This window comes from Podarcis bocagei, assembly GCF_964188305.1.
Source record: "Podarcis bocagei genome assembly, chromosome: 13".
Classification (NCBI taxonomy): Eukaryota; Metazoa; Chordata; class Lepidosauria; order Squamata; family Lacertidae; genus Podarcis; species Podarcis bocagei.
Genome location: NC_138138.1, coordinates 47,641,327 through 47,713,415, shown reverse-complemented (window position 1 = coordinate 47,713,415; position 72,089 = coordinate 47,641,327). Strand labels below are relative to the sequence as shown.

Here is a 72,089-nt window from a genome sequence, read left to right as displayed (position 1 = left end):
CATTTGTCCTGCTTTGCACATTGAGTTTTTTGCCTAGTGGGAATGTGTCATCAGACTCTTATAGTGCCATCTTGCTTTTCGGGATGAATCCATTCATCTTGCTTCTCTGGACGGATACAGAAGTGTGTGTGTGTGTGTGTGTGTGTGTGTGTGTGTGTGTACACAAAGCTTGTTGTATAAGACTAAAATTTACGTACATTGCTCCGCTGACTCTGGTCAGTCGCCCAAAGGAGTTGCAGCCAGGTTGGGGGAAGGGGTGATGAAGAAGCCAAAGCAAATTGGTTCAGCCTGCTTGAGGATTTGATATCTTCCTCCCACCCCAAGTTAAGAGCATGGATAGCCTTTGTGTTGCTGCAGTTGTACAGCTTGAGCAGGTGAGAACTTGGTGGGAAAGGTTTGTTGAGTTCTGCCATGGCTGGTGCTTATTCCCATCAGAAGTGTGAATCTTGGAAGGCCGTCTCCCTGCCATGCAACCCTTTTCCACTTGGCCTGGGAGCACAGGGCTCTGACTGACTTCAGCTACAGAACCTGAGGCTGCTAAACAGACTCTTGGGCTGGGATATTGTTTATGGGGTTTTGTTGGGGAGGTTGTTGCTGTTATTGTTATACCAAAAAAAAATCTTTACTTATATCTTATTATGTGGAAATTGTTTAATTTGGTTGTGTATTTTTGTGTATTTTGTGACTAGTTTTGTTATGTCAGAACTTTGTGGGTTTTTTCCTAGTTGTAAGCTGCCTTCAACATGGTTTCAACTATGGAAAGTTGGCATACAAACAAAATTACATATATACATATATGACTTTATATGTATGCCACCTTTGCACAGTTAAAACCATGCTCATGGCAACTTACATTTTTTTTTAAAAAAAACGCATAACTACAACATAACAAAAGTAGTCATAAACATTTAAAAAATACCCAACCAAATAGAACAGTTTCCATATAAATCACAACAAGATCTAGAATAAAGATACAGAAAAACCAACAGCACCCCCACAACAAACCCCAGCCCCTTAGGTATGGGGAAGTTGATTCATCCCACATTCCCTTTCCCGTATGCCCACCTTTAAGAAAACTGATTAGCTAGAAACATTCTTTAGATCACCCAAGATTCTTGTTCACCACAGACACCATTGGAAAACGAACACATTTCTATTATGCACCAACATAGTAAAAGATAACATTCCCCATATTGTCTGAGTGAACACAGCTAATGGCCAGTGAAATCCTATTAGTTGCCCAGAGAATCATTCAATTGGTGAGGACATCTTCCTGCTCCACAGTTTTCTTAATGCACACTTCATCTCCTTGTTCCTCAATGTATAAATGACGGGATTCAGGAGTGGGGTTACAGTGGTGTAGAACACAGCCACCACTCCGTCCAGTGGGTCTTCAGACCCTGGTCTCAGATAGATGAACACAAGGGGAACATAGTAAGTTATGACAACTGTGATGTGAGCAGCGCAAGTGGAGAATGCTCGGCGGCGTCCCTCAGCACTACGGATCCTCAGGATTGCAGAGATGATGTACACGTAGGATGTGAGGATGAGGAAGAAGCAGGTCATGGCCAAGAAGCCAATGTCTACAAAGGTCACCATCTCATTGAGTGCCGTGTCAGCACAGGCCAGCTTAAGCACAGCTGGGATGTCACAGAAGATATAGCCCACTTGGTCCCCATGGCCATAGGGCAAGTGGAAGGTGAGAGTGGTCTGTATCATAGAGTGCAAGGAGCCCCCAAACCAGGTCCCAAAGGAGAGGCAGAGGCAAGCTTTATGGCTCATAATAGTGCCATAACGGAGCGGCTTGCAGATGGCCAGGAAGCGGTCATAGGCCATGACGGTATAAAGGAAACATTCAGTGCAGCCCAGGAAGTGGAAGAAGAAGAGTTGGGTCACGCAACCACCAAAGGAGATGACCCCACCACCTTCAAGAAACCCAGCAACCACCTTGGGTACCACCACTGAGGAGACAGTCATATCCAAGAAGGACAAGTGGCAAAGGAACCAATACATGGGTTTGTGCAGCCGGGGTTCAAATGCCACTGCCAAGAGGATCATGAGGTTTCCTACGAAGGTGAGCAGGTAGATGAGCAGGAAGAAGAGAAACAATGGGACTCGTAGTTCACGGGGATAAGGAAACCCGACAATGATGAAATGGTACTGTCCCGTTTGGTTTTCACACTCCATGTAACTTAATGTTCACCTTAGCGTTGTTAATGATTAGACTGCAAAATCCAAACAAGGGAAAGAAGGGGTTGGCATACCACATCAACTGCTCAGTTCTGGATAAAATTACTTGCAACCACTTAGGTTATTTCTAGGAGATAAAATGAAAGTACAGATAAAATTAACATTGCGGGTGGGTGGCAGATTCCAAAACGTACCCTCAATTTTCACATGGAATATCAAACGTCTAGACCATTAGTTATATGAATTTCAAACTAGGTGTTCAAGTTTTTAGTTGGACTGCTATGCTCAGAGATTAATTTTGCTGAAAATCATAGTAAAGGTAAAGGGACCTCTGACCAGTAGGTCCAGTTGCGGACGACTCTGGGGTTACGGCGCTCATCTCACTTTACTGGCCGAGGGAGCCGGTGTACAGCTTCCAGGTCATGTGGCCAGCATGACTAAGCCGCTTCTGGTGAACCAGAGCAGCACACAGAAATGCTGTTTATCTTCCCACCGGAGCAGTTTCTATTTATCTACTTGCACTTTGACATGCTTTCAAACTGCTAGGTTGGCAGGAGCTGGGACCGAGCAACGGGAGCTCACCCCTCGTTGCATGGATTTGAACTGCTTACTTCCTGATCGGCAAGCCCTAGGCTCTGTGGTTTAGACCACAGCACCACCCGCATCCCCCACAGCGCCACCTGCATCCATAGTACTGATTGCCAAATAGATCATAGTACTGATTGCCAAATAAAGTTGTTTGAGCTGTAAGAGTAGGTTGTTCTGCTTTGTTTTTTGTAAGGATTTCATTTTTCACTAGCAGGTTTTTGTATTATAGCTTTGTACAGCAGCCAAAACACAAGTTAATTTTTTGTAACTCCGATTTCAGAAGACCTTGGCTACAACTGAAAGCAGAAGTTGTCTCTGAACAGTGGTACCTCTGGTTAAGTACTTAATTCGTTCCGAAGGTCTGTTCTTAACCTGAAACTGTTCTTAACCAGAAGCACCACTTTAACTAATGGGGCCTCCTGCTGCCACCGTAGCATGATTTCTGTTCTCATCCTGAAGCAAAGTTCTTAACCCGAGGTACTATTTCTGGGTTAACGGAGTCTGTACCCTGAAGCGTATGTAACCCGAGGTACCACTGTATCATGTCTGTTTACTCACTCCAGCTATTCTCCAGGAATTACATAAAACAGGTCTCATTTTCAATCCCAGGCATCTCTGGGTAGGTCTGGGAGAGACCTCCTGCCTAAAACCCTGGAGAGCCACCCAGGTGTGACACAGACTATAACAGCTCTGTATGATCCTAAGAAACAAAAATGGCACTGGCTTGCCATACAAATTGGCTTGGCACACCAATCTTACAAGCAATCTTCAGTCTGGGAGGCAGTTCTCAAACAAGTGTTCTCAGATCCAGAATTTGCAAAACGATTTGAATTTGGAATGTGTCCATTTTGGTTCCATTTCTTTCTTGAAGATGAAAGGTGAATTAATATTCACTCAGAAACAGAATATATCCCTTGGTTCAGACCCTGAAATCTTCACCTGCAGAAATAATCTCAGGAAATCAATGGGGGAAATCAATACTGGCCTGAGACTCTGGGGAGCTGATGCAGGAAAGGATGATAGGCTATCTCAGCAGAATGGCGTTCCCTAGGTTCTGAAGCTCAATAGTTCTAGATATTGACTGTGTTCAGAGAAAACACCAAATTGTGGTATGGTGTTTCAAGAATGTACACACATCTTCCTTTTCTCTCCTCTGGTATAGGCATAAGGAGGAGATAAGATGCTTCAGGTTCTTTCAGGTTCTGATTTAGAGTAACCAATGTTTAGTGTGCCTTACGTTCCTGTGCCATCCAAACTCCTTAACTGTGGTTAATGATGGTTAGCAAAAACCTAGTTGGTTATTAATTGATGCTGTTGTTGCTGTTGTTGTTATGTAAATTTAATTAATAAATTATTATTTATTAAATTTGTATCAACCGTGGTTTGTCATTGGCTTGTTTCTATTGGTAGATAAGAGGATCTACAGTCTGTCCAAGTTTTAATGGCACAGCAAACTGCGGTTAATCAAAACTTCTCCTCACAGTGGCAAAGGAGAGAAGAGCATGCAGAACTGGAGAAAACTAGCAGGACTGGCCAAAGACATTCAGGATAAACAGCAAATGGCAGCTTAAGCAGCTGCTTGAGATGACTTTCCACTCCACCTGATAGCAGGGCTGGTCCTGGTGCTAGATTATGTCTCATAATGCTTAACTATGTTGAACTCATCCCATCACGAAATCTTACCTTTCTGCTTGATGTAATGTCAGATGTTCTGTAGCCTGCTGAAATTGAAGCTCTCTTTATTTTATGCCGCAGTCCTTTTCAGTGTTTCCTTAGTCTTCCTTCTCTGCATTTCAAGACAGTCACCACTCTTAAACATAAAGTCAATGCCAAGGTGAGAAAAGAACTCCAATCCTTTCTCAACTTAGGCTTGTTCACATGTTACACTGAACAGAGGTAGACATGTACAAGTTTCTATGTGAAAGAGTCTACACTTGTTGATCTATACAATTCTGCTACAACTGTACAATTCTACCCAACTATTTGGGTATGCAGGTACACAGATTGTACTCTTTTTGACTGCGACATATGAGCAACCTGTGTATCTCTTTAACCTGAAACCATAGAAGACAAAAATATTCTCCTGTTACAGTAAAATAATCTCTAATCCAAAGTCACTCCAGAATGCATGCTGTGAGCATAGCAGTAACCCTCCCTTTGTCTTGGGTATTGTACCAATGGTTCTGGGATTCACCTGGTCCTAGATGGTAGCATCATGGCAATTTATGTCATCAGGCTTCGTCACCACCAGTTCCCATAACATCAATCTATTTCCCTCAGGATCACCCACAGCCAACTAGTGGGTGGGGATTTCGTTTGTTTTCAAAATACAGTGGTACCTCTGGTTAAGAACTTAATTCGTTCCGGAGGTCTGTTCTTAACCTGAAACTGTTCTTAACCTGAGGTACCACTTTAGCTAATGGGGCCTCCCGCTGCCGCCACTGCGCAATTTCTGTTCCCATCCTGAAGCAAAGTTCTTAACCCTAGGTATTATTTCTGGGTTAGCGGAGTCTGTAACCCAAAGCGTCTGTAACCTGAAGCGTATGTAACCCGAGGCAGTGGCATAGTGGGGGGGCGACCGCACCGGGCGCAACATCTGGGGGTTAGGGTTAGGGGCGCAAATCCACGGGTTAGGGGGCGCAAATTACTTGCCTTGCCCCGGGTGCTGACAACCCACGCTACGCCACTGACCCGAGATACCACTGTAAATCTATAATGATATCTCATGTTGGCAAACTATAATGAGAGGTATTGAAAAGGAGGAGGTGGTGGTATATTATTACTGTTACATTATATATTGCATTTATGAATCACCTTTTCTCCAACCGAATCCAGGGATTGCATCAATGATTAAAACAAATACAAAAAATGAGGTTCATAAATAACATAAGACTTATTTAAAACACACGGTCAGTTGCATCATTCAGTAGATGTCAGGAATCGGACTCAAGAGGACGAGATGGAGGAGGAATGGTGGAGATCACACACACACACACACACACACATTCTCCTGATGCTGCAGGAGAGGAGGAATGTAGTCTTGATTTACAGCAGGGGTTTGAGGAAGGTCACAGCTCAGAGATAGATGAACAGAAGAGGGGAGAGACTCCATCAGGCAAGGCCTTCTTCCACCTGCCTTGCCCCACCCTCCAGTCTCTGCTTCTGAATTTGTATTGTATTATTTTATGTAACGTGGCTTACTGTTGTTTTATTGGTTGCAGTTTTGAAATTATTTATTGTAATTGTTAAGAGTGGGTTTCTGTTTAATTTTTATATGCTGATATTATTATTCTATACTATTCTAATTATTGTTGAATGTTACTTTATTTGATGTAGATTGCTTATTTTAAAGCTATGTTTTTGTATTGCATTAGATTGTAATAAGGTGTACATTCTTTGTTTCTTCAGCTTGTAAACCGCCTTGAGTACTGCAAGATAGAAAGGCGGTATACAAATTAAAAGTGATGATGAGGATAAGGATGAGGATGATAAGAATGATGAGTTGAGAAGTGTTAGGATAAACCACCGTAAAGGGAAATGCTGTTGCTAGGAAGGAGGGAGGAAGGGATGAGCTGGAGCAACACCATTGTTAGGGCTTGCTGCACTCTTTTGTCTCTCGCTATTATGAATGAAATAATAATAATAATAAATAAATAAATAAAAATTGTACCCCGCCCACCTTGCTGGGTTTCCCCAGCCGCTCTGGGTGGCTTCCAACAAAGATTAAAAAGACATTGAAATGTCACACATTAAAAACTTTCCTAAACAGGGCTGCCTTCAGATGTCTTCTAAATGTCAGGTAGTTGTTTAACTCTTTGACATATGATGGGAGGGCATTCTACAGGGTGAGAAGGCCCTCTGCCTGGTTCCTTGTAGCTTTGCTTCTCACAGTGAGGAAACTGCCAGAAGGCCCTTGGCGCTGGACCTCAGTGTCCGGGCAGAATGATGGGGGTGGAGACGCTCCTTCAGGTATACTGGGCTGAGGCCGTTTAGGGCTTTAAAGGTCAACACCAACATATAACACCGGTCCTGAAAGACCTACATTGGCTCTTGGTACGTTTCTGAGCACAATTCAATGTAGGTCTTTCAGGACCGGTGTTATATGGTCTCGGTGGCCGCTCCCAATCACCAGTCTAGCTGCCGCATTCTGGATTAGTGGACTCTACCTTGTTATCTCTACCTCTTGCTGTCACAAGGGGAGGAATAGACTTCCCAAGCCCTGACAGTAGAGAACTGGCAGCATTCACTCCACAAACTAATGATGTAATGGATTTGAATTAGGGAAATCCTCAAATAGCTATCAGTTTTACATTCCCACCAGCATATGAGATGAAGTCCAATTCAACAGATTCCTCCTGCGTTGGCACAAGAGGCCCCCAGGGCAAAAAAAGTTTCTCTCCATGACTAGACATGTCTCGCCTACACAGATGTTTTTTTCTCCCTCTGTCATAACACTAGAACTCATGGGCATCTAATGAAACTAGACAAAGGACAAAGAAAATACAGTCATTGTTGAGACTTTGGTTTTCTAGCAGCTTTTGGAGTGAACAGTTAGTGGGTTGGCAACAAGCCAAGTTAAACGGAGTATGTGAGAAAGACTGCTTGGAGATAAGGAAGCCTAGCAACAGATGGTGATTGGCTGAGTTCTTCCTTATAAGGAGAATGACAAAGCAGTTTTCTTGTTGGAGTATTGGAGTGTTGAAGTTTGGAAAGAAGTTTGGAAAGAAGTTTGGAAAGAAGTTTGGAAAGAAGTTTGAATCTTCTGTGTATGGTCTGAATAGTCGAATAGTCTGTACATAAAGCAACTTGTACAAAGCTGTGCTTTACTCTGCTGTATATAAATCTTAAAAAGTAGAGACATCACCTTGCCAACAAAGGTCCGTATAGTAAAAGCTATGGTTTTCCCAGTAGTGATGTATGGAAGTGAGAGCTGGACCATAAAGAAGGCCGATCGCCAAAGAATTGACGCTTTTGAATTATGGTTCTGGAGGAGACTCTTGATAGTCCCATGGACTGCAAGAAGATCAAACCTCTCCATTCTGAAGGAAATCAGCCCTGAGTGCTCACTGGAAGGACAGATCCCGAAGCTGAGGCTCCAATACTTTGGCCACCTCATGAGAAGAGAAGACTCCCTGGAAAAGACCCTGATGTTGGGAAAGATGGAGGGCACAAGGAGAAGGGGACGACGGAGGACGAGATGGTGGGACAGTGTTCTCGAAGCTACCAGCATGAATTTGACCAAACTGTGGGAGGCAGTGGAGGACAGAAGTGCCTGGCGTGCTCTGGTCCATGGGGTCACAAAGAGTCGGACACAACTAAACAACTAAACGGCAGCTGGTAGCAAGAGTTTTGGTTGAGATCCATCAACCTTAGTACCTTAGTTCTCAAATGCCTTGGTACTCATACGTCTTGGCTCCTGAACGCTGCAAACCCAGAAGTAAGTGTTCCAGTTTGTGAATGTTTTTTGGAAGCTGAACATCTGGCTTCCTCGGCTTCCAATTGAGTGCAGGAAGCTCCTGCAGCCAATCGGAAGCCACGCCTTGGTTTTCGTACATTTTCAGAAGTCAATCGAACTTCCGGAACGGATTACGTTCGAGAACCAAGGTACGACTGTAAAGTGATTCTTCACACACCATGCAATTAAAGTGCTGCCATGATCAGAGCACGGGAAGTCACCCAATTTGTTTAATTTGGAATGTATAATTGGCTTTATAAATTGCATTATGATTTGGCATGAGTTGATATTGTAATAATGTGGCCCAAATTGGAGTGTTATCAATGAAAAAAAACATAAAAATTGTATTTTCAAAAAAATTAAGTGCTGCCACCAGAGGCAGTGATGGTCAACAACTTGGAAGGCTTTGAGAGGATTAGACAAATTTACAGCATACAAGACTATCTATGATCTACTAGCCATCATAGCTATGCTCTTCCTCCATAGTCAGAGGCAGTCATGCTTTTGAATACCAGTTGCCAGACACTGCAGCAGGGGACAGAGTGCTTGTATGCTTGGGTCCCATTTGCCGACTTCCTCTGAACTTCTGGTCAGTCGCTACGAGAACAGGATGCTGGACTAGATGGGCCATGGACCTGATCCAGCAGGCTTTTATGTTCTTACCCACCAAACTACATGTAGACCTACTGCCCTTTTGCCCCTTTATTCATTTGAAAAGGTCTAGTGGCTTACATAAAATCAATAATAAACAATATAATTATGGCCCACAGACTTAAAATCCATAAACAGGGGTGAGCAGAAGGCAAAGGAAGATCTTCTGGTGGATTGGCAAGAGTTCCTGACTCCTAATAGTTTCCCCATAGCAACAACCACAAGGAGTTGTTGTTAGGCCTCTCCTCCTCAAGGAGGGGAGGTGTTGTGGGCGGGACGCGATTTCTGCGCCACGCACGGGGCATTATGCCCCCTGCCCCACTCGCCTGGCTGGTGCACCACGCCCACAGGTAAGTGCACAACTGGGCGGCTTGGAGGGGGAGTGGAGTGCGGTTAAAGACACCGCCGCGCCAGCCATTCTGCCTCACTTTTCGCCTTCCCATCGCGAGTCACCCACCCACCACTCCCTTAGGGCTTAGCTCTTAGCTTTTTGCTTGACCTTGCTATGGACCTTTGGTTGGTCACCCAGGTTGCCCAGGGGGCCTGGTAGGAATTTTTCCAGCTGGCATTAGGCCTTTTGGTTTTTTCGCCTGCCTCGTAGCAATCGTCACAACTTTCTTGGTATTTGGCAGTTAGGCATTGGAATGTGTTGTTGGTGTGTGGAAGGGCTAGGTGTGGCCCCTTCAAATTTGGGTATTCCGTTAAAGGAATCCGGCAGTCGTGGATCCTGTCCGATGCCTGTGTGGCGGGGGGGCCATGGCACTGAGGCATTTGATCAAGGCCTGTATTTTAAAATGAGCTTAAAGATATATTTGCAAATGTTTGTATGTTTCGTGCCAGGCAGAAACCAGCTGGCTAAGTACTTTGGCAGTTGTTTATCTTCCTGCTCTCCTGAACAAGCCCCCCCCCCCTGATTTATAGCAGTAGCAGGAGACAAGTTTCTCAAAGTTGTAAAAGGGAATTACAGGCTGGGAGCAAATGTTACACTGACCCTACATATTACAGAATACAATCAAGCTGCAAAAACACTAATTAAGAGTTGGTAAATAGTAAGATTTATTGCTTAACAGAAAATAATGCCATGTGCCTCCCATCAGACTCTAGCCATATTTTCCTAAGCTTTAAGGTATACTGAGAGAGTTAAAGGGCAATAAATTTTGGGAAGAGCTAATGGGAAAAGCAGCTGGCTGGGAAAGGGGGGTGTAAACTGAAGAGGCTTCTTTTGAAGCTGTTTTTACTGAGTTCCTTTTTTACTTTGCAAAGACCTTTTCTTCTAAAAAGCTATCTATATTATGTATGAGATTTGTTGGCTTAATGTAATTATGCAAAGGATTTAGAAAGTAAGAAATGTTAGATTCTTATGTTAGATTATTATTTCATTGATGGTGTGTGAGAATGTGAACCCAAGATCTCTGTTTAGATAGAATTTAATACCATGAGCCATTTGTTTTGGAATGCAGGGGCAACAGGGGCAAAAGGTGATCTGGTAATTAAGGTGCCTTGTCGAGGCAAATGTAAGATATATGGCTACTTGTCTGCCATTTATGGATAGAAGGAAATATAGCTCTTTGTCTCCCATAAAAGGTAATAGGAAATGGGTGTATCTTTTATGATTGGTTCTAGCAAACAGCCAATAGGAATTTCAACCAGGCTGATTGGACAGAGGCAGCCAAAGGAGGAGCAAGGGGGCTGGGCTGAGGAAATATAAGTGCTGGCCATCAGGGCTGGAGGGGGCAGAGCTTTGGTAACCATATACCACTGTGCCTATCATTTATTTGTCTGACAAATAAATTATTATTTTAATTTCTCTATTGCTGCGTTGAATATTTCATTCCAGCTAAGCGTTAACCACAAGCAGGGTGCTACAGCACAACCCTCGGTGACATCAGGGGAGAGCTTATAGTTGTATTGGCATCAACAGGCTCCACCTTCTGGTAAATAAACCCCCTTCAGGCTCACCCCTCTCCAAGTGGGTGGAGTCAATCTGTCGTGGTCTAATGCCTAAGCCAATACCTTCTCATTTGCTGTAATCAATAAAGTTGTGGCCTTTTCTTGCCCATTAACCTTATACACTGTGTCCGTGTGTCTTCATTCCACAAAGTGGGGATCGGGTCCTCGAACTACAATCTATCTATCTATCTATCTGTATAAAAATATATATGACAGTGGTTTACAACATTACCATTGTTATTATTATTTCAGTTTATTAGTTGCTACCCACATAAGGCGGCTCCAAGCAACTTGCAGAATTCGAGAGCATAAAGCATGACACAAAATAAAAAAGAATGGTACATTACAATAAAAGTCATACAATAATCTATAAACAGACCCATAAATAGCAGCAAAACTTTCAGCAAGATGATAGGTGGTGAGCAGAGCAGAGCTGGATTTTTAGCACATATGATACTGTGCCAGGGCCAGCCAAGATACAAGTAGATGTCTTAATGCAGAATTGGATTAATCGGGTTATTTATTTATTATTTATACCACTTAACTGCAATTGTCTCTAAGCAGTGTACAATAAGCTGAACAAATACAACAGAGACAAACTCCATTACAAGCCAGCTATAAAATCACAAATGACCTTAAATTCTTACTGAAATAAAAAGTTACCGACTAGTCTCCAGAAGTTCCATCAGGGAGTGGCCCTGTCTCATCTCAGTTCCACATAATTGAACCCACCATATTGAATGCATGATGTTTCATGAATATGAGCTGTGCCACCAAATTATGGGAGACAAATGACTGTAACTCCCCTGAAGTCCTCAGTGTTCAAGCAGGGATGTGTAGAAAGAGGCAGGTGGAAGATTCAGTTTCAAAAAAACCAAAAAACGGTGGATGGGTGGGTGGAGAGGATGAAACATCCCACCACCGTTATTCTCACAGCAACCCATGAAGTAGGTCAGGTCAAGAGATTATGAATGAACCAGACAGAAACAGTTTGCTCCCCCTTTCATAGTACTAGATCCAGGGCCACGGAACAAAGCTGAAAGCAAAGAGATTCAAGATGGAAGAAGGGTATTCATCATCCCATACACTCCATTAGACTGTGAAATTTGCTACCACAGGACATGGTGGGAGCCACCAACAAAGATGGTTTTAGAATAGGATTGGAGAAGTTGATGGAGGATACAGCAATTGGTGGCTACTGGTAATGAGGGCTACATAGTGACCAGTTTACTTGAACTCACCACTTGCCAAGCTCTCTCTCTGCTTCATTTCTTCCCTTTCATTCAGCAAGATACCTTCCTAAATACAAGTTTCTTCATTGCCCTTTTGATTTCTTCACTTCTCAAGGAATAGATGATGGGGTTTAGTGCAGGGGTGATAGCTGTGTAGAAAATGGACATCACCTTCTGAACCGAGTTGGTTGTGGCTGGCTGCAAGTATATGAGGACACAAGGGACATAGAGAGTCAAGACCACGATGAGATGAGCTGTGCAGGTGGAGAAAGCTTTTCTCTTTCCTTCCTCCGAGCGCATCTTCAGTATGGTGGCAACAATATGTGCATAGGAGCCCGCGATCAAGATGAAGCAACAGAGGGCAACCACGCCAACATTGATCATGATGACAACTTTGTTTATCGATGTGTCAGCACAGGCCACTTTGAGCAAAGGTGGGACATCACAGAAGTAGTGCTCAAGCTCATAAGGGCCACAGTAAGGGAGACGGAAAGTGAGGACGGTCTGAATAGTAGAATGGATGGTCCCAACGAGGCACGTTCCAGCTATGAACTGGGCACAAACCATCTTGCTCATAATGGAAGAGTAGCGAAGGGGGTTGCATATGGCCACATAACGATCAAAGGCCATGACAGTGAGGAGAAAGCCCTCTGTGCCCCCACAGAAGTGGAAGAAGTAAAGCTGAGCCACACAGCTCTGGTAAGAGATGCTTTGAGAGCCATTGATGAAGCCAGCCATCATCTTCGGAACAGTGGTAGTGGAGTAACACACATCTAGGAGGGACAGTTCAGAGAGGAAGTAGTACATAGGGGAGTGGAGCTGAGGACTGAGGCGGATTGTGAAGAGTATGACGGCATTCCCGAGCAACGTCAAGAGGTAAATGGCAAGAAAGAGAGTGAAAAAGATCTGAAGACCCTGGACTTCAGAGAAACCCAGGAGGGTGAATTTAATCACAAGAGTGAAGTTGTCTTTCTCCATCTACCTTCAGTTGATTGTTGTGGTTGTTAATGGCACACACCTGAATGTGGGAAGAAAATAAGAATTTTGAGGAGGGGAAGTGGAGGAGGAGGAGGAGAAACTAATCAGTCCATTTTGATTTATCTACATTTCATTTTTTCCAATCAGTTTGCCACATTTCCACATCAATTTACATTTTTTAAAAATCCTCATGGAAATTCACCAGCATTTCTCCAAATATAGTCAGAATTCTGCATGCAATTTTGGCTAATACACACATTTTGGCAAAGCGTGTTCTTCATCACGGAGAGCACGTGTTGCGGTTGGGGATTCCAAGACACCTTGCTGTTTCTGGGCAGATGGTTTGGCCAACTCGTAAGCAGGGGTGGGCTGTTATTGGGGAAAATTACATGTTGCCATTTAGTGATTGACAGCCCTATTTGTTAAATACAAGGCACGCAGCAACGGACGTCCTCTTTCGCTGCGTGCTTCGGATCACCCGCCCTCCCTTCCCTAATGTTAGGCTGTTTGCTTGACCTTGCTATTGCCTGTCATGGGGTCGTCTGCTTTGGGGCAGGGGCCCGGTAGGAATTTTGCCATTTGGCTGATTAGTGTGTGCCACTTGGTTTTCGCCTACCGCGTAGCAAATCGTCATAACTTGTAAGGTTTGCGGTTAGGCATTGGTCTGGAATTGGTTGCTGGGGGGGGGTATGGATTCGGCTGTGCCTGCCCCTCCAAAATGCTGCTGCTGGTGGAGGGGTATGGATTCGGCTGTGCCTGCCCCTCCAAAATGCTGCTGCTGCTGCTGAAGGGTTTTACTGTTAAAGGAACCCAGGAGCTCCCCCATGCTTTTGTCCGAAACCCCCTGGCAAGGGGCTAGGGCCACGCAAGCCCCTGGGAGCATGCTGGGGAGAGGTGAGGCATGGTTTCCAGTCCCATCTCTCTCCCCATGTGACTTACCCTTCCTGACTTCACGGGGGGTGCGAATGTCAGAGCTGTCCCCGTGCGGGGTCAGTTAGTGCTACCAATGCCTAAGCAACCACTCACATTGCTGTATTTGAATAAAGTTGTGGCCAAAATTATGCCAAAAAAAACACAAAAATTAAGTGTCAATTGTGTTTTCCTTTGGGGGTGCATTGGGGACCTCGACACGAAAATAATTTTGCCTAACATAATGCATTCTGTATATTGATTTCACTAATATATGCATTTCTACGCACTCTTCCCCCTAATATGTGCATTTTTGTACACAGCATTTGGTTAGAGAGCAGCATTGTGAAATACAGAGAATAGCCAATTTTGATGGGTAGCTGTGTTTTCCTTCACTTTTTATTTCAGAAAGTTGAAACTAGGCAGGTTTGCTTCTCTTTTCTTCCAACAGCCACTTCCCACAGCCACTTCCCACAGCATAGTCTCCCTAATCAAATTAGGAGCAATATGCAGATCAGGTGTGTTCTCACCCTGAAATATCTGGGTTGAGGAGATAGCCCTCTTGAAGACATACTGAGCTATGAGAACATTGATTCTTAACTATGGACCTTTTCAGTCGGCAGTATTTGAACTTACCTGAACCACAAATAAGCCGGCAAAAATCAGTTGCATTGGCCTTCAAATGCAGAACATAGCTGTATCTCTCTGGCAGAAGATCTCCCTGTCTTTATAAGAGCTCTAGGATGTCTCCAGACAATGACTCTTGCATCAAAGTCAATACGTGATCTACAAGAACATGAGTCCCTCAACTATGGAAATTTCCAGTTGGAAGGATTTGAACTGCTGGTAAAACTGAATGTCAGATTAGTTGTATTCACGTGCACAATATTCTTGCAACTTGCAAATACTCTGACAAATAGATCTCCCTATATTTTTAGAGAGGGTTGATCCAAGTCAATGACCCATGCAGCTTCCTTAGCTGCCTTGAGAAGGAGCCAGTGTTTGCATCTTCTTCAGAAGTTGCAAGACACTTGAACGAGAAGCTCTAGAATGTACAAGGACAAAACAAATGTCTTCCTCAGCCACATTTCAAGGTCGGTTTGAGTACACCAGCTGGGGGAGTTATGAACCCTCTTCTCACCATATCTCTGGTTCTTATTCATCATGGGAGACGAGAATTCTCCCCAAGCATATTTTGACATCAGTTTGGTGACTCCAAGGAAAAGTACCTTAAAGGATCTGCACACCAAGTTTAATGAGCAATTACTGGTGTTTGCATCATTCGTGCAGAATAATAAATACCAGTGAGAAATGAGAGTTTTGTTGTTTTTGTTTCCATGCAGTATTTTATCTCTCCAAAGGACTTCTGATTTCATCAGACACCTTGTCTTACTACATTCGGTCATAAAATACAACAAATAACATTTTAGAATGAGATCAGGTTTAATAACAGAAAAATAAAGTGGTTTTTTTCATTTTCTATTTTTTGGATAATTTTATTGTTTATTTAACATAATTGTTACAAAATATAAGCAAAATGTTACAAATACATACATACATATATATTTCAAATAAGCACATATATATGAAAAAAGGAACAAAAGAGAAGAAACGAAGAAAAGAAGAAAGAAGAAAAAATAAAGAGGGGGGGAGAAGAAGAAATGTTGCTTCCTGATGTTTGGGTTATTCCTTCAGAGAAGCTGAGTACGGCTGGCTTAAAATGGTTCTGTTATTTCTTTCTGTCAAGGTCATGCTGACTATAATAATAAGGCCAGAAGGAGCCTGGGTTTCACCTTTCTATCTCTCTTTCCTTCTGGTATGGTGTTCTGTATATAGTATGCTTACTTAGTGTTAAGGTTTCAGTCTTATTATAAGTTACTGTAAGTTTAAGTTAAGTCTGCTGCAACTGGATTTCTTACGGACAGTGCCAATCCTGAATGTACAGTGGTACCTCGGGTTAAGAACTTAATTCGTTCTGGAGGTCTGTTCTTAACCTGAAACTGTTCTTAACCTGAAGCACCACTTTAGCTAATGGGGTCTCCTGCTGCCACTGTGCCACTGCTGTACGATTTCTGTTCTCATCCCGAAGCAAAGTTCTTGACCCGAGGTACTATTTCTAGGTTAGTGGAGTCTGTAACCTGAAGCGTATGTAACCTGAAGCGTATGTAACCCGAGGTACCACTGTATTGGATTTGTGACCATCTGCCTTCAGTAGCCATAAAGCTCTGCTGAATGAAATATTAATTGCCTCTGGTCTATTTTGGGGGGAATCCTGCAGCTAAGTTTTTACTCTGCTAACTATACGTTGGAGTTCTCCTCTGGATCAATATGAGTAGTATTCATGGCACGACTATCCCCCACAAATAGACATAGGATTGTATCTAACAATGTTATGCTCAGAATAGACCCATTGAAAATATTGGAGCAAATATAGTCATGTCCATTAAGAACATAACATCAGAAGACCACTACTGGATCACGCCCAAGGCCCAGCTAGCCCAACATCCTGTTCTCACAATGGCAAACCAATAGCCCACAGGAAGATCTATGCGCAACAGCAACTCTCCCCACTTGTGATTCCCAGCAACTGGCATTCAGAGGTTCTGCTCTGAGCAAGATTAGCAGTGGCGACAACTCATAGAGGTACAATTCATCCCAACTCATGGTGCTTCTGTCTACAGAAGCTGCATTGCTGTCCTTCAAGAAAACACCTTCTTGAATGCCAGTTTCTTCACCATCTTCTTGATTTCTTCATTTCTCAAGGTGTAGATGATGGGGTTCAGGGCAGGTGTCACAGATGTGTAAAAGAGGGCCACAATGTTCAGGGCGGAGTGGTTGGTGGATGGCTGCATGTAAATGATTATGCAAGGGCCATAAAGGAGGAGGACTACAGTGAGGTGAGACGCGCAGGTGGAGAAGGCCTTCCTCTTCCCTTCCTCGGAGCGCATCTTGAGAATTGTGGTGGCAATGCGGATATAAGAACCAAGGATCAAAGCAAAGCTGCTCAGTGCCACAACACCAATGTTCACTGTGACCACGGTCTCATTCAGAGAGGTTTCTGCACAGGCTACCTTCAGTAAGGGCGGAACATCACAGAAATAGTGGTCAAGTTTGTAAGGCCCACAGTAAGGGAGGCGAAATGTGAGCACAGTCTGAAGAGTCGAATGAAGTGCCCCCACCAGGCAGGTTGCAGTCACCAGTCTGATGCAAGACACGTTGCTCATGATCCCAGAGTAGCGGAGAGGGTCACAGATGGCCACATAGCGGTCATATGCCATGACAGTGAGCAGGAAACACTCGGTGCCTCCAAAGAAGTGGAAGGCATAGAGCTGAGCCACACAGCCCTCAAAGGAAATGGCTTGGGAACCAGTCAGGAAGCTGGTCAGCATCTTGGGCACGGTGGTGCTGGAATAAAGCACATCCAGGATGGAAAGCTCGCTAAGAAAATAGTACATGGGGGAATGGAGCACAGGGCTGAACCAGATGGTGAGGAATATGAGGATGTTTCCGAGAAGAGTCAACATGTAGATGAAAAGAAAGAGCAGGAAAAAGAGGAGCTGGAGCTCCAGAACATCAGAAAACCCAGAGAGAGTGAACTGAATCCCCACAGTCAGGTTGGGTTTCTTCATCTAATAGTGGTTGTGTTCCAGATCATGGGAGCCTAAGCAAGAAGGTATAGCACCTAAGCAAGAAGATCAAACAAAAGCAGAAATTCTTCTCTTCCCCCACAGCTGCCATTAGAAAAAACGGAGAAAGAAATGTTAAATACACATCACTATGCCATCCCTTTACTGAGCACTGGACAGAACACAATGAGCAGGATTTAATAAGCAGAAATATTGGACGCAGGTACATTTGATGGATGAGATGGGGTGTAGGCAAGCATGAGGATGGAAGTGGATTGGGTGTTTGGTGATAGTAGAGGTGCTGGCAAATTGAGCACAGGCTACTTCTAGGAATGGAGGAGAAATTTGGATCAGTTCACATCTGAAGGCAAACCTACCTAATTTACATTTCCCAGCACAACTCACAAACCAAAATGCAGCCATTCATTCAAAATTCTCACTTCTCTGAATTTTGCAATGCAGTTAGATTTGCCATACATCAGAAAAATTCCTGACATGTCCTAGTTTTCGGGTGTAAAAATTGTGTCAGGGGGGATTTTTGCAGAATTGGGGAAATGTCTGGGAAAGCGTGATGGGAAAAGCAGCGGAAACAGCTCCAAAAGCTAAAAATCACTATGGGGGGAGGTGTTTCCCCAGCAATTTTGGTTTGTTCCCCCAAAAAACTCAACAAAAACTCCGGAATTTTACTTTTTTGAAATATCGTAACCCTAAATACTACCATGTAGTGTGTACAACAATGCACATGCTAGGTTAACATGTGCATTTAAAAATATATTAGTGAAAATAACCTACAAAAATGCATTATATAAGGGGAAATGGCTTGCAGATATGTTTATACTGAGGGAAACTGCTACAGGTTTTTGCTGAAGGTGCTGAGAGTTGTTAGGAGACCCTTATTCCCCTCACAGAGCTACAATTCCCAGAGTTCCCTGGGATTGAGTGTTAAACCCCTCTGTGTAGATGGGGGTCTCAGAGTAGATCATTCTGGGCTAGATGGATCAATGTGCTTCTGACTCAGTAAAAGGCAGCATCATGTGTTCACATGAGTCCAAGCCATTTTTTTGCAAGTAAATCCAGATTTGAGTGAAGGCTCCGGCAATAGAATTCCCCAGCATTGTCACAGTAGCAATAGGTGCAGCGGGAAGGTAAACAGCATTTCCGTGCACTGCTCTGGTTCGCCAGAAGCGGCTTAGTCAGGCTGGCCACATGACCCAGAAGCTGTACGCCGGCTCCCTCGGCCAATAAAACGAGATGAGCGCCCCAGAGTGGGCCATGACTGGACATAATGGTCAGGGGTCCCTTTACCTTTATCTTATGCTTAAAATCCCTTTCAAACTATCTCTGAACCACACTTGATGAACAAACACTAGTTTTGCACCCCTATGTTAACACAAAAACAACCTTGAATCTGATTTACATTACTCAGTTTGTCAGAGTAAAACAAAACAAAACAAAACAAATATGTTGAAGAGTCATCCAAGCTACCTTTCCTCCAAAGGACTACAGAAATTCCACCATGGGTACATCTGATATCAAGGCCTTTGAAAGTCCCTTCTACATTTTAATCCATTGCAGCTGATCACTTTATCGTCATGAAGGAATTTATGGCGACTCTCCTGTTGTGCATGTTGAACATGGGCAGGATGGAAAGAGAAAACATTTTATAAACATCCTGTAACCCCAGGGAGACAACCAAATAATTCCCCTCAGAGTAAAGGTGCTGAGACGCAGGCAAGCATGTGTTCGTAAATTATATTGATTTATTTCCCTTGCTATTTCCTAAGCAAGGGACAGGATTAATGTTGCAATAAGAGGACGTTCATAGGGAGTGGACTGTAGGTTCATTCCTTATCTAAGATTCTATAGTGTGACAAATATGATTACATTGGCAGTTCCCCTTCTGCCAGTGCTTTTCTTCTAGAAAAATAGTGCACTCACCATGAAGTTGTTACACTAAATGCCACATTTTTAACCAGTGCTTTTCACCCTGGAAAACAGGTGCCGGTACTACATAACCTTGAGTACCATCAGAAAAAAACACTGCTTACTGCTTATACACCAAAGACTCCAAAAGCACTGCACAATTGATATTCTCCCCTGTAATTATTAAAATTACAATAATCAATTCACCTGGCCAAGGCTCCAGAAGTCAGAGTGGAAAAAGGATCAACAGGCAAGTCTGAAATGATTATAAGCTCCCCAGCGCTTCATAGGCATATGGTAAGGGAGGAGAGAGAGGCTGGGCTTTGTTACCTATCATTTATCAGTTTCCCCCTTTCATATCAAATCACTGTATGTTGTTTGGCATCTGAGGCTTTCTGTTGTGACAGTCTTTAAGTTGACAATAAGGTGAATACGTGTCCCTTAAAGTACCAAATTGACAGAGTCAACGACCACCCAATCTCTCTTGTTCAAATCAGGTAGAGGACAGCAATAATATTGTAGAGAGAAACAGGAGTGTCTATGCAGAGAAGGACATTTGTCATCAGAATATTTCTTTTGCTTCTGCTTCTCCCCAACATGGGGTCCCAAGGACAAAGTGCTAAATGCACAACAAATAATCCTGTTCATGTTCCACACGAGTGGTATGAGCCAGGTGACCTGGTCATTGGTGCAATGGCATCTCATATCTGTTATATAGTCCCCAATTTATCCTTTGATATACACCCTTCCCAAGCCTTCATTTATAACCCAATGTAAGTAACCAGTGTTTTTTGTTTTTGTTTTTTTATTCCTTAAATGTTGTATCTGACTTAAAATAGCTTGGATTGATTTGGAATGAAAGCTTTAGAACTTTGTTTTTTTTAGAAATCTCCAGGCACACAGGCACTTTAGTATATTCTTCTGACACAGCGGTATAATACTACAGTGGTATCTCTGGTTGCGAGTGGGATCCGTTCTGGAGGCCCGTTTGCAACATGAAAATCCTACAACCTGAAGCACCGTATCTGCGCAGGTGCACAGCGCGATTTGGTGCTTGTGCGCTTTTGCGCATGTGCGAGCGGTGAAACCCAGAAGTAACCCTTTCCGGTACTTCCAGGTCGCTGCGGGACACAACCTGAAAAAACGTAACATGAAGCAAACGTAACATGAGGTATGACTGTATTGTCTAAAAAATGTATAAACCTTTCTGGTTGTGTCCTCTCTTTACAGAAAGGCAAGTGAATCTCTCATATCTAGATTATGTGCACTCTGTAATTTTCCCACTAAACAGTAACTCAATTCATTTGCAGAGTGATGACAAAGTTTTACCAGCACATCCTTGCTTTGGTCTTTGCTGTTGATGAGATCAACGAGAATCCCAGGATGTTGCCCAATGTCTCTCTGGGATTCCACATCTATGATAACTATTATGATTCAAAGATGAGCTACCGAACCACCCTGGACCTGATCTTTAAATCACGTCACTTTATTCCCAACTACAGGTGTGGCGTCCAGAAAAATGTAATAGGAGTCATTGGGGGACTTAGCTCTGATACCTCCTGGTGCATGGCAAACGTCTTAGGTCTTTTCAAGATTCCACAGGTAGAATATGGGTTTTGAACAGAAAAGAAGAAAACTATTCATGCCATAGTCGCTGAAATAAAAACCTCACACATACACTAGGTAAAAGAACATAAGGTTGACCACCCCACACCCTCTCTCCTCTCCCCGCCTATTTTCTTCCCAGTCCTATAATGCATATAACACCAATGTCTCACAACAAATGTAACTGATCTATAGAAAACACAACATGAAGAAAGAGACAATGCATGTGCTTTTGTAAATGAGGAAAATCTTTAATAAAAAATATTTTAATAAAGACAAATGCATAAATAATTCACAAAACGTTAATTAATAAAGTTCCTCCCATTAAAAATCAAGATATTCCATTCCTAGGGAACTAGGATGTTATCCAGCATTATTAATTTCAGAAGCTAATTGAAAACACTGTTTATTGTTATTGTTCCAGCATTTGGCCTTCTGCAGAGTTATATAGTGGTGTCTATATTGGGCTGTTCTCCTGCATTGTTGGATTTCATTCTTTGTTGTTTTAACCTTAGCTGAAAGTGTTTGGTATGGTATTTCTGTATTTTACTGATATTTTATATGATGTGGTTCATTGTGCTCAGAGAAGAATAACATATACAATCGAACAGAGATCTTCAGGATTCCCCAAGATATCTTCCCAAGAGAGTTATAAGTAGATAGAGAATCAACCTCTCTCTACAATCGCTATAAAGGTTAGAGAGCAAAAGAGCATGATCAACAATTTCTATTGCTCCACCTCCATCTTGGAGTTTTGTTGATTCATCCACCTACAGTATATTGACATGAGCCACGATAAATGCTCCCCTGTTCTTGGAGACTATCAATGTGTACAAGTATGAAGATCTGATGATGCCATAATAATAATAATAATATATGCAGAAAACATTGAGCAAGATTGTCTTTGTTATCTATGCAAATTGAGGTTGGTGCTGTCCCCAAACTTTGTACAGTAGGGATTCAGAGGTTTTCTATTGATATTCAAAGAAATTTTATTAACATGAGAATTTTTTTGCACTTGGATATGGTTGCCTTTTCCCTTCTCTAGATTTCATATGGTTCATTAGAACAAGGCATAAATGATCAAACCAAGATCCCTTCTTTCTACCGCATGGTCCCCAATGAGGACCTTCAGTATCAGGGAATAATCCAGTTACTTCTGCATTTTGGATGGAAATGGGTTGGGCTCATGACTACAGCTGATGAAGCTGGAGAACATTTCTTGCAGACAATTGAACCCATGTTTTTCAAGAATGGAATCTGTTCAGCATTCACAGAAAGAGTTGAACTCAATCTGCATTATAATGGTAACTTACTAAAAATGCTGTATGACTCAAAGATTTTGTTACCAACTTTCAAAACCAGCAAAGCCAGTGCAGTTCTTGTATATGGAGAAAGTAGATTTAATATATGGTTGTCAAGTGCTTTAAACATAATGGAGTTCACTCCGCTACTATTTCCTCAAAAGAAGTCACGTGAAGGAAAAGTATGGATTACAACACCCCAACTTGATTTCATATTATATAGCCTTCAAAAAAAATTAAATGTTAATATACAAGTGCTCCATGGTGCTATATCCTTTGCAATTGCCTCCAAGGAAATTCACAACTTTAAAGACTTTCTTCGGAGTATACGTCCTTATTGGACAGAGACAGATGGTTTTATCCAAGATTTATGGGAAGATGCATTCAGTTGTTCATTTCCAAATTCCACTCTCTCAATATTCAATGATCACATGTGTACTGGAGAAGAAATGCTGGAGAGCCTCCCTGCACCATTTTTTGAAATGAGCATGACTGGCCACAGCTATAGTATCTATAACGCTGTCTATGCTTTGGCACATGCCTTAAATAGCAAGCGATTGGCTGGAGCGATCCACAAGAGTAGAGATGCTAAGGAGAAACTCTCTCCTCAATATGTAGAACCTTGGCAGGTAACATTCTCTCTTACAAAGCATTCACTTCATTGATCCATTATGGGAGTAAGCATTTAATTATCAGTAAAGAAATAACAGAAAAGGACTTGAGAAATTAGAAAGAGTATTAGAATATTTCCTATAATGATAGTAAACAGATTTTAGATGGCACAGACTTTCATAAGCAACAAACTTACTCACATTTTACAGGGGGCAGTTGCACATACAAGCAAAATCATTTAAAGCCAGAATAACCTCTAGAAAACCAATTTTTTTTAAAAAAAACTTAAGAATTGCTGTACTTACTGGCGAGGGACAAATGTGGCTCTTCATCTTCCTTCTCCCCCTCCTCTCCCTCACTGAATGATGCTTCAGATGCTACAAGGACCAAAGAGTTTGAGAGATAGCCAGAAGAATGCTTCGCCTGTTGCACAGGGCACAATTGTGGAGCTTTGCATTCAGTGAGACCACAGTCACACCCTTCTCCTTCTCATACATCTTGACAGCAGAAACTAATGAAAGGTCCAGTCAGATGTTCTCATATTCCATTCCTACGCTCAGGGAACATGATGTTTGAGAACATGAATATGAGAGCATGAGCTCTTACTTGACTTCTCAAATTCCTTCCCTTTCTTGGATCTTGACAATGGCAGGTCCCAAGCAAGCAGGTCTATATCCTTAACTCTTTCACATTTATTTATAGAATTCTGTCAACTGTTGAATTTACAATGATTCATGTTTTCCTAGTCTTCCCATATGGGGAATTGAAACAAGGATGCTCTCCATTGTAAACTGAAGTGTTTAACTCTTAGAGGAAAGGGATTTAATACCATCTAGGAAAGCTCTTCAACAATCATAATCAGACTATTAGAATGCTGTATTGACCTTTTGATTCTCTTTCCACCTAGCTTCACTCATTCCTGCAGAGAATCTCGTTCAACAACAGTGCTGGAGATGAAATTAAATTCAATGAATATGGAGAGTTGGCAGCTGGCTTGGATATTACAAACTTGGTCACATTCCCAAATAGATCTTACATCAGAGTCAAAGTGGGAAGGTGGGACCCTCAGGCCCCTTCCGGCAAAGAGTTCACCATTAATGAGAACAGAATTAAATGGCACAGAGTCTTCACTGAGGTACAGAAATAACTGCACAGGCCATGAAATTCCATAATTAAGACTCCAGTGATGAGATAGAATCAAGGAGTATTCCAGACTTAAGAAGCTCTTGCTGCAGAGGTCAAATGTAGGAAACACCCATCCAAAGCATTTCTCTTCTATAGGGATTCAGCCCCCATCCCATCCATCACTGTCTTCAGACACTTGTCCAGCACCTTCACCACCTCCTCTCATTCCAATGGAATGGAAAGGTAGAACTTCACATCATCAGCATCCAGATGATACCATGAGCCAAATTCTAGGATATTATTCCTAACAGTTTCATTGATATAATAAATAGCACAGGAAACAGAATGGACCATATTGGGACACTACAACCCCAAAGCCATGGGGTGGTTTCCTAGTACTAGTTTCTCAAATGACCCTACAAGAAGTAACAGAAATAATTCACCCAAACCTTGTCTTCATATTAAACTCTTCCTATATCTTTGAATAGGTGCCGCCTCTTTCTATATGTAATGACAACTGCCATCCTGGATACGGGAAGAAAAAGAAGGAAGGAAGGAAGTTTTGCTGTTATGATTGTGATCCATGTCCAGAAGGAATGATCTCAAATGAGAAAGGTGGGAGATGTCATTTTAGGATATACCAATTTATTTTAATAAGCTCTGAACTCTTTGGCAAACTTGTTGTCATTAAACTGATGGAGGAGGGAAGGCTTAACTTAAATAGATGTGTTGTTGACATTGTTTATACAGTGGTGCCCCGCAAGATGAATGCCTCGCAAGACGGAAAACTCGCTAGACGAAAGAGTTTTCCGTTTTGGAGGTGCTTCGCAAAACGAATTTCCTATGGGCTTGCTTCGCAAGACGACAATGTCTTGCGAGTTCCTGCTGGTTTTTTTCCTTCCCCCCCCTTTTTCTAAGCCGCTAAGCCGCTTATCAGCTGATCCGATCAGCAGATAAGCCGCTAAAAGCAGCTAAAAGCCGCTAATAGCACTAATAGCGCTAATCCGCTAATCCTTCAATGGGCTATCTTCGCAAGACGAAAAAACCGCTAGACGAAGAGAATCGCAGAACAGATTCTTTTCGTCTTGCGAGGCACCACTGTAGTTAGTATCAATTTAATTCCATCCTTAAAACATATTAAAAATATTTTAAAATGGAAAGTCTATTTTACCTACAACTTCTACAAAGTTAGGGTGGAATAGAAGTGGTGGTCTCTCCTGAAAGACTTAGGTTGTTTGACAAAAGGTTGAAAGTCCCATTAATCTTGCCTTTCTGTGCTCCAAAGATTTCTGCAGTAATGTATTTTTAATTTTGCTATGCACTACAAGTCGTTACAACAAAAAGAGAAGGGAACCAGTAAAAAAGATGTCACCCATGTAGAAAATTCCAGATTTCATACAGAAGTTCTTAAACATTTTGAGATAGAAAATACTATCCTAAAATTTCAATGAGGAAATCCTTAAGAATAGTATTGGATGCTTAAAATTGTCATGCATTCTTTGTTTGTTTTCAGACATGGAAACATGTGTCAGTTGCCCAGCAGATCAGTTTCCAAAGAGCAGCCAGGATCTATGCATTCCTAAGATTCCAAACTTCCTAGCCTTTGATGAAAACTTGGCCATTGTTTCAACATCCTCTGTGCTTCTATTCTCTCTGATCACAATTCTGGTGCTTGGCATCTTCATTAAGCATCGCAATACAGCCATAGTCAAAGCCAATAACAGAAGCCTCACCTATGGTCTCCTTATCTCCCTCCTCTTGTGTTTCCTCTCTTCTTTGTTGTTTATTGGAAAACCTAATAAGATGACTTGCTTTCTCCGGCAAAATGCTTTTGGCATTGTCTTCTCTGTGGCCCTCTCCAGCATCTTAGCCAAAACCATATTGGTGGTTTTGGCTTTTATGGCTACCAAACCAGGATCCAATATGAGGAAATGGGTAGGCAAAGAACTGGCTTATTCCATTGTCTTTTCCTGCTCCATTATTCAAGTAGGGATCTGTCTTCTCTGGCTGGCAACCTCTCCCCCATACCCAGATGTGGACATGCACTCAATGCCTGAAGAAATCATATTTCTTTGTAATGAAGGGTCAGTCTCCATGTTCTATTGTGTTTTGAGTTACATGGGCTTCCTGGCCACTGTTAGCCTCTCAGTCGCCTTCCTAGCCAGGAAGTTGCCTGACACTTTCAATGAAGCCAAGTTCATCACCTTCAGCATGCTGGTTTTCTGCAGTGTTTGGCTCTCCTTCATTCCAACCTACCTGAGCACCAGAGGAAAATACATGGTGGCTGTGGAGATCTTCTCCATCTTTGCTTCTGGTGCTGGGTTACTGGCTTGTATTTTTGCCCCTAAATGCTACATTATTGTGGTGAGGCCTGACCTGAACAACAGAGAGCAGCTAACACAAAGGAAGGTTTAAATGACAGAGGAATTTGTAGCTCTGTTGGTTCTTAGGTTACCTGGACTTGCTGGCAGGTATCACTTTCCCCTGTTGTTTCCCCACCAAGACCTTACCAGAATATTTACTTTGTCTTCCTACTCTTCTCCTGCATTCATGTGGGTGCCCCACATTTCTGCTCAAGAGTCTCTGTGCCTTTCCTGAACAAATTTGGGGAAACCATAGGAAGCTGCCAAGAGAAGAGAGGAAGAAAACCACAAGAATACTGGAAACTGCCTAATTCTGAGTCAGACCATTTGTCTATCTAATGGGACTGTGGCTGCCTCAAAATTTTCTGGGGTTGTCCGGCAGTGGTGCATCAGGAAGGAACTAAACTCAGATATTAGGCTGGGTTACCTGTGAAATAATCTAGACCCAACTGTGTTCTCGGTGTGTCTTCCCGGGATAATGTAGGAGATTCACTGACTGATTCTCCTTCCTACCTGATGTCCCACCAAACGGCATCCTTTCCTTCACCAAATAGTTGCTTGGGGACAGAGAACCTGTAGAATGCTTAACCATAAGCAGCTTCCCCACAAATAAATTGTTTGCAAAAGAGAAAGTTTTGGAATTATACCCCCCCCCCGCCGCCGCCGCCGCCCCCACCCAATCCTGAGTTTGGAGAAGTTGCAACTTCATATCCTCCCACTCTGTTCCCAGACATATGTTTAATTGGAGCTTTTGACATTACAGTGGTACCTCAGGTTACATATGCTTCAGGTTACATATGCTTCAGGTTACAGACTCTGCTAACCCAGAAATAGTGCTTCAGGTTAAGAACTTTGCTTCAGGATGAGAACAGAAATCGTGCTGCGGCAGCGCAGCAGCAGCAGGAGGCCCCATTAGCTAAAGTGGTGCTTCAGGTTAAGAATAGTTTCAGGTTAAGAACGGACCTCCGGAACGAATTAAGTACTTAATCCGAGGTACCACTGTATTAGACATTAGGCCAGTTCTTGATCTGCTTCATGATGGATCCAAGATCATGTCAGAGGTCTTCATCAAGTAGGGCCTGAACTGGATTGCTTTTCACCCGTTTCCACCTTCACTCCATGTCCATGCCAGCTCAATGACCTTTTGTGAACAATCTCTGGAACACTAGTTACCCGTATGGATACATGGTTTTGCATGTAACAGAGGACAAAAGACTCCAAAGACGGACAAAGAAAAGCAGTTCAGCAAGTGAACTGGGCTCACTTCAATAAAAAGAAAATGTTACTAAGTTATGCTCCTTCCCTTATCTGCTTTTGGAAATTTGCTCTACCCATATGTGGATACAATAGCATGGAACCCTGTCTCATTTATTTTGCTGTTGGAATAATGGCCATATTTCCCTTGAAACTCTTTTTAGCAGCTGCACAGGAAGTAGGGTCAAAGGTGGGAGATGGTAGTGTCTACTTCTCTGTGTGTGACTAAATTACTGGATTTATATGATGTAAATATGATAAAGGGTCTCTCTTCTGTCTCTTTCTCTCCTTATTTTTTAGGTTTTTCTTTTTATTAGTCTTGTTCTGTAGACTAGGTTGATTCTTATTATATTCTATATCAAAAATTTTCAATAAAAAAGTTTTATATATATATATATATATATATATATATATATATATATATATATGCAGGTTTTGGTGTCTTCGGGTATCTTCCCGTGTAAGAGTTGGGGTGTCTAGGCGACGTTTCGACGAGGTCTCACTCGTCATCTTCAGGCTGGTGCTTTCGGCTTCTTGTTACTAGAACAGAGGTCTGTTCTTGTTACTAAAAAGGCTCTGTTCTAGTAACAAGAAGCCGAAAGCACCAGCCTGAAGATGACGAGTGAGACCTCGTCGAAACGTCGCCTAGACACCCCAACTCTTACACGGGAAGATACCCGAAGACACCAAAACCTGCATTCCTGTACCCGTGAAAATCTACGAAAGCAAATATATATATATATATATATATATATATATATATATATATATATATATATATGCACTTCCAGTGTATGCAATTCTTTGGGTGGTAGCACACCAAGGCATGTGGTAAATAACCACAGTTTGAACAAGTAAACATAAAACCGAATGAAAACAGCAGAATGCTTCCTGCTAAATAGTATCTAGAAGTGTTTGCTACTGAAGACAATGCTTAAGAATGGAGGAATTGCTGATCCAAATAGCCCAAGGTCAGCAAGAACTTCCAGCCCTCACAGACTTCATCTTCTTCTGTTCTTGGAGTCTCCTATTCTAATTTCATTTTGTTCTTCATCAGTTTCCCAAGACAAACACAAACTCTCTGAAAATCCCTGACTGACAGCTTTACTTGCCTACATTGTTTCTCTCAATTTCTTAGCCAATCAGAAGCACAGTAGAACTCTATTTAGATTCCCATTACCCCAAATCTTAAGTTTCTTTTGCTTGCAATTTTGTCATTCCTGTGCATCTTCTTGTCCCAGTTTTTCACCCAGGGAGGCTCTTTCTACACTGTAAGAAATATGAAAACGTTGGCATTTTCCCTACTGCTGATGTGCTATAGACTCCAAAAACATTGAACATATGATTCTCTACCCTATCATTATTAGAATTACAGTAATCAATTCACCTGGCTGAAGCTTTGGATGTCAAACTGGGGAAAAAAGAATCAACAAGCTAGTTTGAAATGATTGTAAGCTCCCCAGTGCTTCATAGGCAGCTATGGTAAAGGAGGAGAGAGGGTGGGCTTTGTTATCTCTCAGTTATGAATTTCCCTCTTTCATATCAAATTACTGCATTTTATTTGGCATCCGAGGCATTCTGCTGTGATAGTCTTTAAGTTGACAATAAGGTGGATACGTGTCCCTTAAAGTACCAAATTGACAGAGTCAACGACCACCCAATCTCTCTTGTTCAAATCAGGTAGAGGACAGCAATAATATTGTAGAGAGAAACAGGAGTGTCTATGCAGAGAAGGACATTTGTCATCAGAATATTTCTTTTGCTTCTGCTTCTCCCCAACATGGGGTCCCAAGTACAAAGTGTTAAATGCACAACAGATAATTCTGTTCATGTTCCACACGAGTGGTATGAGCCAGCGGACCTTGTCATTGGTGCAACGGTATCTTATATGTATTACATATTACCCGAAATTTCTTTCAATGAACACCCTTCCCAGGTCTTCATTGATACCCCACTGTAAGTAGCTGGTACTTAATATGATTTTATTTATTCTTTATATGCCATGTCTGTCTGAAAAAAAACTTTTGTTTGAAAAAAAAAGCTTCAGAACTTTTTTTTAAAAAATGGAAAGATTTTCCAAACACACACACATTTTATTAGAAATCTCAATGCACATAGGCTACACATATACTATCAATCAACGCTGAGCTTTTTTTATCCAATCCTATAAAGCCAGAGAGAAAAGAGAGTAAGAGCAAGAGAAAAGGGATGGCATAAAAACATAAGAAGAACAAATGGGCAAGCAGTGGGGTACTTAACTTTGCTGATGATACCAAAATATCCAGGGCGGAGAAAACAAACATGGGTTGCAAACAGCAACAAAATGATAAACTGAATGCATGGGCAGGAAAATGGGAAATGCAATTGACTGTAAGCAAGTGCAAAGTGATGAGCAAAAAAATTAATTTCACAGTCATGGGGTCTCAACTGGTTGTAAGAAATCATCAATAAGATGTTGTGGTCCTAGTAGATTGTTTGATGCAGACGTCAATGAAGTTTGCAGCAGCTATAGAAAACACTTTAATGCATTTTTATTGACACAATATTATATAAAGGTTGTCTAAATAAATAAATAAATTTTGTTGGCTGTGCCCTTTTTTATAGGCAGGTGGGTGAATCTCTCCTATATCTAGATAATATGCACAGTTTAATTTTCCCATTAAACATTAACTGACTTCATTTGCAGGGTGATGACAAAGTTCTACCAGCACATCCTTGCTTTGGTCTTTGCTGTTGATGAGATCAACGAGAATCCCAGGATGTTGCCCAATGTCTCTCTGGGATTCCACATCTATGATAACTATTATGATTCAAAGATGGCCTACCAAACAACTCTTGACCTGCTCTTTAAATCACATCACTTTGTTCCCAACTACAGGTGTGGCATCCAGAAAAATGTCATAGGAGCCATTGGGGGACTTGACTCTGATACCTCCTGGTGCATGGCAAACGTCTTAGGTCTTTTCAAGATTCCACAGGTACAATATGGGTTTTGAAAAACAAATTTCATGCTTTCCTTGCATTAGGAATCTACTGATTCATAAATATGGATTGGGGAAATAGACAACGTAAAAGGGCCATAATATGCATATCCAACAATGTGTGTAAGAAGGGCAATTTGTGTTTAATAGATGTAATAGAAGATTGCTGCAAAGCTGCCAGGTTTGTAAATGAGAAGCCTAGACTGGTTCATGTATATCAAACCTGAAAGCACTGCACTGGCTTCCAGTGAGCTACTCAATTTATGAAATTGACAGATGACTTCAAAGGTATGAATAACTCAGGACACATTAACTAAAAATGTTCCTCCCTTAAAAATCAAGATTGTCCTTTCCCAAAGTTCACTTTCAGAGGCTAAGTGAAAACACTGTTTTCTTGCTATTATTCTGGAATTTGTCACCTGTGATTTCAGAGCGTTATATACATAGTGGTGTGAGCATTGTGCTGTTCTACTTCATTGTTGGATTTCATTTTTTTAAATTACTGCTGGTACGTTAATTTTCATTTTACTGATATTTTATATGATGTGGTTTATTGTAGTCAGAGAACAATAACATATTTAATCTTTCAGAGCTCTTCGTGATTTCCCAGGAAACCTTCCCAAGAGAGTTCTAAGTAGACAAAGAATCAACTTCCCTCTTCAACCGCTATAAAGGTTACAGAGCAAAAGTACATGATCCACCTTCCCTTTGGAGTTTTATTCAATCATCCACTTAGTATATTAACATGAGTGATGATAAATGCTCCCCTATTCTTGGATACAATCAGTGTGCACAAGTATAAAGCTGCCATGATGCCATAATAAAAAAAATAATAATTACAGAAACCATTGAGCAGGGCCGACTTACCCATAGGCGCTAGGGGTGCTGGGCATCCAGGCGCCGGGCTCTTAGGGGCGCCAGGCAGCAGGTTTGGGGGCGACCGAGCCAGCGAGACACTGAGATGGCCAGCCAGCTCTGACCTCCTGTGCACCTGGGACTGGGCAACCTGGGGAAGAGGCGTGTGGTGGATCTTTGCATGCCGGCACCGCATATTGTTAAGACAGCCCTGGCACTGAGCAAGAGTATCAGTGTTTTCGTATATAAGCCGGGGTTGGTGCTGTCCCTAAACTTGGTACATTTAGGATATATTTTCAATATAGTGTGTGTGTGTGTGTTTATATTTGAATAAATTGGAATCTCATAAGTTCTTGTTTCCACTTAGAAACATTTGGCTTTTGCTTGTTCCAGATTTCATACGGTTTATTTGAACCAGCCATAAATTATGGAACCAAGTTCTCTTCCTTTTACCGCATGGTCCCCAATGAAGACCTTCAGTATCAGGGAATTATCCGGCTACTTCTGCATTTCAGGTGGAAATGGGTTGGGCTCGTGACTACAGCTAATGAAGCCGGTGAACATTTCTTACGGACAATTGAACCCATGTTTTTCAAGAATAGAATCTGTTCAGCTTTCACAGAAAGAGTTGAACTCAATCTGCATTATAATGGTGACTTTCTAGAAACGCTGGCTGACTCAAGGATATTGTTACCAACTTTCACAACCAGCAAAGCCAATGCAGTTCTTGTATTCGGAGAAAGTAGATTTATTCTATGGTTGGCAAATGCTTTAATCGTGATGGAGTTAACTCAGCTCCTATTTCCTCATATGAAGTCACGTGAAGGAAAAGTATGGATTACGACAACCCAACTTGATTTCATATTACACAGCCTTCAAAAAAAAATTTATGTTAATATACGAATGTTCCATGGTGCTATCTCCTTTGCAATTCACTCCAAGGAGATCCACAACTTTCAAGACTTTCTTCGGAATATAAAACCTTATTGGACAGAGGCAGATGGTTTCATCCAAGATTTCTGGGAAGATGCATTCAGTTGTTCACTTTCAAATGCCACTCTCTCAGCATTCACTGATAACTCGTGTACTGGAGAGGAAATGCTGGAGAGCCTTCCTGCACCATTTTTTGAAATGAGCATGACTGGCCACAGCTACAGTATCTATAATGCTGTCTATGCTTTGGCACATGCCTTAAATAGCATGCACTTGGCTGGAGTCATTCGCAAGAGAAGAGATGCCGGGGGGGAAATCTCCCCACAATATGTAGAATCTTGGCAGGTACACTGCATTGATAAATTATGTGAGATGGCTTTTAATTATCAGTAAAGAAATAAAAGAATAGAAATTAGGAAATTAAAAATAAAGCTAAGGAATTTTTATTGAATCAAAGATGGGAATTAGAATATTTCCTATAATGATACTGAACAGACATTAGATGATACAGACTTTCATAAGCAATAGACTACCAACAAGTACAAGTAACTGAAGCTGTGCCAACCACCTCCTTCACACTGCAAACCCCTCCGTTTTATCCCCATATCCCTCTGCAATTCTCTCTGTCTCTCTTACCTGTCCAGTTACCCAGTGGTGTAAAGTTGGAGGCTGGGGTCCATGGCCCCAGACCCATAATTCTGAGGGAGCACAACCAGGAACCCCACCTCAGGCACTGGCTTCTATGGGGATCTTCAGCCTATCCAAGAGAAAACAGGCAGGCAGGCCACTGTCCCCAACTCCTCAAATTTGCCTGCCTGCCCACCGCCAGAGGTTTCTGGGCCATGAAGCCTTACCCCAGAAGAGGCTAACAACTGTGTGGCCACAGTCTCTAGACCCTGCTTCTCTCCATACTCCTGCCTCTGAGTCTGGATTGTTGTCTGTCAGAGCCTCTTCCATCTCACTTAACCCTGTTGCCCAGGGGTAGGCAACCTAAGGCCCGTGGGCTGGATGCGGCCCAATCACCTTTTCAATCAGGCCCACGGATGGTCCAGGAATCAGCATGTTTTTACATGTGTAGAATGTGTCCTTTTATTTAAAATGCATCTCTGGGTTATTTGTGGGGCATAGGAATTCGTTCATATTTTTCCCCAAAATATAGTCCGGCCCCCCACAAGGTCTGAGGTACAGTGGACCGGCCCACGGCTGAAAAAGGTTGCTGACCCCTGCTGTTGCCTCTTCAATTTCCAACAGCCCCTCCTCCCAGGCTGCTCCCTCTTCTGCCACTGACCACTCCTTGTCATCCCACCACCAATCCCTGGCTCCGAACCTCCTTTCCTAGGGGTGTCCCTTGGGGGTTCCCCAGCTGCTGCTTTCTGCCACTCCTCTGCATCCAGCAAGTCCATGACACCATGCTCAAATCCACTCTATAGACTAAGGAAAGGTTCAGTCAGATGTTCTCATCTTGCATTCCTATCCTTTGAGAACATGGGCTCCCATCGCTTCTCAAATTCTGTCCCTGTCATGGATATTGACAAAGGCAGGTCCGAAGGAAGCAGGTCTACGGGCTCAACTCTCCTTCATAATATCTTTATGGAAGACTGTCAAATGTTGAATTGACACTGATTCATGATTTCCACCTTCACCTGTATGTGCAACTGAAATATGGATGCTCTCCATAGTGAACTGAAGTGTTCAACTCCTAGAGGAAAAAGAATTAATTCCATCTTGGAAAGCTATTCAACAATCTTAATCAGACTATTGGAATGCTTTATAGACCTTTTTATTCTTTTCCACTTAGCTCCACTCATTCCTGCAGAGAATTTCATTCAACAACAGTGCTGGGGATGAAATTACATTAAATGAATATGGAGAGTTAGCGGCTGGCTTTGATATTACCAACTTGGTCACTTTCCCAAATAATTCCTATATCAGAGTCAAAGTGGGAAGTTTGGATCCTCAGGCCCCTCCAGGGAAAGAGCTCACCATTAATGAAGACAGAATCAAATGGAACAGACGCTTCACTAAGGTATGGAAATAATGACACAGTCCCTGAAAACCCAGAATTTGTGGTTATCCACAAAATGGGATGTAACAAAAGCACTTCATACATTATTCATTTTGAAATTCACTAGCACCTGAAACCACTTCAGACATATGGATCATATGTCAGGGTCAAAGTGGGGAGGCTGGATTCTCAGGCCCCTCCTGGCAAAGAGCTCACTATTAATGAGTACAGAATCAAATGGCACAGATACTTCACTCAGGTATGGGAATAATGGCACAATATGTGAAATGCCATAATTTGTGGTTATCCACAAAATGCGATGTAACAAAAGCCATTCATACATTATTAATTTTGAAATTCACTATTAAATATAGCTTAAAATAAGAAGTTTTCATATCTAGATGGATAGTGCTTTATTGGAGAGATACTCTATTTGAAAGAGTGACTTTTCCTTTATTTTTGCACCTTTAATTTTTGCACCTGTTGGCCTTCAATTTTGCTAATGGCACTTTTATTTGTACATAATATTACATGGGATACTGACATTCCCTTTTTATTTAATGCATGCTAATAAGCCATCTTGGAGAAATGCTGTAAGGTCTATCAGTACATAAACAAATGAGCCACAATACCAAAATGAGCAACATGCGCAGAAGACATCTCCCACTAAGAAGGAGCAAGCTGTATCACTACTTGGGTTGAGAATGAACATCATAATCTTTTTTAGTCTGTATGAAGCTAACTTCAGAGTGCATGCACCTAGGACTGTTTGTAACTGGTCAATATGTCTGATGTGGCTGGAGGAATCCTACCTAACACCAAAAAACACTTCAGACTCTAGTGATGAGTTAGAAGAGTGCTCATAGACCTCTTGCTTCAAAGGGAATGCAACCCCTCCCAGAGCAGGTCTGGCATAGGAACCACCCATCCAAAGCATTTCTCTCTGATAAGGATTCAGCCCCCATCCCTTCCATCACTGTCTTCAGACACCTGTCCAGCACCTTCACCACCTCCTCTCATTCCAATGGAATGGAAAGGCAGAACTTCACATCATCAGCATACAGATGACACCATGTGTCAGATCCTAGGATATTATTCCAAAGGGTTTCCTATAGATGATAAATACTATAGGAGACAGAATGGGATCTAACAGGGCATCACAATCCAAAGGTCATTCAATGATTTCCTGGTGCTAGTTTCTTGTACTGACCCTGCAGGTAGGAGCAGAACCACTATAATGGCTTACCTTTAATTCCTTCTGCCACCACAAAGGAACACCATGTGAACACCTTAAACAAATGCCGTTAGGTGGTGACTCCATCAAAAGGCCAAGCCAGGGGTGAAATCACACCGAATTCTAACACAGCTGTAAGGTTGGATGGTCCAGGCATGAATACTGACATCTTCTTCAGTTTGTATGATGCTTAGAACAGCAGCTTTTTACCACAATGTATGTGCCACTTGTGTACCTACGGATCATTTCATGCAATTAGTCCTCCTATTTACTATTAAATCACCTGATATTGGAAATTTGATAAATTCCTCAAAACAGTATCATAATATTAAACTCTTCCTATCTCTTTGCATAGGTGCCACCGCTTTCTGTATGTAATGCCAACTGCCATCCTGGTTATGGGAAGAAAAAGAAGGAGGGGGAGAAGTTTTGCTGCTATGATTGTGATCCATGTCCAGAAGGAATGATTTCAAATGAGAAAGGTGGGAAATGACATCTTCAGATATTACGAAAGCTCTGGGCTCTTGGCAATTCTGTTGACGATAAACTGCTGCAGGAGAAAAGGCTTAAATTAACAGATGTGTTGTTCTCATTGTTTATATATAGCATCAATATATTTTTATCTTTAAAACATCTTGAAGAATTTTTTAAAAATATATTTCACCTTCAAGTTCAGGCATAGGCAAACTCGGCCCTCCAGATGTTTTGGGACTACAACTCTCATCATCCCTAGCTAACAGGACCAGTGGTCAGAGATGATGCGAATTGTAGTCCCAAAACATCTGGAGGGCCGAGTTTTCCTATACCTGCTCAAGTTCTACAAAATTAGGGTGGAATAAAAGTGGTGATTTCTCCTTTAAGAATTAGGTTGTTTGACAAGAGGGTGAATGTCTCATTAAACTTGCCTTTCTGGACTCCAAAGATTTAAGTTGTAATTTATTTCTTAATTTGCTGTACAGTTTATTTGGTTCTAAGAAAAAGCAGGGGGACTGTACGAGCAGATGTCCTCCATGTAGAAAATTATGGGTTTGATTCATGAGATTTATTTTTTATGCCTCTAGGTTAAAAGCATATGGGCTTGAAGTTCTTAAAGCTTTTTAGGTAGAAAATACTGTGCTAGATGGATTGATGAGGAAATTCTTTAAAATAATTTTGGATGCTTCAAACTGTCATGCATTCTTTGTTTGTTTTCAGACATGGAAACGTGTGTCAGTTGCCCAGCAGATCAGTATCCAAATAGCGGCCAGGATCTATGCATTCCTAAGATTCCAAACTTCCTAGCTTTTGATGAAACCTTGGCCATTGTTTCAACTTCCGCTGCATTTTTATTCTCTCTAATCACAATTCTGGTGCTTGGCATCTTCATTAAGCATCGCAATACAGCCATAGTCAAAGCCAACAACAGAATCCTCACCTATACTCTCCTCATCTCCCTCCTTTTGTGCTTCCTCTGTTCTTTGTTGTTCATTGGAAAACCTAATAAGGTAACCTGCCTTCTCCGACAAAACGCTTTCGGCATCGTCTTCTCTGTGGCCCTCTCTAGCATCTTAGCCAAAACCATACTGGTGGTTTTGGCATTCATGGCTTCCAAACCAGGAACCAATATGAGGAAATGGGTAGGCAAAGAACTGGCTTATTCCATTGTCTTTTCCTGCTCCATTGTTCAAGTAGGAATCTGTGTCCTCTGGCTGGCAACCTCTCCCCCATTCCCAGATGTGGACATGCACTCAATGCCTGAAGAAATCATATTTCTATGTAATGAAGGGTCAGTCTCCATGTTCTATTGTGTTTTGGGCTACATGGGCTTCCTGGCCACTATCAGCTTCACGGTGGCCTTCCTAGCCAGGAAGTTGCCTGACACTTTCAATGAAGCCAAGTTCATCACCTTCAGCATGCTGGTCTTCTGCAGTGTTTGGCTCTCCTTCATTCCAACCTACCTGAGCACCAGAGGAAAATACATGGTGGCTGTGGAGATCTTCTCCATCTTTGCTTCTGGTGCTGGGTTACTGGCTTGTATTTTTGCCCCCAAATGCTACATTATTGTAGTGAGGCCTGACCTGAACAACAGAGAACAGCTAACACAAAGAAAGGTTTAAGGGACAGATGAATTTGTGGCTCGTTTGGTTCTTAGGCTAAATGGACTTTCTAGCAGGCTTCACTTTCCCTGTCGTTTCCTCACCAAGACTTTACCAGGAAATTTACATTGCCTTCCTACTCTTCTCCTTCATCCCCATGGGTGCCCCACATTTCTGCTCATGAGGCTCTGTGCCTTTCCTGAACAAATTTGGAGAGACCATTGGAAGCTGCAAAGTGTGTATTCCCAGCATAATGTAGGAGATTGAGTGCCTGATTCTCCTTCCTACCTGATGCCCCACCCCACAGATTCCTTGCCTTCACTCAACAGTTGCCTCGGGGCAGAGATCCTGCAGGGTGCTCAACTACATGCAGTTTCTCCACAAATAAGTTGTTTGCAAAAGAGAACCCTGTGGAATTGGACCCCTTGCCCAATCCTGAGTTTGGAGAAGTTTCAACTTCATATCCTCCCACTCTGCTTCCAGCCATATATTTAATTAGAGTTTTTGACACTAATTAGACATTAGGCCAGCTCTTGAACTGCTTCGGAATGGATCTCAGATCATGCCAGAGGTCCCTGGCTTCCTCAAGTGTGGCCTGGACTGTTTGGGGGGCCCTGGATTGCTTTTCACCCCTGTTTCCAACTTCACTCCATATCCATGCCAGCTCCCTGACCTTTTGTGAACCCCATCTTGCACAATAGCTACCTGTATGGATATCTGGTTTCACATGTAATGAGAACCAAAGACTGACAAAGAATAGCAATCTAGTAAGTGACTGCCAACTGTGTGAACTAGGTTCATTCAATAAAAAGAATATGTTACTAAACTATGGTCCTTCCCTTGTTTGCTCATGGAAATCTGCTGTATTCACATGTGGATACAATAGCATGGCACCCTCTCTCATTGATTTTGCTTTTGGAATAATGCCCACTTTCCCCTTGAAACTCTTTAGCAGCTGCACAGGAAGGACAAAATTTTAAAAAAGAAACTTCAGACTTTGGGTAATTGGAATCTAAACAGAGTTCTACTCTGCTAAGAAGATTGGCTAAGAAGTGGAAAGAAATAATATATGCAAATAAAACTGTCACCAGGGTTTTTCAGAGATTTTTGTGTTTGTCTTGGAAGGCTAATGCAGAACAAAATGAAGTAAGAATAGGAGACTCCAAGAACAGAAGAAGATGAAGTTTGTGAGGGCTGGAAATTCTTGCTGACCTTGGTCTATTTGGATTTGAAATTGCTTCATTTTAAAGCTTTGTCCTCAGTAGTGAACACATCTAGATGCTATTTAGCAGGAGGTGTTTTACTATTTTCATTCGGTTTTAGGTTTACTTGTTCAAACTGTTCTTATTTTCCATATGCCTTAGTGCACTACCACTCAAACAAGTGCATACACTTGGCTTTGCCAATCTGGAAGTTCTTATATGTATAATTTTTATAACGAGTTTGCCCCTGCGGCGCATTAGAGGTGAAAACCATCTCTTATGCCCTGCTACGATGCTGTTTTTACAGGGATATACGCTCAGTTTTTATCACCCCTGTTATGCAGAAAATTCCAAGTGGGCCCCAACCTCAATGTTTAAAATCTCTGATAGAGGACAAGGATCCAGAGATCACGTTAAAGGTGGCCAAATTTTGCGCGGTTGCCATAAACCTAGGGAACAAGCTGTGTATTATAAAGACTAAGGCCTTAGAAGCAAATTATAGATAATATTGTAGAGATTAAGACTTAAACTATATTTTAACTGCTGTCATAACTGTATTGTTTATCGTTATATTGATTGTTAATTTAAACTTAATTTTATTGTGTTTCTGATTTGTTTAATACGGTATGTGACTCTGGTCTGGGACCATAGTAAATTCAATTCTATCCTATTGAAAAATTTCAACATGGAATGCAATAAAAATCAACCTAGTCTACAGAACAAGGTGAATAAAAAGAAAAAACCCAAAAATAAGGAGAGAAAGAGAGAGAAGATGGGCCCTTTATCATATTTATATCATATATATCTACTCGTTTATTCACACACAGAGAAGTAGACCTTCCCATCTCCCCCCTGAGACCCTACTTCTTCTCCCAGTCTCTCCCCCTGGGAGACACTTTCTGCCATGCCTTTCATCCAGGGACCCTCTTGCTTCCTTCCCCACCTCCCAAGCATTTTTTTAAAAAAAGAATGATATATTTTTATTAAAATTTATTGGTTTAATAAACTATGTGCAATGTCTCTTTTTTCCAAGTTACATTTTCTACAGATCAGTTTCATTTGTTGAGACGTTAGGACTGCATTAGGAAGAAAATGGGGGGGGGGATGGTGAGTAGAGTGGGGTCGGGTGGCAATGCTTCTATTCTGCTTAGTGTATGTGTGGGGTTTTGTGTCAGCATCACTTGTGTGGGTTCTCTTTACTATTCGCTTGTATTCCGTTGGTGGTGAAAGAGGTTCGGGGTGGCTAAGGGTGTGGCTGGTTGTCTTTGACTGGATATAGTGAAATTTATTTTCATGTGTGAGTGGTGTGTGTGTGTGTGTTTGGATCAGGTCAGCCAGACTGATTCATATGCTGTTGGCAGGTTCTTGTTGTTGCCTTGTTGGGCTATATGATCAAGGTTAACCATACAGGAGTGAAGGCATCATCTTGTTTGTCCCCTTGTCAGTTTCAGTTTATTGGTTGGTTTTCCCGTAAGGCTGTTCCCCATACTATTTGATACCATTGATCTACGCTTACTCCTGAGAAGTCTTTCCAGTGTCAGGCTATGATGCTTCTGGCTACTGAGAGTAGGTGGGTTATAAGCTCTTTGTGTTGTGAGTGGGCATTATTGTCTTGGAAGATGTTTAGTAGGGCCAGTTCTGGAGTGACTTCTAATATTGCTTAGTTATTTTGCATGTTTCTTGTATGATCGAGGTCCAGAAGAGTTGGATTTTAGGACATTCCCATCACATGTGGAGGTATGTGCCTGTGGAGGTGTATCCTCTCCAGCATTTTGGTGAGGTTCCTGGGCGTAGTTTCCGTGGTGTTAAGTACCACCTGTAAGTAAGTTTCAGAGTGAGTTGTTTTCTTACTTCCAAAGCTTCTTATAAATGTTTCCAAATCTGAATGATAACGATACAAAAATAAAACAAGGAGAAAGAAAGAAAGAAACAGAAAGAACAAACAAAACAATGCAAAAAGATAAAAAGGAGGAAAAACAAAGAAAGTAAAAACAAATGGGTACTTCCACATCGCTATCTGCCAATTGGAAGTATTACAATTATTCAAAATTGTTGGCATATATGCTCAAGGATTACTTCTCGCTGTAGTTGGTTATCAGCTTTTCTCCCAAACTGCTAATGGTATCTTCCATAGTTTCCTTCAATGTACTTCTGACACTCAGAAACTCTAAAAAATACTTGATAGAGAAATTTTATGAAGAGTGTTGTTTCCTGCTTATCAGTGGATTTTAAAAAATAGCAAATACTTGTGGGTATTCTGCATTGACAGGGTATGAACTGGATGACCTTCTAGGTACACTCCTAACCTATTATTCTGAAACATCACAAATATAATTACTTTGGCAGTTCCCCTACTGCTGATGGGCCATAGACTCCAAAGGCACTACAAAAGTGATTCTCTCCCCTGTAATTATTAGAATTACTATAATCAATTCCACAAGCTGAAGCTTGAGATGTCAAACTGGAAAACACGCAACATGCAAGTCTGAAATGATTATTAGTTCCCCAGTTTTTCATAGACAGCTATGGTAAAGGAGGAGAGAGAGGCTGGACTTTGTTACCTCTCAGTTTTCAGTTTCCCTCTTTCATATCAAATTACTGCATCTTATTTGGCATCCAAGGCATTCTGTTGTGACAGTGTTTAAGTTAACAATAGGTGGATACATGTCCCTTAAAATACCAAATTAACAGTCAACGACCACCCAATCTCTCTTGTTCAAATCAAGTGGAGGACAGCAATAATATTGTAAAGAGAAACAGGAGTGTCTATGCAGAGAAGGACATTTGTCATCAGGATGTTGCTTCTACTTCTGCTTCTCACCAACATGGGGTCCCAAGTACAAAGTGTCAAATGCACCACAAATAATCCTGTTCATGTTCCAAATGAGTGGTATGAACCTGGTGACCTTGTCATTGGTGCAACGGTATCTTATACATATTACATATTACCCAGAGTTTCTTTCAATGAACACCCTTCCCAGGTCTTCATTAATACCCCACTGTAAGTAAGTGGTACTTATATGGTACTTAATATTATTTTATTTATTCTTTATATGTCATGGCTAACTGGAACAAAACTTTTGATTGGTTTGGAGAAAAAAGCTTTAGAATTTTTTTAAGAAAAAGAATGGAAGGATTTTCTACACACACACACAATTTTATTAGAAATATCCATGCACATAGGCTATGCACAAAAGCTTAATGGCAATGAACATTAAGCTTTTTTGTCTAAGTCTATAAAGGCAGAGAGAAAAGAGAGTAAGAGCAAGAGAAAAGGGATGGCATAAAAACATATGGGCAAGCAGTGAGGTACTTAACTTTGCTGATGATACCAAAATGTCCAGGGTGGAGAAAACAAACATGGGTTGCAAACAGCAACAAAATGATAAACTGAATGCATGGGCAGGAAAATGGGAAATGCAATTGACTGTAAGCAAGTGCAAAGTGATGAGCAAAAAAATTAACTTCACTTCTACGGTCATGGGGTCTCAACTGGTTGTAAGAAATCATCAATAAGATGTTGTGGTCCTAGTAGATGGTTTGATGAAGACGTCGATTAAGTTTGCAGCAGCTGTAGAAAACACTTTAATATATTTTTATTGACACAGTATTATATAAAGGTTGTCTAAATAAATAAATAAATTTTGCTGGCTGTGCCCTTTATAAGCAGGTGGGTGAATTTCTCCTATATCTAGATAATATGCACAGTTTAATTTTCCCATTAAACATTAACTCATTTCATTTGCAGGGTGATCACAAAGTTCTACCAGCACATCCTTGCTTTGGTCTTTGCTGTTGATGAGATCAACAAGAATCCCAGGATGTTGCCCAATGTCTCTCTGGGATTCCACATCTATGATAGCTATTATGATTCAAAGATGGCCTACCGAACAATTCTGGACCTGATCTTTAATGCAAATCACTTTGTTCCCAACTACAGGTGTGGCATCCAGAAAAATGTCATAGGAGCCATTGGGGGACTTGACTCTGATACCTCCAGGTGCATGGCAAACGTCTTAGGTCTTTTCAAGATTCCACAGGTAGAATATGGATTTTGAAAAATGGGTATTTCGTTCCATAATTCACTCTTCTCGTTTCCATGCAGCAGGAACCTATTGATTCATAAATATGGAAAAATGGAAATAGTAAAAGGGGACTGCAAAATGTGGATATAATTGGGGTCGGGGCTTAATATGCATATCCAACAATGTGGGCAATTTGTGTCTAATAGATGTAATAGAAGATTGCTGTCAGGTGCTAGGTTCATAAATGAGGCACCTCAATGGTTCGTATTGAATCAGTCCAGAAAGGACTGCACTGCATGCATCTGAGCTACCCGTATCAATATATGCTGTTGACACTACCTTACAAATGCATAAATAACTCAGGACGCAGTAACTAAGAATTTTCCTTCCCTTCAAACTTATGAAATTCCTTTCCTGGAGAAGTATGGTTTTATTTAGCATTGCTCACTTTCAGAAGTTAATTAAAAACATGGTTTTCTTGTTATTGTTCAGACATTTGACATTCTGGAAAGTTATATGGAAGTGGCAATATTATGTTGTTCTGCTGTATAGTTAGTTTTCATTTTAGTTGTTTCAATCTTTGCAACCAGTCTATGATTCTGTATTTTACTGATATTTTAAATAATGTGGTTTCTTGTGGTCAGAGAATAATAACATATATAATCTTATGGAGATCTTCCCAGGAGAGTTCTTAGCAGATGGAGAATCAGCCAATCTCTACAACCACTGTAAAGGTTACAGAGCAAAGGAACAGTTTCTATTGCTCTATCTCCACCTCAATCATTCCTTTATTAATATATTAAAATAAGCAATGATAATTTCTTCCCTCTACTTGAAAAGAATCGATGTGCACAAGTATGAAACTGTGATATAACAATAATAGTAATAAAAGTAATAATAATATCCACAGAAAGCATAGAGCAAGATTGTCTATGTTTTTCTATGTAAATTGAGGTTGGTGCTGTCCCTAAGCTTCATATATTTGGGATATATAGGATTTATATTTATATTCAACGTAGGTGGAATACCATTAGTTTTTTATTACACTTGGAAATGTTTGGCTTTTTCCTTTTCCAGATTTCATTTGGCTCATTTGAACCAGCCATAAATGATGGAACCGAGTTCCCTTCCTTTTACCGCATGGTCCCCAATGAAGATCATCAGTACAAGGGAATAATCCAGTTACTTCTGCATTTTGGATGGAAATGGGTCGGGCTGATCACTCCAGCTAATGAAGCTGGAGAACGTTTCTTACAGACAATAGAACCAATGCTGTTCAGTAATGGACTCTGTTCAGCATTCACAGAAAAAGCTAAACCCGATGTGCATTATAACGGTAACATAGTAGGAACGCTGAATGCATGGTTTTCATTTACACCTTTCACAACCAGCAAAGCCAATGCAGTTCTTGTATATGGAGAAGGTATTATTATATGGTTAGCAAGTGCTATAAAGACAATGGAGATAACTCAGTTACTACTTCCTTATAAGAAGTCACATGAAGGAAAAGTATGGATTACAACAGCCCAACTTGATTTCATATTATATAGCCTTCAAAAATTTACTATTAATATACGAATGTTCCATGGTGCTGTCTCCTTTGTGATTCACTCCAAGGAGATTCACAAATTTCAAGACTTTCTTCAGAATGTACATCCTTACTGGACAGACGCAGATGGTTTTATCCAAGATTTCTGGGAAGATGCATTCAGTTGTTCACTTTCAAATGCCACTCTCTCACCAACCACGTGTACTGGAGAGGAGATGCTGGAGAGTCTCCCTGCACCATTTTTTGAAATGAGCATGACTGGTCACAGCTACAGTATCTATAATGCTGTCTATGCTTTGGCACATGCCTTAAATAGAATGCACTTGGCTGCAGTCATCCGCAAAAGGAGAGATGCTAAGGGAAAACTCTCTCCTCAGTATGTAGAACCTTGGCAGGTAATGTTCTCTCTTACAAAACATTCGCTGCATTGATCCATTATGTGAGTTGGCATTTAATTATCAGTAATGAAATAAAAGAATAGAAGTTAAGAAATTAAAGATAAACCTTAAGTAATTTTTATTATTATTAAATATTTATTAAGAATTTTCCATTTTAAAAAAGCCAAAAAGAAAAAAGAAAAAGAAAAAATTAAAAACATATACAGTTTACAATCCTTATTTTCTATAACATATTTCCCTGACTTCCCACACCTCCCCTTCTTATATTCCAATTCAAATTGTAAATTCAACAAGTTCTTATCCCCAGTTTTTAACCTTTTTATACTTACTTCATTTTAAAAAACCAGTTTTATCTTATAAACCTCAAAATTTATACCTCAGTACTCATTCTTAAATCCTTTTTTTTCTAAAGTCGACCCAAATTCCCTTCCACGAATTCCCCACTTTTCATACTGATAACAAAACAAAAGAAAAAGAAAAAGACAAATTATAATTATACACCCTTTGGATCCCCAAACCACACCCCATCCCCTTTCCCGGTTTCAATCCCCAACAAATGTCCATCAGTCTCAATCTGCTATCAGCCTGGAGATCTCACATCCGAGGCCCTTAATTGTCTCTCAGTTCCTCTCTGCCGGTTTTTTTGATAGTCCTTAATATTAAACACCAGATCTCGGAGATGCTCTAATCCGATAGGGACAATGCTTCCTCCAGCCAGACCGCCATACTTAAAAGTGGAGCCCAGATCTTGTTTCTTGCACCTTTCAAGTCCAAATACTCCCAAAGCTCCAGCTTTCACCTTGATCAAATTTGTAATCCTTAGATCTTCATATCCCCACATATAGACATCTCTCCATTCTTCAGTCTCCAATTTAAACCAGATTTTCATCATCCAATTCTTATTTTCCTTTGTAGCCATCATGTCAGGACTCTGGCTCTCCTTTGTCATCTGCAACACCACATCTCCTCCTTCCCTTTCCTCAAAAACAACATGTGTCTCTTTCTCCACACTCTCAAAGTTCTCAACTTTCTCCTCTTGTCCAGCTGCATGCACTTCCCGGATCAAATCCTTATCAAATTCAATGCACTTATTTACTGTTAAGTCCAGGGTTGCAACGTTAGTAGCCAAAACATCAATTTGGCCTTGTAACTTTCCCAAGAGAAAGAAAATTCTGTCGAATTTAGCTTGAGTTTTCCCTCCTTCAACCATTCTTGTAATGTCCCAAAACCCCCTCTAGAGGGATTTTGGTTACTTAGTATTCCTTCCAGTTCAAATCCAAAAATCATGTTAGTTTGTATCAGTTCTTCCTTATTTTCAATAAAGTATAACCAAATTGTAACAAATATAACCAGCAGAGACAGAAAACAAAGTTCGCTTTTTCCATCTTGACAGCTAGTTTGACAGCTGTCAAGCTCTTCAATATCTCTCCAGCAGGCTTTCTCGCAGATCACTCCCAGGTCCGGGGGGGGGGGGTGACACTTCAGCTCCAAAAATTAACTCTTATCCTCCAGTAAAAATTACTTAAGCTGCCAAATCGTGAAATTAATATCTTTTGCCCAATAAGAAAGAAAAAATCCTCTCGACCTTAGTTAGTTAGTCCTTGCTTTAGATTATTTATAGGACGGGGAGACGGACTTCCTGTTTACGCTTTCCCCCATCGTGCCTAATTCAAAAAAAAAATTTCCTTTAGAAATCCAATTTCCGTACTACTCACGGGTTGCTACTTTAAAGTCCAATTGTTCACAAGAAGAAGTCAGCGCTCTCCGACCATGGCATGCGGCTTCACTCCGTAGGAGAAGCAGTCAACTCACAGCACCACACCGCTCACCCCGCCCCCCATTCTGAAGCCTTTAAAAAGGCTCCTTCACGGGTCGGGGGGGCGCTAATGGTGCCTGCCGAGTCACCAGGTTCACAGGCTTCACCGCCTGTGATTTTTAAGGGTCCCCGCGTCGCCGCAGTGGCAAGACCCAATCCTGCGGAGCCGATTCCTTCCGGAGCTCAGAGGGAATCCGCCATTAGCCGATCGCGCTAACCCAGAAGTCCAAACCTTAAGTAATTTTATTGTATCAGAGATGGGAATTAGAATATTTCCCATAGTGATACTGAACTGACTTTACATGACTCAAGCTTTCATATCTAACCAGGCAACAACTATGACAGTTAACTCACATTCCTGGCCATCACACATATAAGCAGACTCATGTAAAGCCAGAATAACTCCTAGAAAACCAATTTAAAGCTATTTTTAAAAAACTGCTTCACTTACCGGTGAGGGACAAATGTGGCTTTTCCTCTTCCTCTTCTTCTCCCTCACCGAATGATTCTTCATATGATAAAAGCACCAGAGGGTCTGACTGACAGTCAGATGTTGTGTTCGGCTTGTTGTGCAGGGTTCATTTTGGAAGCCTCTTTTTCTGCATATGCAGCCTACCCTGTCATTCAGACATTCTTCAGGTTTAAGCAAATCTTAAAGCTGTTAAGCAAACCTGGGCTGGCTTTAAATTCCATTGGCAAGCTGGTCCTCATCTGTGAATGATTGGGAGTGGTCTTAGAGGACCGGAGGATTTTGGTTTACGATGCTGCTATCCACAGAAACCAATGTCCAGTTCATATCTTCCACCCATAAGTTCAGTGCCATCTCTGCTTCACCAAAGCCTTGTCCCCCTGGCTGGTCAAATTTGCAGTCAGTGCTGCCACAGTCCCATGTTTCTCCCTCTCATGAACATTGATGACTTGGATACTGGATTCGTTGCGGCCAAATTTGCATGCCTCAGCACTCACAGACGTCCTATCCTTCAAGAAGTCCAGCACCTCCAACTTCTTTTCCAGTGTGGAAACTACCTTACACTTTTTAGTTTCTCAGCAGCTGATGATGGCAATGATAATGCCTTGTGTTTCGGAGCTATTCTGCAGTCTGAGGCTCTGTCAACCACCTCTTCCTCCACACTCTGAAAATCTCTGTTACCGCTCCAAATCCCTCCGCAAATCTCTCTGTCTCTTTGACCTTCTCCAATTACCCAGTTGTGTAGAATGGGGGAGGAGGGCAGAAGAGCAGCTCATTGGGAGAGGTCACCACCCAGGGACATCCTGGCAGTCCTCCTCCCCAAGTACCCAGTCCTTCCTTGCATGCATGCCTGCCACCAGTTTTCCATGGGGCCTGGAGCCTGGCCTGGCAACCATCTGTTCTCTGCCCCTTTGCCCCCTTCTCTCCCGCCTCCTCTTCTGCCTCGGAGACTGGATTGCTGTCTGTCACAACCTCTTCCTGCTCACATAACCCTGTTGTCTCTTCTGTTTCCAAAAACCCCTCCTCCCAGTCTGCTCCCTCTTCTGTCACTGACCACTCCTTGTCATCCCTCCATCAATCCCTGGTTCTGAGCCTCCTTTCCTTGGGGTGTCCCTTGGGGGTTCCCCAGCTGCTGCTTCCTGCCACTCCTCTGCATCCAGCAAGCCCATGACACTATGCTCAGCTCTGCTCTATAAAGTAAGGAAAGGTTCAGTCAGATGTTCTCATCTTGCATTCCTATCTTTGAGAACATGAGTTCCCATTGCTTCTCTTACATGACTTCTCAAATTCTGTCCCTGTCACGGATCATGACAAAGTCAGGTCCCAAGCAAGCAGGTCTAGGGGCTCAACTCTCCTTCATAATATCTTTATGGAAGTCTGTCAAATGCTGAATTGGCACAGATTCATGATTTCCACCTCCTCCTGAATGTGCAACTGAAATATGGATGCTCTACATTGTGAACTGAAGTGTTTACCTCCTAGAGGAAAATGAATTAATTCCATCTTGGAAAGCTATTCAACAATCTTAATTAGACTATTGGAATGCTTTATAGACCTTTTAATTCTCTTCCTCTTAGCTCCACTCATTCCTGCAGAGAATCTCATTCAACAACAGTGCTGGGGATGAAATTACATTAAATGAATATGGAGAGTTAGTGGCTGGCTTTGATATTACCAACTTGGTCACTTTCCCAAATAGATCATACATCAGAGTCAAAGTGGGAAGGTTGGATCCTCAGGCCCCTCTGGGCAAAGAGCTCACCATTAATGAGGACAGAATGAAATGGCACAGAGACTTCACTCAGGTATGGGAATAACGGTGCAATCTGTGAAATGCCAGAATTTGTGGTTATCCACAAAATGCATTGTAACAAAAGCAATTCATACATTATTGATTTTAAAATTCACTATTAAATATGGCTTAAAATAGTGCTTTAATTGAGAGATACTCTATTTGAAAGAGTGACTTTTCTGTATGTTTCCACCTTCAGCCTCCGAGGCCGTGCATGTTGGCCTTCAGTTTTGCCAATGGCACTTTTATTTGTACATAATATTACATTACATGGGATACTGACATTCCCTTTTTATTTATTCCATGCTAATAAGCCAGGGACGCAGGTGGCACTGTGGGTTAAATCACAGAGCCTAGGACTTGCCAATCAGAAAGTTGGCGGTTCGAATCCCTGCAACGGGGTAAGCTCCCGTTGCTAGGTCCCAGCTCCTGCCAACCTAGAAGTTCGAAAGCACGTCAAAGTGCAAGTAGATAAATAGGTACCGCTCTGGCGGGAAGGTAAACAGTGTTTCTGTGCACTGCTCTGGTTCACCAGAAGTGGCTTAGTCATGCTGGCCACATGACCTGGAAGCTGTACACGGGCTCCCTTGGCCAATAAAGCGAGATGAGTGCCGCAACCCCGGAGTCGGCCACGACTGGACCTAATGGTCAGGGGTCCCTTTACCTTTACCTAATAAGCCATCCAGGAGAAATATTGTCCTTTAAGAAATGCTGTAAGGTCTATCAGTACATAAACAAATGAGCCACAATACCAAATTGAGGAACCTGTGCAGAAGACATCTCCCACTAAGAAGGAACAATGGCTATCAGAGAGTCCAGCATCATCTACCATTCCTGTTTATGAAATCCATGAAACTATTCTCCAGTTAGTGGCACTAGATTGAAGACTACGCTAGCTGTATCACTACTTGGGTTGAGAATGAACATCATGAAATTTTAGTTTGTATGAAGCTAAGTTCAGAGTGCATGCATCTATGACCAGTTGTAGCAGGTGAGTAGGTGGGAGTGCTCCCAGACCTCTTGCTTGAAAGGGAATGCAACCCCTCCCAGAACAGGTGTGGCATAGGCGCCACCCACCCAAAGCATTTCTCTCTCCCCATCCCTTCCATCACTGCCTCCAGACACCAAACCAGCACCTTCACCACCTCCTCTCATTCAAATGGAATGGAAAGGTAGAACTTCACAGCATCAGCATACAGATGACACCATGTGCTAGATCCTAGGATGTTGTTCCAAAGGATTTCCTATAGATGATAAATACTATAGGAGACAGAATGAGGTCTAACAGGGCACCACAATCCAAAGGTCATTCAATGATTTCCTATTGCTAGTTTCTTGTACTGACCCTGCAGGTAGGAGCAGAACCACTATAATGGGTTACCTTTAATTCCTTGAGCCACCACAAAGGAACAGCATGTGAACACCTTGAAGCAAATGCCATTAAGTGGTGACCCCATCAAAAGGCAAAGCCAGGGTGAAATCACACCAAATTTTAACACAGCTGTAAGATTGGGTGGTCCAGGTATGAATGCTGAAATCTTCTTAAGTTTGTATGATACTTAGAACAGCAACTGTTAAAGCACCTGATGCTGGATAATTCCCCAAAACAATATTAAACTCTTCCTGTCTCTTTGGATAGGTGCCACCCCTCTCTATATGTAATGCCCACTGTCTTCCTGGTTATGGGAAGAAAAAGAAGGAGGGAAAGAAGTTTTGCTGCTATGATTGTGATCCATGTCCAGAAGGAATGATCTCAGATGAGAAAGGTGGGAGATGACATCTTCAGATATTACGAAAGCTCTGGGCTCTTGGCAATTTTGTTGAGGATAGGAGGCTTAAATTAATGGAGGTCCTGTTCTAATAGTTTATAGATAACATCGATATATTTTTATCTTTAAAACATCTTGAATATTTTTTTAATTATATATTATACCTCCAACCTCTACAAACATAGGGTGGAATACAAGTGGTGTTTTCCCCTCTAAGAATTAGGTTGGTTGACAAGAGGGTGAAAGTGTCATTAAACTTGCCTTTCTAGGCTCCTAAGATTTCAGCTGTAATTTCTTAATTTGCTGTACAGTTTGTGTGGTTCTAAGACAAAGGAGGGGGGGCTGTATGAGAAGATATCCTCCAAGAAGAAAATTCCAGATTGGATTCATGAGGTTTACTTTTGATGCCACTAGGTTAAAAGAATTTGGGTTTGAAGTTCTTAAACATTTTTAGGTAGAAATCACTATGCTAGATGGATTACTGATTAGGAAATTCTTAAGAATAGTTTTGATTGCTTCAAATTGTCATGCACCGTTTGTTTTCAGACATAGAAACATGTGTCAGTTGCCCAGCAGATCAATATCCAAACAGCGGCCAGGATCTATGCATTCCTAAGATTCCAAACTTCCTAGCCTTTGATGAAAACTTGGCCATTGTTTCAACTTTTTTTGCACTTTTATTCTCTCTCATCACAATTCTGGTGCTTGGCATCTTCATTAAGCATCGCGATACAGCCATAGTCAAAGCCAACAACAGAAGCCTCACCTATGGTCTCCTTATCTCCCTCCTCTTGTGTTTCCTCTCTTCTTTGTTGTTTATCGGAAAACCTAATATGGTGACTTGCCTTCTCCGACAAACTGCTTTTGGCATTGTCTTCTCTGTGGCCCTCTCCAGCATCTTAGCCAAAACCATACTGGTGGTTTTGGCATTCATGGCTACCAAACCAGGATCCAATATGAGGAAATGGGTAGGCAAAGAACTGGCTTATTCCATTGTCTTTTCCTGCTCCATTGTTCAAGTAGGAATCTGTGTCCTCTGGCTGGCAACCTCTCCCCCATTCCCAGATGTGGACATGCACTCAATGCCTGAAGAAATTATATTTCTTTGTAATGAAGGGTCAGTCTCCATGTTCTATTGTGTTTTGGGTTACATGGGCTTCCTGGCCACTATCAGCTTCACAGTGGCCTTCCTAGCCAGGAAGTTGCCTGACACTTTCAACGAAGCCAAGTTTATCACCTTCAGCATGCTGGTCTTCTGCAGTGTTTGGCTCTCCTTCATTCCAACCTACCTGAGCACCAGAGGAAAATACATGGTGGCTCTGGAGATCTTCTCCATCTTTGCTTCTGGTGCTGGGTTACTGGCTTGCATTTTCACCCCTAAATGCTACATAATTGTGGTGAGGCCTGACCTGAACAACAAAGAGCAGCTAACACAGAGAACGGTATAAATGACAGTGGAATTTGTGGCTCTGTTGGGTCCTAAAATACATGGACTTGCTAGCTGGTATCACTTTCCAGGTCCCTATTCTGGATATGTGTAGAGTTTGCTTCTCAACTTTTTTGTTTGCCAAAAATGTCTGAAAGGCAATGGGTACAGATTTTTCCTCAGGTTCTACTCCCAAAGCCTTTTTCACAAATGAGTAATGCTGTAATGCAGTGGAGATTTAGGTTCAAAGTTTCCTTCTCCTAGGTGGGCTCCCTTCCTAGGTTTACGAGACCCATCTGCCCCTCATTTCCCTCTATAGCACCTGGAATAGCCACCTTTTTGAGCATTGGACCTGCTATTGCTCTCATCCACTCACTCAGTCTGATCCTGTCTTTGTATGCAGAGAAATTCCCCAACTCACTGAGGATTAAAGGCCCATTGGCTGCTCTCACCTGGTTTAGGCAGCCAGTTGTATTTTCTGGGGTGGGGTGTGGCTGCTGTTGAATGCTGACAGCTTCTAGGAGCCACAGGTGAGAGGTGACTGCAGGGTGGGGATCAGAGGAAGGCAAACTACCCCAGAAGAGGCATGACTTGTTCCCCACTAGAGTTACTACCCTTCCCTAACACTATATACACCCCAATATATATTACTGTACCTTTACAGCAAATGGAATCCTAATAGCAAAACTGTCAGCCTTTTCATTTAGAAATGGTTAAATTCATTTGATGGATTTTGTAAATATATGGATGTCTGATTGTTAATAAAAAGTCTCTTATCAATTACATAATTTAATCTGCAAATTCATGTTGAAGACAACAGAGGGTACCAGAAGCAAAATACATTGTGAAATTGTTGAGGGCTCTACATTCTTTATCTCTCACCCACAAGGCAGCTGAGGAATAGAAGAAGGAGAAGTTTAAAACAGCCATTTCCCTTGATTTTTAAATAGTTTTAAGAAAGAAAAGGAGCAGAGATATGCAACAATATCTGGAGGAAAACACATTGGATATTACTAACACTAATAGGACAAGCCTTTTAGTTTTCTGAATTACATTTCTAACTAGATGGAAAGGTTGAATATCTCAAGTAAGCCCAATGGCTTCAGAGAATACAGGTGTGTTGTTTCTAAAGGTGATTCTAAAGCCTATTTATGTTACTTTCTTTTATAATAATTTTTATTAATTATCAATTACCACCCAAAAATACCCTCATTAAAACTATACCAAATTATAATACTAATACTAATCAATCAAATACCGAATCATATAATTTAGGTGTCCCCCACCACCACCATGCTAGAAGTGATGGTTTGATGAATTTCTTTATCTCTGCATTCCAGAATCATCTTAATTTCTATTACATTCTGGTCAAAATAATAATCCCTTATACAACAACTGAAAAACTAATAACTTGTATTCATGTTGACACATTAAATGAATTATAGAACTACAAGTGAGGAAGCGAGGAAAGGATGGGGCCAGCTCAACTCTAAATATCCTACCATAGCAAGGACTGAACTAGATGACCTTGTGGGTTCATTCCTTGCCTATGATTTTTTGATGTGACAAATATAATTACTTTGGCAGATCCAGCTTCCTGTCTACCAGCTGCAGGATTAGAATTTTTGGATTAACTATTTGCAGTCTAGATTTAACCATTCTTCCTATGCTGGAAAAAATGGTGAACACTCCTTTTTTCTGGAAGCCAAATCAGAGGATAAAGTGATGCAGTGACTTTTAGAAAGTGTGGGATAACCGCTTCTCCCAGGCCATGATGGGGACCATCAACAGCTGTAGGAATGAAGGATACAGCACCATATATGGATGGGAAAACATCGTGGGGGGAAATTGTCACACGCAGGAAAGAATAAGGATTACACTTAGAGTTCCTCACTTGAAACTTTATAAATTACCCAATATACCAACACAAATAGAAATCACAAGACTGTAGCTGTTATATAAGGGATTATTATATATGCATGGAATGGAATGGAAATTAGTAACATAGTGAAATGCAGAAATAATGTGGAAGAATGAAGCTATCAAATCTAGCATTCAAGGGGGCCAATTAAATTATATAATTTGACATTTGAATAATGGGCATCCATAAATGCATTAATTAAATAAAATTGGTATTCTTATAATGAGGTCGCTATTGGAACAATATTGGTAAATCAAGAAAAAAAATATTTAAAAGAAAATAATAGTAATATTTTGGCAGTTCCCCTACTGCTGATGCGCCATAGAATCCAAAAACACTGCACAAGTGATTCTCTCCCCTATCATTACTCAAATTACAATGATCAATCCACCTGACTGAACGTCCAAATGCCACAGTGGGAAATAAGAATCAACAAGTAACCCTGAACTGATCATAAGCTCCTCAGTGCTCCATAGACTGCTAGGCTTACTTATCAGTTATCAGTTTCCCTTTTTCATATCAAATCACTTTATCTTGTTTGCCATCCAAGGCATTCTGTTTGTGACAATAAGGTGGATACATGTCCCTTACAGTTCCAAGTTGACAGAATCAGCTGCCACCTAATTTGTCTTGCTAAGATCAGGTGGAAGAGAGGAATAATACCATAGAGACAAGCAAGGGAGTCCATGCACACAAGGGTATTTGACATCAGGATGTTGCTTCTGCTTCTTCTCCTGCTCCCCAACATAGTGTCCCAAGTACAAAGTGCTCAATGCGCAACTAATAATCCTGTTCATGTTCCACACGAGTGGTATGAGCCAGGTGACCTGGTCATTGGTGGAATGGCATCTCATATCTATTACATAGACCCCAAATTATCCTTCAAGAAACACCCTTCCGAGAACTTCATTGATGCCCCGCTGTAAGTAACCAGTAATTAGCATTATTTTATCTGTTCCTTATATGCTGTATGTGACTGAAAATAAAATAATAAATATAGCGTTAGAACTTTATTTTTTTCTTAATCAGTGAGGAGATTTTATCAGAAATCCCTGTGCACTTAGGCTGTGTGCATAGTGTCAAGAACATTAAGCTTTTTTAAAAAAAAACAAAAATAAAAAAACTTATCTGTAAAGACAGACAGAAAAGAGAGTAGGAGAAAGAGAAAAGAGATGGCCTAAAAACCTATGAGAAACATATAGCCAAAAGTGTTGTACTCAACTTTGTTGATGATACCCAAATTTTCAAGCTGGTGAAACAAACATGGGATGCTGAAGATATCGAAGAAATGTACAACAACATTTTTAATGACACAGTATTATGAGACTGCCCAATAAGTAAATAAACTTTGCTGAATTTGTCCTTTCTTTATTAATGGCAGGCAGGTGAGTCTCTCATATCTAGATTATGATTAATTTTCCCACTCGAACTTCATCTGCAGGGTGGTGACAAAGTTGTACCAGCAACCCCTGGCCTTGGTCTTTGCTGTTGAGGAGATCAACGAGAATCCCAGGATGTTGCCCAATGTCTCTCTCGGCTTCCACATCTATGATAGCTATTATGATTCAAAGATGACCTACCGAAACACTCTGGACCTTATCTTTAAATCACATCAGTTTGTTCCCAACTACAGGTGTGGCATCCAGAAAAATGTCATAGGAGTCATTGGGGGACTTAGCTCTGATACCTCCTGGTGCATGGCAAACGTCTTAGGTCTTTTCAAGATTCCTCAGGTAGAATATGGGTTTTTAAAAACAGATTTCATGCTTCCCTTGCATTAGGAATCTACTGATTCATAAATATGGAGTGGGGAAATAGACAAAGTAAAAGGGCCATAATATGCATAACCAACAATGTGTGTAAGAAGGGCAATTTGTGTTTAATAGATGTAATAGAAGATTTCTCTAAAGCTGCAAGGTTTGTAACGGAAGCACCTAGATGGGTTCATATATATCAATCCTGAAAGCACTGCACTGGCTTCCTGTGAGCTACTCAATATGACATTGACAATGGCTTCAAAGGTATGAAAACTCAGGACTCTTTAACTAAAAAATGTTCCTTCCCTTAAAAATCAAGATAGTCCTTTCCCAAAGTATGCTAATGGAACACACTGTTTTCTTGCTATTGTTCTGGCATTTGTCACCTGTGATTTCAGAGAGTTATATACATAGTGGTGTCAGCATTGTGCTACTTCATTGTTGGATTTCATTGTTTTAACTAGTGCCTGGTAAATTATTTTGCATTTTACTGATTTTTTTTAATAATGTGGTTTATTGTGCTCAGAGAACAATAGCATACATAATCTTATGGAGCTCTTCAGGATTTCCCAGGAAATCTTCCTGAGAGAGTTCCTAGTAGATAGAGAATCAACCTCTCTCTTCAACCACTATAAAGGTTACAGAGCATAAGTACATGATCCACCTCCACTTTGGAGTTTTGTTGAATCATCCACTTAATATATTAACATGAGCAATAATCAATGCTTCTCTCTTCTTGGAGACAATCAATGCGTACAAGTATAAAGCTGTGATGATGCCATAATAATAACAATAAATACCTACAGAAACCAGAAGCAAAATTATATCTGTTTTTCTATGGAATTTGGTACATTTAGGATATATATTGAGTGTGTGTGTGTGTGTGTGTTTATATACTTTTTTTTTTTTTTTTGGAATATCATGAGTTCTTTTTTCCACTTGGAAATGTCTGGCTTTTGCTTTTTCCAGATTTCATATGGTTCATTTGAACCAGCCATAAATGATGGAACCAAGTTCCCTTCCTTTTACCGCATGGTCCCCAATGAAGACCTTCAATATCAGGGAATTATCCAGTTACTTCTGCATTTCAGATGGAAATGGGTTGGGCTCATGACTCCAGCTAATGAAGCTGGAGAACGTTTCTTGCAGAACATTGAGCCAATGCTCTTCAAGAATGGAATCTGTTCGGCATTCACAGAAAGAGTTAAACCCAATATACATTATAACAGTAACTTACTAGAAATGGTGGACATAAAGGTTTTGTTGCCAACTTTCAGAAACAGCAAAAGCAAGTCAGTTCTTGTGTATGGAGAAAGTAGATTTATTATATGGTTGTCACTGGCTTTAAGCACAACAGAGTTTTCTCAGCTACTATTTCCTCAAAAGAAGTCAGGTGAAGGAAAAGTATGGATTACAACTACCCAAATTGATTTCATATTATATAGCCTTCAAAAATTGATTGTTAATATACGAATGCTCCATGGTGCTATCTCCTTTGCAATTCACTCCAAGGAGATACACAACTTTAAAGACTTTCTTCGGAGTATACGTCCTCATTGGACAGAAACAGATGGTTTTATCCAAGATTTCTGGGAAGATGCATTCAGTTGTTCACTTTCAAATTCCACTCTCTCACCAACCATGTGTACTGGGGAGGAGATGCTGGAGAGTCTCCCTGCACCATATTTTGAAATGAGCATGACTGGCCACAGCTACAGCATTTATAATGCTGTCTATGCTTTGGCACATGCCTTAAATAGCATGCACTTGGTTGGAGCCATCCGCAACAGAAGAGATGCTAAGGGAAAACTCTCTCCTCGGTATGCAGATCCTTGGCAGGTATTCTTCTCTGTTACAAAGCATTCACTGCATTGGTACATTTTGTAAGTAGGCATTTACTTATCAGTAAAGAAATAAAAGAATTAAATTTAAGAAATTAAAAAATAAATCTTTAGTAATTGTATCAAAAATGGGAATTAGAATATTTCCTATAATGATACTAAACAGACTTTAGATGACACAGCTTTTCATAAGCAACAGACTTCCAAAACCTACACGTAACTGTAGCTGTGACAACCACCTTCTCCATGCTACAAAACCCCTCCATTTTCTATCCACATCCCTCCACAATTCTCTCTGTCTCTCTTACCTGTCCAGTTAACCAGTGGTGCAAGGATGGAGGCCGGGGGCCCATGCCCCAGTTTACATCATTCTGAGGGAGCACAACCAGAACGCCCATGCCAGGCACTGGCTTCTGCATTTGAGTGGCCGCCACTGCTTGGGCATGTCCTGGAAGACCCCATCTTTCCCTGTCTACCCACCGCCAGGGGTTTCTGGCCCCTGAAGCCAAACCTGGCCTCACTGGTAGGTCACCAGAAGAGGCTAGCAACTGTGTGAGCACTGTCTCTAGACCCTGCTTTTCTCGCCCCTCCTCTCCATTGTGGACTGAAGTGTTCAACTTCTAGAGGAAAAGGAATTCATTCCGTCTAGGAAAGCTATTCACCAATCTTAATCAGACTGTTTGAATGTTTTATAGACCTTTTTATGCTCTTCCTCTTAGCTCCACTCATTCCTGCAGAGAATCTCATTCAACAACAGTGCTGGGGATGAAATTACATTAAATGAGTATGGAGAGTTAGCAGCTGGCCTTGATATTACCAACTTGGTCACTTTCCCAAATAGATCATACATCAGAGTCAAAGTGGGAAGGCTGGATCCTCAGGCCCCTCCGGGCAAAGAGCTCACCATTAAGGAGGACCAAATCAAATGGCACAGAGACTTCACTCAGGTATGGAAAAAATGGCACAGTCCCTGGTTTTCCACAGAATGGGATGTAAGAAAGCATTTCATACATTAATAATTCTGAAATTTATTATTTAATATAGCTTATTTTTTATATATATTTTTCATATCTAAATGGATAGTGCTTTAATGATGGAGACATTCTCTTTTTGAAAGAGTGACTTTTCCTGTACGTTTGCACCTTCAGCCTCTGCAGCTATGCTTGTTGGCCTTCAATTTTGCTAATGGCACTTTTCTTTGTACATAGTATTACATTTCATGAGATACTGACATTCCCTTTTTATCTATTGCATGTAAATAAGCCATCCAGGAGAAAATACTGTCCTTTAAGAAACGCTGTAAGGTCTATCAGTACAAAAACAAATGAGCCACAATACCAAAATGAGCAAAATGCGCAGAAGACATCTCCCACTAAGAAGGAGCAATGGCTATCAGAGAGTCCAGCATCATCCACCATTCTTGTTTATGAAGTCCATGAAGCAGTTCTCCAGTTAGTGGCATTAGATTAAATACTAAGCTGGCTGTATCAGTATTTGGGTTGAGAATGAACATCATACTTTTCTTGATTTTGTATGAAGCAAGTTCAGGATATATACACCTAGGAGTGGTTGTAGCTGGTGAATAGGTCTAAGATGGGTGGAGGACTCCTACCTAGCACCAAAAAATACTTCAGACTCTAGTGATGAGTTAGAATCAAGGAGTGCTCCCAGATCTCTTGCTTCAAAGGGAATGCAACCCCTCACAGAACAAGGCAGGTGTAGGAACCACCCACCCAAAGCACTTCTCTGTGATAAGGATTCAGCCCCCATCCCATCTATGACTCACTCCAGACACCTGTCAAATAACTTCAGTACCTCCTTTCATTCTAATGAAATGGAAATATAGAACTGCATATCATCAGCATACAGAAGATGCCATGTGCTAGATCTTATTATTCCTATAAGAATAAGAATAATCATATTATTCCTAAGAGTTTCATATAGATGATAAATACCATAGGAGGCAGAATGGGGCCTAACAGGACACCACAACCCAAAAGTCATGGGATAATTTGCTTGTAGTGACCCTGCAGGTGGGAGCAGAACTACTATAATGGGTTACCTTAAATTCCTTGAGCCACCACAAAAGGAACACCATGTGAATTCCTGTTAAATCACCTGATATGGGATTATTGAAAAATTCCTCAAAACAATATCTTAATATTAAACTCTTCCTGTCTCTTTGCATAGGTGCCACCGCTTTCTCTATGTAATGCCAACTGCCATCCTGGTTACGGGAAGAAAAAGAAGGAGGGGAAGAAGTTTTGCTGCTATGATTGTGATCCATGTCCAGAAGGAATGATTTCAAATGAGAAAGGTTAGAGATGATATCTGAAGATAATGCAGAACCTCTGGGCTCCTGGGAATTTTGTTGACATTAAAATGCTGCAGGAGAGAAGGCTTAAATTAACAGATCTGTTATTCTCATTGTTTATAGATAACATCAATATATTTTAATCTTTAAAACTTCTTGAAGATTTCTTTTTTAAGTGGAAGCTAATATATTTTACTTCCAACTTCTACAAAATTAGGGTGGAATAGAAGTGGTGTTTTCTCCTCTAAGAATGAGGTTGTTTGACAATAGGGTGAAAATCTTATCAAACTCGCTTTTCTGAGATCCAAAGATTTCAGATGTAATTTATTTCTCATTTTGTTGTACTATTTATGTGACTCTAAGAAAAAGCAGGAAGACAATAAAGAAAAAAAGACGTTAACTATGTAGAAAATTCCAGAATTGATACAAAAGTTTTATTTTTGATACACCTAGTACAAAAGCATTTGGTCTTGAAACTCTTATACATTCTGACGTAGAAAACACTATGCTAAATGGACTAGTGATGTGAAATTCTTAAGAATACTTTTGGTTACTTCAAATTGTCATGCTTTGTTTGTGTATTTTCAGACATGGAAACATGTGTCAGTTGCCCAGCAGATCAGTATCCAAACAGCGGCCAGCATCTATGCATTCCTAAGATTCCAAACTTCCTAGCCTTTTATGAAACCTTGGCCATTGTTTCATCTTCCTCTGCACTTCTATTCTCTCTGATCACAATTTTGGTGCTTGGCGTCTTCATTAAGCATCGCAACACAACCATAGTCAAAGCCAACAACCGAAGCATCACCTATGGTCTCCTTATCTCCCTCCTCTTGTGTTTCCTCTCTTCTTTGTTGTTTCTCGGAAAACCTAATATGGTGACTTGCCTTCTCCGACAAACTGCTTTTGGCATTGTCTTCTCTGTGGCCCTCTCCAGCATCTTAGCCAAAACCATACTGGTGGTTTTGGCATTCATGGCTACCAAACCAGGATCCAATATGAGGAAATGGGTAGGCAAACAACTGGCTTATTCCATTGTCTTTTCCTGCTCCATTGTTCAAGTAGGAATCTGTGTCCTCTGGCTGGCAACCTCTCCCCCATTCCCAGATGTGGACATGCACTCAATGCCTGAAGAAATCATATTTCTTTGTAATGAAGGGTCAGTCTCCATGTTCTATTGTGTTTTGGGCTACATGGGCTTCCTGGCCACTATCAGCTTCACTGTGGCCTTCCTAGCCAGGAAGTTGCCTGACACTTTCAACGAAGCCAAGTTCATCAGCTTCAGCATGCTGGTCTTCTGCAGTGTTTGGCTCTCCTTCATTCCAACCTACCTGAGCACCAGAGGAAAATACACGGTGGCTGTGGAGATCTTCTCCATCTTTGCTTCCGGTGCTGGGTTACTGGCTTGCATTTTCACCCCTAAATGCTACATTATTGTGCTGAGGCCAGACCTGAACAACAAAGAGCAGCTAACCCAAAGAAAGGTATAAATGACAGTGGAATTTGTGGTTCTGTTGGGTCTGAGAATACATGGACTTGCTGGCTGGTATCACTTTCTGGGTCCCTGCTCTGGATAAGTGTAGAGTTTGCTTCTTAACTTTTTTGTCTGCCAAAGATTTTCCTAAGGCAATGGGCACAGATTTTTCCTCAGGTTCTACTCCCAAAGCCTTTTTCACAAATGAGTAATGCTGTAAAGCAATGGAGGTTTAGGTTCAAAGTTTTCTTCTCCTAGGTGGGCTCCCTTCCTAGGTTTATGAGTCGCATCTGCCCCTCATTTCCCTCTACAGCACCTGCAGTAGCCACCTTTTTAAGCATTGGGTCCACTTTTGTTCTCATCTGCTACATCCTGTCTTTGCATGCAGAGAAATTCCCCAACTCTCTGAAGATTTGAGGCCCATTGGCTGCCCTCACCTAATTTAGGCAGTCAGGTGAATCTGTTTTGTGGAATGTGGCTGCTGTTGCATGCTGACAACGTTTAGGAGCGACAGGTGAGAACTGAGTGCAGGGTGGGGATCTGAGGTAGACAAACTACCCCAGAAGGAGCACGACTTGTTCCCCGCTAGAGTTACTACCCCTCCCTAACACTCCATACACCCCTGTCATGTATTAATGTATATTTAAAGCAAATGGAATCTTAATAGCAAAACTCTCAGCCTTTTCATTTAGAAATGGTTAATTTCAGTGGTTCAGTGTTGTACATGTACTGTATGAATGATTGTTAATAAAAAGTCTCTTATCAATTACTTCGTGTAATCTGCAAATTCATCTTGAAGACAACACAGGGTACCAGAAACAAAAAACATTGTGAAATAGTTAAGGGCCAGTGAAGGAAGGGGGTGAGCCCTTAAGACTATTACTGAAAGTACCTCAGGAGCTGCATTTGTTAAAGGGGTGGGTAAATGAAGGAAAGTACCACCTTAGAAAGGAAACAAACTATAAAGCGGATTGAAGTGAAGTAGTGTATTCTTATTGAAGTAACCTAAGTTTCTCCACTTGTATTATACTACCTTGTTCTAAAAATAAATCTTTATTGTTTATTTAAAGAACACCTGCTCGAGACTCCAACTTCTTTTTCTTTTTTTAATATAATTTTTATTAACAAACCAATCAAATCACATTAATTCCAAATTACAGAGCCAAATTTTGAATTTTTTGTTGGGGGTATCCATGTTTCGAGCTCAGAAAGGGATCCAAACATCTCTATTGCTGCTGCTTTAATATTCACAGTTCTGTCCAAATAATATTCACAGTTCTGTCCAATCTTCTCTTTATTGTTTTCCTCATCTTCTTGGTATCATATAATCCTTTCTTTGTGACCTCTGATAGTCTCCACAAGCGGGTTAAAAACAAACGTTATTATTGTCCTGTGTAGATTTTCCATTACTCCAAGAGCCATATTCAAATAGACAGACGCCATTTCATCACTCCGTACAAAACATTCTTAAAGTCTGCCCATTAATCCTCGCAGGCCTGTCACTCTCTCCTCAATCTTCTTACAGAGTTCTGCCAGGTCAAGCTCACAGTCCAATATGATAACAAAGCCATGGTCTCCTCCCCCTCGATCGTAAATCCTGCAACCAGGCCTGCTTCCTAGCGAGTCTCTTTTTATAACTGCATCATTCCAAAGGCCTTTCATTCCTTTCCAGATATTCCACAAACCATGTCTTTGATTAGTAATTCATTTCCACACAGTTCTTAATCATCCCGCTTATAATCAGTAGTTGCAACAATTCTTCTTGGGGGGGGGATTGTTAGGTAATCACATAAGATAAAAAAAGAAAAGTTTCCTCCCCTCCCCCCATTCCGTCCCGTTCCAACATACTGACCCTTTTCCTGTTGAATCCAGTCCGCTGCTCGACTTCACAGAGGTCACTTCACATAGTAGTGTCAACTCCCATTCTTCACTCGAAACATGTGCATTTGCTGCTCTCTAATTGTTTATTTTGAGCTGCTGCAACCAGGCGCGCTATCAGAGACAGCGTCCGAGAGAGCCGAGAACCCACACAAGGGCTATGCGCCTAGTGCCCTCATGTCGGAAATCAAGCCTTTATCAGGAGAAACTGGCAACTCTCCCAGGCACCCGGCTTGGTCTCCTGTTGACCTCCCTTTCTGCTTTCCCGGCAAGATCCAGGCAGAGGTCACAATAGGACGATCCTTCTCAGCGTGAGAAGAACACACCCCTCTTTCCTGCCCCCCCCCCCGGGCAGGGGAAAGAGATAGACAGAAACGTATTTACACGCCTTTATTTCTGTCTTTGCAGCATTACAGAAAACATGACTGCTCTCTTCAAACTCCAGCAGTCGAGAGAGAACAAACACTTCCTGTCCAGCTCATATTACACTCTGAGCTAATTCCGGTGCCCTGTGCACTGTGAATTGACTGTCCCTCTGTTTCCCACGGAACAGTCCCAACATTCCCATTATGTTTTGTTTTCAAGCTACCAGCAGCTCGCGGCTGCATTGCTTCAATATCGTAACACCTCACCCCCTGCATCTTTCGAACTCGGGGGTGATTTATCGGCACCACAGGTGAAGACAGTGTCCCCCCATTCCCTGGGGTAACAAGGGAGGCTGCATACTCCCATATCAGCCTCTTAATTTCCTCGTGTGAGCCGGAGAGATGGTATTGCCGGCCATCTTCCAATGCACCCCTAGCGGGGCCCCCGAGTCTCCAACTTCTTGGTTATCCCCCTCACAAAGATCCCCCTGGTATAGTGAGGTTTTGTTTTTAAGCCTTCGGGTCAAAGGTTGTTCGGTGAGGTGGGGGTAATATATTTCAGAGAGAGCGGACACATGGGCTTGAGTGGTAACTGAGGTGCAGAGGCCTGCAGAGATCCTGCAGGGTGCTCAACTACATGCAGTTTCTCCACAAATAAGTTGTTTGCAAAAGAGAACCCTGTGGAATTGGACCCCTTGCCCAATCCTGAGTTTGGAGAAGTTTCAACTTCATATCCTCCCACTCTGCTTCCACCCGTATATTTAATTAGAGTTTTTGACACTAATTAGACATTAGGCCAGCTCTTGAACTGCTTCGGAATGGATCTCAGATCATGCCAGAGGTCCCTGGCTTCATCAAGTGTGGCCTGGACTGTTTGGGGGGCCCTGGATTGCTTTTCACCCCTGTTTCCAACTTCACTCCATATCCATGCCAGCTCCCTGACCTTTTGTGAACCCCATCTTGCACATTAGCTACCTATATGGATATCTGGTTTCACATGTAATGAGAACCAAAGACTGGCAAAGAATAGCGATCTAGTAAGTGACTGCCAACTGTGTGAACTGGGTTCATTCAATAAAAAGAATATATTACTAAACTATGGTCCTTCCCTTGTTTGCTCATGGAAATCTGCTGTATTCACATGTGGATACAATAGCATGGCACCCTCTCTCATTGATTTTGCTTTTGGAATAATGACCACTTTCCCCTTGAAACTCTTTAGCAGCTGCACAGGAAGGACAAAATTTCAAAAAAGAAACTTCAGATTTTGGGTAATGGGAATCTAAACAGAGTTCTACTCTGCTAAGAAGATTGGCTAAGAAGTGGAAAGAAATAATGTATGCAAATAAAGCTGTCACCAGGGTTTTTCAGAGATTTTTGTGTTTGTCTTGGAAGGATAATGCAGAACAAAATGGAGTAAGAATAGGAGACTCCAAGAACAGAAGAAGATGAAGTTTGTGAGGGCTGGAAGTTCTTGCTGACCTTGGTCTATTTGGATTTGAAATTGCTTCATTTTAAAGCTTTGTCCTCAGTAGTGAACACATCTAGATGCTATTTAGCAGGAGGTGTTTTACTATTTTCATTCGGTTTTAGGTTTACTTGTTCAAACTGTTCTTATTTTCCATATGCCTTAGTGCACTACCACTCAAACAAGTGCATACACTTGGCTTTGCCAATCTGGAAGTTCTTATACGTATAATTTTTATAACGAGTTTGCCCCTGCGGCGCATTAGAGGTGAAAACCATCTCTTATGCCCTGCTACGATGCTATTTTACAGGGATATACGCTCAGTTTTTATCACCCCTGTTATACAGAAAATTCCAAGTGGGCCCCAACCTCAATGTTTAAAATCTCTGATAGAGGACAAGGATCCAGAGATCATGTTAAAGGTGGCCAAATTTTGTGCGGTTGCCATAAAACCTAGGGAACAAGCTGTGTATTATAAAGACTAAGGCCTTAGAAGCAAATTATAGATAATATTGTAGAGATTAAGACTTAAACTATATTTTAACTGCTGTCATAACTGTATTGTTTATTGTTATATTGATTGTTAATTTAAACTTAATTTTATTGTGTTTCTGATTTGTTTAATACGGTATGTGACTCTGGTCTGGGACCATAATAATTTCAATTCTATCCTATTGAAAAATTTCAACATGGAATGCAATAAAAATCAACCTAGTCTACAGAACAAGGTGAATAAAAAGAAAAAAAACCCAAAAATAAGGAGAGAAAGAGAGAGAAGATGGGCCCTTTATCATATTTATATCATATATATCTACTCATTTATTCACACACAGAGAAGTAGACCTTCCCATCTCCCCCCTGAGACCCTACTTCTTCTCCCAGTCTCTCCCCCTGGGAGACACTTTCTGCCATGCCTTTTATCCAGGGACCCTCTTGCTTCCTTCCCCACCTCCCAAGCATTTTTTTTAAAAAGAAAGATATATTTTTATTAAAATTTATTGGTTTAATAATCTATGTGCAATGTCTCTTTTTTCAAGTTACATTTTCTACAGATCAGTTTCATTTGTTGAGACGTTAGGACTACATTAGGAAGAAAGGGGGGATGGTGAGTGGAGTGGGGTCGGGTGGCAATGCTTCGATTCTACTTAGTGTATGTGTGGGGTTTTGTGTCAGCATCACTTGTGTGGGTTCTCTTTACTATTCGCTTGTATTCCGTTGGTGGTGAAAGAGGTTGGGGGTGGCTAAGGGTGCGGCTGGTTGTCTTTAACTGGATATAGTGAAATTTATTTTCATGTGTGAGTGGTGTGTGTGTGTGTTTGGATCAGGTTAGCCAGACTGATTCATATGCTGTTGGCAGGTTCTTGTTGTTGCCTTGTTGGGCTATATGATCAAGGTTAACCATACAGGAGTGAAGGCATCATCTTCTGTTTGTCCCCTTCTCAGTTTCAGTTTATTGGTTGGTTTTCCCGTAAGGCTGTTCCCCATACTATTTGATACCATTGATCTACGCTTACTCCTGAGAAGTCTTTCCAGTGTCAGGCTATGATGCTTCTGGCTACTGAGAGTAGGTGGGTTATAAGCTCTTTGTGTTGTGAGTGGGCATTATTGTCTTGGAAGATGTTTAGTAGGGCCAGTTCTGGAGTGACTTCTAATATTGCTTAGTTATTTTGCATGTTTCTTGTATGATCGAGGTCCAGAAGAGTTGGATTTTAGGACATTCCCATCACATGTGGAGGTATGTGCCTGTGGAGGTGTATCCTCTCCAGCATTTTGGTGAGGTTCCTGGGCGTAGTTTTCGTGGTGTTAGGTACCACCTGTAAGTAAGTTTCAGAGTGAGTTGTTTTCTTACTTCCAAAGCTTCTTATAAATGTTTCCAAATCTGAATGATAACGATACAAAAATAAAACAAGGAGAGAGAAAGAAAGAAACAGAAAGAACAAACAAAACAATGCAAAAAGATAAAAAGGAGGAAAAACAAAGAAAGTAAAAACAAATGGGTACTTCCACATCGCTATCTCCCAATTGGAAGTATTACAATTATTCAAAATTGTTGGCATATATGCTCAAGGATTACTTCTCGCTGTAGTTGGTTATCAGCTTTTCTCCCAAACTGCTAATGGTATCTTCCCTAGTTTCCTTCAATGTACTTCTGACACTCAGAAACTCTAAAAAATACTTGATAGAGAAATTTTATGAAGAGTGTTGTTTCCTGCTTATCAGTGGATTTTAAAAAATAGCAAATACTTGTGGGTATTCTGCATTGACAGGGTATGAACTGGATGACCTTCTAGGTACAATCCTAACCTATTATTCTGAAACATCACAAATATAATTACTTTGGCAGTTCCCCTACTGCTGATGCGCCATAGACTCCAAAAGCACTACAAAAGTGATTTTCTCCCCTGTAATTATTAGAATTACTATAATCAATTCCACAAGCTGAAGCTTGAGATGTCAGAGTGGAAAACACGCAACATGCAAGTCTGAAATGATTATTAGTTCCCCAGTTTTTCATAGACAGCTATGGTAAAGGAGGAGAGAGAGGCTGGACTTTGTTACCTCTCGGTTTTCAGTTTCCCTCTTTCATATCAAATTACTGCATCTTATTTGGCATCCAAGGCATTCTGCTGTGACAGTGTTTAAGTTAACAATAGGTGGATACATGTCCCTTAAAATACCAAATTAACAGTCAACGACCACCCAATCTCTCTTGTTCAAATCAAGTGGAGGACAGCAATAATATTGTAAAGAGAAACAGGAGTGTCTATGCAGAGAAGGACATTTGTCATCAGGATGTTGCTTCTACTTCTGCTTCTCACCAACATGGGGTCCCAAGTACAAAGTGTGAAATGCACCACAAATAATCCTGTTCATGTTCCAAATGAGTGGTATGAACCTGGTGACCTTGTCATTGGTGCAACGGTATCTTATATGTATTACATATTACCCAGAGTTTCTTTCAATGAACACCCTTCCCAGGTCTTCATTAATACCCCACTGTAAGTAAGTGGTACTTATATGGTACTTAATATTATTTTATTTATTCTTTATATGTCATGGCTGACTGGAAAAAAACTTTTGATTGGTTTGGAGAAAAAAAGCTTTAGAATTTTTTTAAGAAAAAGAATGGAAGGATTTTCTACACACACACACACACACACACACAATTTTATTAGAAATATCCATGCACATAGGCTATGCACAAAAGCTTAATGGCAATGAACATTAAGCTTTTTTGTCTAAGTCTATAAAGGCAGAGAGAAAAGAGAGTAAGAGCAAGAGAAAAGGGATGGCATAAAAACATATGAAGAACAAATGGGCAAGCAGTGAGGTACTTAACTTTGCTGATGATACCAAAATGTCCAGGGTGGAGAAAACAAACATGGGTTGCAAACAGCAACAAAATGATAAACTAAATGCATGGGCAGGATAATGGGAAATGCTATTGACTGTAAGCAAGTGCAAAGTGATGAGCAAAAAAATTAACTTCACTTCTACGGTCATGGGGTCTCAACTGGTTGTAAGAAATCATCAATAAGATGTTGTGGTCCTAGTAGATAGTTTGATGAAGACGTCAATGAAGTTTGCAGCAGCTGTAGAAAACACTTTAATATATTTTTATTGACACAGTATTAGATAAAGGATGTCTAAATAAATAAATAAATTTTGCTGGCTGTGCCCTTTATAAGCAGGTGGGTGAATTTCTCCTATATCTAGATAATATGCACTGTTTAATTTTCTCATTAAACATTAACTCATTTCATTTGCAGGGTGATGACAAAGTTCTACCAGCACATCCTTGCTTTGGTCTTTGCTGTTGATGAGATCAACAAGAATCCCAGGATGTTGCCCAATGTCTCTCTGGGATTCCACATCTATGATAGCTATTATGATTCAAAGATGGCCTACCGAACAATTCTGGACCTGATCTTTAATGCAAATCACTTTGTTCCCAACTACAGGTGTGGCATCCAGAAAAATGTCATAGGAGCCATTGGGGGACTTGACTCTGATCTGGGGAACCGGGTTCGTGTCTCCGCTCCTCCACATGCAACTGCTGGGTGACCTTGGGCCAGTCACACTTCTGTGAAGTCTCTCAGCCCCACTCACCTCACAGAGTGTTTGTTGTGGGGGAGGAAGGGAAAGGAGAATGTTAGCCGCTTTGAGACTCCTGAAGGGGAGTGAAAGGCGGGATATCAAATCCAAACTCTTCTTCTTCTTCTTCTCCAGGTGCATGGCAAACGTCTTAGGTCTTTTCAAGATTCCACAGGTAGAATATGGATTTTGAAAAATGGGTATTTCGTTCCATAATTCACTCTTCTCGTTTCCATGCAGCAGGAACCTATTGATTCATAAATATGGTAAAATGGAAATAGTAAAAGGGGACTGCAAAATGTGGATATAATTGGGGTCGGGGCTTAATATGCATATCCAACAATGTGGGCAATTTGTGTCTAATAGATGTAATAGAAGATTGCTGTCAGGTGCTAGGTTCATAAATGAGGCACCTCAATGGTTCGTATTGAATCAGTCCAGAAAGGACTGCACTGCAATCTGTTGGAAAACAAAACCCCTAGATGGGTGTCACCAGTGGAGGCCAAGGCAGTGAAGAAACTCAATATGGAGGTCGGATGGCCGAAGTATTGGGAAATTTTGGAACAGGATGGAGATAAGTTGAAATTACAAAGTCATGAGAAATTGAAACATAAAGTACAAAATTGGTTTCAATACCATCAAATAATGGAGTTTTTCAAACAAGACAGGAAAATTGGCTTTCAGATGGAAAAATCAAAACTAGAGACTGAATTGTTAGAACCCAATACTAAGAATTTATCCAGAATGTATAACTTGTTGCTGAAATGGAATACACAGGACGAAACAGTCAAATCGGCTATGATTAAGTGGGCACAGGATGTTGGTCATAACATTATGTCAGCTGACTGGGAATGGTTATGGAACACCGGTATTAAATTCACGGCATGTAATGCCTTAAAGGAAAACATTATGAAAATGGTCTATAGGTGGTACATGACCCCAGTCAAGCTGGCAAAAATTTATCATTTGCCCGATAACAAATGTTGGAAATGTAAAGAAACTGAAGGTACCTTCTACCACCTTTGGTGGACATGCCCGAAGATTAAGGCTTTCTGGGAAATGATCTATAATGAAATGAAAAAGGTACTTAAATGTACTTTTTCTAAAAAACCAGAGGCCTTTCTCTTGGGCATTGTCGGCCAATTGGTGTCAAAGAGGGATAGAACTTTTTTATGTACGCTACAACAGCAGCAAGAATACTTATCGCAAAGTATTGGAAGACACAAGATCTACCCACTCTGGAAGAATGGCAGATGAAAGTGATGGACTATATGACATTGGCCGAGATGACAGGCAGAATCCGTGACCAAGGAAAAGAGACGGCGGAAGAAGAATGGAGAAAATTCAAAAGTTATCTTAAGGACTATTATAAACTTAATGAATGTTAGAGTGTTGTGGTTTTCAGGAACAAAGGGATACAGTGATATAAGGTCAGAATATAGAGATGACTAAGAGGACAGAGGTTGGAAAGTAACAATTGGGAGTTGCTATAAAATTATGGACATTGGGATGCAGAAAGGGGGGGTATGGGGAAGTCCCAGAAAAGAGGTTTATGAAAATATGATATGAAATTATACGTGTATGTTTGTCTTTTTAAGTGTTTGTTTGTTCTATAAAATTTTGTAAAACCAATAAAAATTTTATAAAAAAAAACACAGAAAGGACTGCACTGCATGTATCTGAGCTACCCGTATCAATTTATGCTGTTGACACTACCTTACAAATGCATAAATAACTCAGGACGCAGTAACTAAGAATTTTCCTTCCCTTCAAACTTATGAAATTCCTTTCCTGGGGAAGTATGGTTTTATTTAGCATTGCTCACTTTCAGAAGTTAATTAAAAACACGGTTTTCTTGTTATTGTTCAGACATTTGACATTCTGGAAAGTTATATGGTAGTGGCAATATTATGTTGTTCTGCTGTATAGTTAGTTTTCATATTAGTTGTTTCAATCTTTGCAACCAGTCTATGATTCTGTATTTTACTGATATTTTAAATAATGTGGTTTCTTGTGGTCAGAGAATAATAACATATATAATCTTATGGAGATCTTCCCAGGAGAGTTTTTAGCAGATGGAGAATCAGCCAATCTCTACAACCACTGTAAAGGTTACAGAGCAAAGGAACAGTAAATTGAGGTTGGTGCTGTCCCTAAGCTTCATATATTTGGGATATATAGGATTTATATTTATATTCAAAGTAGTTGGAATACCATTAGTTTTTTATTACACTTGGAAATGTTTGGCTTTTTCCTTTTCCAGATTTCATTTGGCTCATTTGAACCAGCCATAAAGGATGGAACCGAGTTCCCTTCCTTTTACCGCATGGTCCCCAATGAAGATCACCAGTACAAGGGAATAATCCAGTTACTTCTGCATTTTGGATGGAAATGGGTTGGGCTGATCACTCCAGGTAATGAAGCTGGAGAACGTTTCTTACAGACAATAGAACCAATGCTGTTCAATAATGGACTCTGTTCAGCATTCACAGAAAAAGTTAAACCCAATGTGCATTATAACGGTAACATAGTAGGAACGCTGAATGCATGGTTTTCATTTACACCTTTCACAACCAGCAAAGCCAATGCAGTTCTTGTATATGGAGAAGGTAGATTTATTATATGGTTAGCAAGTGCTATAAAGACAATGGAGATAACTCAGTTACTACTTCCTTATAAGAA

General features: G+C 41.1%; 5 protein-coding genes across 5 annotated transcripts; 2 read left to right on the top strand and 3 right to left on the bottom strand.

Moving 5' to 3' along the window:
- Window positions 1–1,248: 1,248 nt before the first annotated feature.
- On the bottom strand, window positions 1,249–2,187 carry LOC308570770 (olfactory receptor 10G6-like; the record flags this gene model as incomplete). Its single annotated transcript, XM_081165685.1, has 1 exon — window positions 1,249–2,187. The coding sequence occupies one exon, from the start codon at window positions 2,185–2,187 to the stop codon at window positions 1,249–1,251; it is 939 nt and encodes a 312-aa protein (XP_081021811.1).
- A 9,930-nt stretch (window positions 2,188–12,117) lies between these two features.
- LOC308570769 (olfactory receptor 10G4-like) lies at window positions 12,118–23,402 on the bottom strand (the record flags this gene model as incomplete). The annotated part of the gene is made up of 2 exons (XM_081165684.1): window positions 23,329–23,402; window positions 12,118–13,084 (listed from the first exon to the last, which is right to left on the bottom strand). The coding sequence occupies exon 2, from the start codon at window positions 13,042–13,044 to the stop codon at window positions 12,118–12,120; it is 927 nt and encodes a 308-aa protein (XP_081021810.1). The 5' UTR covers window positions 13,045–13,084; window positions 23,329–23,402.
- Window positions 16,653–17,582, bottom strand: LOC308572183 (olfactory receptor 10G4-like; the record flags this gene model as incomplete). The annotated part of the gene is made up of 1 exon (XM_081168149.1): window positions 16,653–17,582. One exon carries the CDS (start codon window positions 17,580–17,582, stop codon window positions 16,653–16,655), a length of 930 nt encoding a protein of 309 aa, XP_081024275.1.
- On the top strand, window positions 20,100–26,563 carry LOC308570768 (vomeronasal type-2 receptor 26-like; the record flags this gene model as incomplete). Its single annotated transcript, XM_081165683.1, has 6 exons — window positions 20,100–20,275; window positions 20,813–21,104; window positions 22,156–23,040; window positions 23,931–24,158; window positions 24,637–24,763; window positions 25,662–26,563. The coding sequence occupies 6 exons, from the start codon at window positions 20,100–20,102 to the stop codon at window positions 26,561–26,563; spliced, it is 2,610 nt and encodes an 869-aa protein (XP_081021809.1).
- Window positions 26,564–29,545: 2,982 nt separating this feature from the next.
- LOC308570767 (vomeronasal type-2 receptor 26-like) lies at window positions 29,546–37,869 on the top strand (the record flags this gene model as incomplete). Its single annotated transcript, XM_081165682.1, has 7 exons — window positions 29,546–29,721; window positions 30,452–30,743; window positions 31,995–32,432; window positions 34,333–34,560; window positions 34,667–34,798; window positions 36,129–36,147; window positions 36,968–37,869. 7 exons carry the CDS (start codon window positions 29,546–29,548, stop codon window positions 37,867–37,869), a joined length of 2,187 nt encoding a protein of 728 aa, XP_081021808.1.
- Window positions 37,870–72,089: the final 34,220 nt, after the last annotated feature.